Source organism: Bidens hawaiensis, unplaced genomic scaffold (assembly GCF_021521415.1).
Source record: "Bidens hawaiensis isolate Kalapana, Puna unplaced genomic scaffold, B.hawaiensis_p1.1 tig00010732_1, whole genome shotgun sequence".
Classification (NCBI taxonomy): Eukaryota; Viridiplantae; Streptophyta; class Magnoliopsida; order Asterales; family Asteraceae; genus Bidens; species Bidens hawaiensis.
Window position 1 is genome coordinate 349655 of NW_027491822.1, and position 72089 is coordinate 421743.

General features: G+C 42.2%; 2 protein-coding genes and 1 pseudogene across 2 annotated transcripts; 2 read left to right on the forward strand and 1 right to left on the reverse strand.

Moving 5' to 3' along the window:
• The first annotated feature begins 6846 nt into the window (after positions 1-6846).
• On the forward strand, positions 6847-19846 carry LOC143536094 (GDP-mannose 4,6 dehydratase 2 pseudogene; annotated as a pseudogene).
• A 2211-nt stretch (positions 19847-22057) lies between these two features.
• LOC143536067 (uncharacterized) lies at positions 22058-26796 on the forward strand. Its single transcript, XM_077030150.1, has 11 exons — positions 22058-22199; positions 22913-23925; positions 24010-24099; positions 24175-24633; positions 24742-24856; positions 24969-25130; positions 25218-25459; positions 25548-25641; positions 25726-25769; positions 25859-26047; positions 26147-26796. Exons 1-10 carry the CDS (start codon positions 22058-22060, stop codon positions 26030-26032), a joined length of 2535 nt encoding a protein of 844 aa, XP_076886265.1. The 3' UTR covers positions 26033-26047; positions 26147-26796.
• Positions 26797-34006: 7210 nt separating this feature from the next.
• LOC143536095 (uncharacterized) lies at positions 34007-37354 on the reverse strand. The gene has a single exon (XM_077030166.1). The coding sequence runs from the start codon at positions 37352-37354 to the stop codon at positions 34007-34009; it is 3348 nt and encodes a 1115-aa protein (XP_076886281.1).
• Positions 37355-72089: the final 34735 nt, after the last annotated feature.

The window sequence follows — 72089 nt, forward strand, 5'->3', positions numbered from 1 at the left end:
ACACAGATGCCGCCCAGTATACCTCTTGGTCTGAATTGTTTAAAATTCATTGCCGCGCATACCAGGTCTATGACCATCTCCTCCCCAAACCCACACCTGCTGCTACCTATTCTGACCCACCGAAACCATCGGCTGCTGATGAACTATGGGATCATCTTGATGCTATAGTTCTTCAATGGATTTATGGCACCATCTCAAGCGATTTTCTCCAAACCATACTAAAACCTAACACTACCGCACACGTAGCTTGGACCACACTTGCAACCCTATTCCAAGACAATAAAGTATCCCGAAGCACCTATCTTACTCAAAAACTCAGCAACACAAGGCTGGACAATTTTGACAGCATGGCCGCCTACTGTCAGGCGGTGAAAGTTCTCTCCGATCAGTTAGCCAATGTTGACGCACCTCTCTCCGATCAACAGATGGTGCAAACAGTTAATTAACGGGTTGAATGAGCAATACGAGGGTATTGCAATGCTTCTATCCAATCTTAAACCTCTTCCCTCGTTTCATGAGGCTCGTTCAAAACTTATGCACGAATCCGATCGCAACGCAAACTTAACGTTACACACTGCCAACTCCGCGGGTACTGCTCTTCATGCCACTACTAACAGATCTGATTCCTCCTTAGGAAACCGTACTAACTATCGGGTCGCGGACACTCCATCAGATCGTGGACGGGGTCGGGGCTGTAGTCGTGGCTATGGGCAAGGCCGAGGGGGCAGAAACTTCTCTAGTCGTGGTCAAAACCCAACTGCCCCTCACTATTCCTTTGTGCCTGGACAATGGATATTCCAACCACAGTGGGCTGACCAAACTCATGCAATGCCATCTTCAAATCCACAGTGTCCCACTAACCCCCCTTGCCCATACCCAACATCAAACCGTGCCACAGGCCAAACCTCACAGAATGCTCCTGGTATCCTCGGCCCACGACCAAACCATGCCTATGCAACCGGTTATGCACCAACGGGCATTGAGCAAGCGCTTTATACTATGTCTCTCAACCCGCCCGACACTCCATGGGCCATGGATAGTGGCACAACCACCCACATGACAAATCACACGTGTAACTTCTCGTCTTTTTTTAAAATAGCATCAAACGGAACATAATTGTTGGAAATGGCATAACCATTCCCGTACACGGACAAGTCAATCAAACTCTACCCCCACCTTTCCACCCTTAAAACTAAATAACATTCTATATGCCCCAAATCTTATTCAAAATCTTTTATCCGTTCGTCGCCTTACAACTGACAATTTAATTTCTATTAAATTTGATCCGTTCGGTTTTTCTGTGAAGGATCTCAAGACGCGGACTCGTATCCTCAGATGCAACAGTACCGGTGATCTATATCTCCTTACGCCACAAATGCTATCCAAAGTTCAATCCCACTCAGCAAATGTGGCACTTTCTCAAAAGTTGTGGCATCAACGTCTTGGTCATCCGGGCCCCAGTCCTTTACAATCTCTGAAGAAGTCTACTTTTATTAATTATGCAAAAATAAACAAAAACATTTGTCAACCTTGTGTTTTTGGGAAGAGTGTTAAACTTCCTTTTCTTGATTCTCGTACTCGTACTTATTTACCTTTTGACATTGTTCACAGTGACCTTTGGACCTCTCCGGTTTTGAGTTACGGGGGTCATCGGTATTATATATTATTTCTTGATGATTGTTCTGATTTTTTATGGACTTTTCCACTTAGTAGGAAATCTCAAGTTTATTCCATCTTTTGTCACTTTTATAATTTAATACACACGCAATTTGAAAGAAAAATTAAACAATTGCAATGTGACAATGGAAAAGAATACGTGAACAACTCTTTTCACCAATTTTGCACCCAAAATGGTATGTTTCTCCGCCTTTCTTGCCCCTACACCTCTTCTCAAAATGGTAAAGCGGAACGCAAAATCCGCACCATAAATAACATGGTTCGTACCTTACTTGCTCAAGCTAATCTACCCAACACTTATTGGCATTATGCTCTTGAAACCGCCACATACCTCCTCAACATTCTTCCAAATAAAAACCACAACTTTCATAGTCCAACCAAACTACTATATAACCGGTCACCTTCCTATGACCATATTCGCGTATTTGGATGTCTTTGCTACCCACTAAAACCATTGACTACCATTCACAAACTTCAATACCGCTCTAATGCATATGTTTTTCTCGGATACCCTGCAAACCATCGTGGGTACAAATGTTTTGACTTAACGACTCATCAAATAATAATTTCTCATCATGTCATATTTGACGATCGGTCTTCCCATATTCATCCACTCCCTCACCCATCACCACATGCTATAAATTCCTCACCGAACCACCCCACCCTCATATTTGGGATCACCTTAAACCCATTTCAGTTCACCAAACCCCACCTGCTGGTCCTCTTCCACTACCATAAATCAAAACAATCCAAACAATAATGTATTACAATCTCCACATACTCCAATACCAAATAATTCATCCTCCACAACCACAATTCCTCCTCCTCCACTAAACACCTACTCTCGTCGCCCCAAAACACCACATCTCCCATCCACCACTCTTCCTCCTGCCCAACCAAATCCCACACCTCAGCCTCCGGCACGTACCATTCGCACGCGTGCCATGGACAGCATCACCAAACCTAAAAAAATTATTTAACTTGCACACCTCCTCCGTCGTACCCCTCCCTAAAACACCTAAAATTGCCTTGTCTACTACGGAATGGCACAATGCTATGACAGCTGAGTTTAATGCTCTTATTAAAAATAAGACTTGGGAGTTAGTCCCTCGCCAACCTCATATGAATATACTTCGTAGCATGTGGCTTTTCCAACACAAGTTCAGGTTGGATGGAACATTGGAGCGCTATAAAGCGCGTTTGGTATGTGATGGGAGAAGTCAACGGGTTGGTATCTATTGTGGCAAAACATTTAGTCCTGTTGTTAAACCGGCAAAAATTCGTATGGTCTTATCTCTTGCATTATCTCAGTCATGGTCGGTTCATAAGTTGGACGTGACAAATGCCTTCTTACATGGGAATTTAAACGAAACAGTATACATGTACCAGCCAATGGGATTTCGAAATCGGGATTATCCGGATCATGTTTGCCTCTTAAAGAAATCTCTATATGGCCTTAAACAAGCAACGAGGGCATGGTACCAACGTTTCACTGATTTTATGACTTCCTTAGGATTTACACAAAGCCGTAGTGATAACTCTTTGTTTATATATCACCGATGGCCCGACACCGCGTACCTTATTCTTTACGTGGATGAAATCTTATTAGCTGCTTCCTCTGAAGACCTAGTCTTACCCTCATGGCCCGCCTTGCTTCTGAATTTGACATGAAGGATCTTGGTCCCATCAGTTACTTCTTGGGTATCTCAGTTACCCACACGGGTAATACTATGTTCCTATCGCAGCAAGCTTATGCTTGCGACATTATTCACCGTGCTGGTATGACTTCATGCAAGCCCGTGACCACCCCTGTGGACACCATAGGTAAACCTAGCTCCTTTGGCCCTGAATTTGAGGACCCCTCCCTATATCGAAGTTTAGCGGGTGCACTTCAATATCTTACCTTCACAAGGCCCGACATCTCCTATGTCGTGCAACAGGTTTGCATGCACATGCACTCACCACGGATAGCTCATTGGCACAGTTTAAATGCATAATTCGGTATCTACAAGGCACCTCTAATATTGGTCTTACACTCGGTCCTATGCCCACTCAGTCTTTGCTGGCCTACACCGATGCCGACTGGGCCGGGTGTCCGGATACTCGTCGCTCGACATCTGGATATTGTGTATACTTTGGCAATAACCTCATTTCATGGTCCTCGAAACGTTAAATTACTATTGCTCGGTCAAGTGCTGAAGCTGAATACCGCGACATAGCTAACATTGTCGCCGAAATATGTTGGCTTCGAAATCTTCTCCTTGAACTTCGTCACCCACTCACTCGAGCAACTCTTGTCTATTGCGACAATGTAAGTGCAATTTACCTTTCGGGCAATCTAGTTCAACATCAACGCACAAAGCATATTGAGTTAGATATCCACTTTGTTCGAGAGCAAGTTCATCGGGGTCACATTCGGGTTTTACATGTTCCCTCACGGTACCAAATCGCATATATCTTTACTAAAGGTTTACCACGTGCACTGTTTGATGACTTTCGGTCTAGTCTGAGCCTCCGTGAACCTCCGGCTTCGACTGCGGGGGTGTAATAGTATATCTTATATATTTATATTATATTCTCACATTATTAGCATGTGTCGATGGAAATCAATTCCTAGAATAGGGGATTCTGTTGTATTTATATAAATATATTTCATACATGAATGAGGAGGACAATGAATGATAATTCCTATAAGAAATTTTAAAACTTGAAAACTAACGAGGTATGTTGACAGGAAAGTTTGGAATGTTTACCGGCTGCAAACTATAACAATTTTGGCTGGTTAGATGGCTGCACATTATTTGCTCATTATGCAAATTATAACATGATAAAAATCTGGATATATTAATATAACATTAGAATAAAGTAAATGCAATCAATACTCTTATGCTTAATGTAACAACAATAAACAAAAACAAACAGTTATTTCAAACTAATGCCAACAGTAGCACCATTTCTTCCACCATCATGAACCTCTTCCTTCATCACCAATCCGTTTTTTACCGCTATCTTTTTCCTGGTCTAGTGTCTTAGCCACCCTTGGTTCACCACTAGGGTTACCCCTATCCTGCTCCATAGGGCCCGGCACAACTTTGAGACCCCTTTGTCTAGTTTGATCACCACCACCGTAGTCAGTACTTGTGGTGAGATCATCATCTCCATGGAGATTAAAAGCAGTGACACTGAAGTAATCAAGTCTATTTGTATCCCGCCCAAATTCTTTGCCCCTTTCTTCGCGAACTTTATTAAAAATATGAGTAAAGAAATCAGAAACATCGGAGTCGTTGGAGTCCCAGTCTCCAAATCGCGGATCAGCCTTCTTAGGTTCTTCAACTCTCATGCGACTTCGGCCGCATGAGTCTTTTTTCACGGGCAACACCCCAGCCTTTTTTTCATCACCGCCGCCCTGTAGGACAATCTCATTCTCATCCCTGCTTCTTTGCCCCGCCATGAGTAGGCCGTTAACTTACTTCTATTTATTTATTTAGTTCATTTTTTGCCATTATACATTTCGCAAGTCAACTAGTCAATTCCGCGTAGACAGCTACCTTTGATTTGATCTTACAAATAAATAAAATATACATATTAAAATAAACAAGTTGGTGGCCCCATGTGTTGTGACAGCTCGAACATGATTTTCGTAAACGTCATGTACCCGAAAAGATCTAAGCACTCTCTCCGTAGTTGCAACTACGGTTTGGTTACGTGTTAGCCGCCATGTCACAAAAAGTTCAAGGTCTATGGGTCGAGATTCATAATCCCAAAAAATATTGACTTGTGTTGACTTCTCTATTGATTATTTTAGTATTATTGGATTAACTTGTCAATCGAGAAAATAAGTTAGAGATTAAATAAGTTATGTGACATGGGAGTGCGAGCTCGATTTAATTTTGGATGTTATTTGAAATTATTGTGTGGCTATACTTGGCTTAAGTTTAATGATAAGTGGGTTTCTAATTATTATTTGACTCTTGTGGGATGTGAATGTGGGAATCAGTTTTTATATGCCGATATTTTCATTCCCTAGCATTCCTCTCACTTGATCGAATAGACATAAGTCACAGAACATAAGAGGACGGTTATTCTTCTCTAGTTCTTCATCACATTCAAATAATCATCAAAATTCAATTCCGTCTACGAAAATTTATGTTTTATTCGATAAATTATTGTGTGTAACCCACAAACAGGTTTATCTTAAAGTGAATCACGATTGAGAGATTAATCCAGGTAATTGTTTAAGAAATCAAGATTGCAAGTTTGCATCACTGATCGATCCAGTTACACAAAGAGCTGTCCATGTACTCATCATCCGTGCCATCAGAATGTGGTCATTTCTCCCGCTGAAGAGGGAACTATTAAGGTGCTTATATCATACATAAATGAGAGTGCAGCATGTGACAAGCCGTCTTCCATCAGGCCGTGAGGGGAGGGATTGCTTGAATATAGACCCAATGACGTCGCAATCTGTGGGAAGACCAGGAACCAGTTGGAGAACCACCCGGCCTGATGTCATTAACAGTACATCAACATCAGTGAGTTGGTCACCCAGAGTCTTTAGTTTTTAAAAGTAACTTTCGAGCGATGGGGCGGACTTGAGGGTAGGTTTGCTAAACTTGCTCACAGTTGTCCACACTAAATTTATTAAAATGACTTGCACCTAATTAGTTCAATAATTAAGAAATGTATATTAAATTTCAAAGTTTGATAACATTTTACTCAAATTTATTGGATTTCAATATATGTATCATACTTCAAATACTATTTTTATGTTTGTTCACATTATGTTGAAAAGATATATGATTATTAAAATAAATAATTTAATTGTCTAGTATCTGTGTGAAAGTTGAACTTATTTAAAAACTTAATAATAATTGTTAGAAGATTTGTTCAAACATATTAAATATACTAAAAACTTGAGTGTAGATGATTTCCCTTGTTAATATAATATAAGTTTCAACTAATAAGATACCCCACATAAAGAAACCTGATATTGATGGATGCACTACCTTCTTATAAATAGACGGATCTCTTTTCTCGGTACGCAAATTTTTTTATTATTGCATGTGAGACTTGAACTTAAATTTTTGGTATTTAAAAGACTTTGCTTTTGTCACTAGACCAGCACCTAAATAGTTTTTATTTCTCACCACATTGCTACTCAATATCACGATGACATCACCAGCATTCAAACGCAAGGTAGCTCTGATCACCGGAATCACCGGTCTAGACGGCTCTTACCTCACCGAGCTACTCCTCAACAAAGGTTACGAAGTCAACGGCTTGATCCGTCGTTCATCAAACATCAATACACAGCGGATCAACCACATGTACATCGATCCGCACAATGCTTACAAGGCTCGAATGAAGCTCCATTATGCTGATCTCACTGACGCCTCTTCTCTTTGCCGTTGGATGGATATTATTTGTCCTGATGAGATTTATAACCAGGCTGCACAGTCGCACGTGTCCGTTTCGTTTGAGATACCTGATTATAATGCTGATGTGGTTGCTACTGGGTCGCTACGGCTTCTGGAAGCGCTGAGATCTCATATTATTGCCACTGGTCGGACCCATGTCAAGTATTATTGAAGAAACGTGGATCAACTCACTGGTAGACGATCTACTTTCCTCGGGTGTGATTATGCTATTTCGCCGATGGTTCTCTGGAATCTGGACTCTTCCACCTACAAAATGAACAGCACCGTAAACTTACCCCTCAGAAAGGGACAGAGGGGTCCTCTTTGGGGGTAACCCACCGGTGTGAGAATAAGTATTTGTAGGAGAAGATAATAATATGAGAGTAAGGAAATTGGAGTGTATTGCTTAATATAGCTGAATACTGTGTACTTGAGTGTGTCCTTCCTTGTGGAGTTGATGTGGTATTTATAGTGCTAGGGTTTCCACTGATTGGGCTTAGACCCAGCTAGGGCCTTGTTGGCCTCCTCCAATTGCTTTGCGCCACGTGTCCTCTGGGACACCTGGTGCTTTTTAATTGGTTATAATCACGTGGTAGCACATGGGTTTTGCTGAGTTGTCCACCTTTCATTGGCAGCTGTCAACATCAGCTATTCTTATTCCTTAAAAAGATACCTTCTGGAAGGTTGTCTGACGTGCACAATCAAGGTTGCCCTAATCCTGATTTGGATAAGGACGAGGTTGATTATGTGCATATGTGATACGCGCCTATCCTGAGGATGCGCGAGGTCTTCTCTTTATTCTCACGCGCAGATGTTTCATGCGCAGATGTGATATGCACAAGCATGTGATATGCGCCACGCGCAGATGTGATATGCGTGAGCATATGTGATGCGTGAGCATATGTGATGCCTGAGCATGTGATGCCTAAGCATATGTGATATGCGTGAGCATATGTGATATGCGCCATGCGCATAGGTTTTGGCTTTGTGCCTTCATAATGTCTTGGTTTCAAGCCTCTTGTCTATATCTTGTGGGTTGACCCGCCTCGCTCGGTGTTGAGGCGGGTACATACCTCTTCAAGCCCCCCAGTCTAATGTGTGTCTTGTCTCGCGCGAGCGAGGTAAGATAGATATTAGACTTAATGGTTTGCTCTTTTAATAGGGTTTTGTCTTTTTCTTTCTATTATTCATCGTTGCGCGAAATTCTATCCTTTTGGTTGAAAACGAATCGTCCCTGTACGTGGTTGGTTGTTGCTGACATGCGTCAGTGATGGAGACGTGTCAGACTTTTCGTGTGCTCGAGGTGCTACAGTTGCCTTTCATGTCCCCTCACATAGTGTCAGGAACACGTGTCGCGCTCGCGTTGGTCCGTACCTGCGAGTGGTGGCGCGTGAAGTCTGGCAGCACCTGTATCGTTTCTTTTCGTGTCCCCTCACACAGTGTCAGGGACACGTGTCGCGCTCGCGTTGGCTTATACCTGCGAGTGGGGGCGCGTGAAGTCCGATCAGTACCAAATTTTCTCTCTCCTGGGCCTATAAAAGCAAGCCCTTAAGAGTTTTTATTCCTTCATCTTCCTTGTTGTTTATTCAGAGGTCTTTTCTTTCTTTCGTTCTTATTCCGATTACCCGTCTTCTGCTTCCAGATCTCTGTTCTTCAGAAGCATCCTTCGTCCGTTTTTACAGTAGTATGTCTGATAGCTCAGACAACATAATCTCCCCTATCCATCGCCGTGTGAAATCATTAGTAATGTCTACATTGAAGAAGACCGGCAAGGGAAGAAGGCTGCTGAGGTCTCATCGGAGGAGGTAGGGAGGACCAAGACAGTGAAGAAGTGGGATGAGATCCCCTGCAAACTGAGGCAGGCCGATTTTGACAGCCTTATCGCCTCTCAGGGTTTTCTCCCTGAGTACGGCTGCATGTTGCCGGCGGCCGGGCAAACGGCGGCGGACCCGCCCACCGGCTATATATCCCTTTATTGCCATTTTTTCACCCACTGCAACCTTCGTCTCTCGATGACAAGGTTTGTGGGTGCGCTGCTTAGGTTTTATGGGATTCATATATCCCAAGTCCATCCGTTTGGACTCTTGCGCATGACTCACTTTGAGTTCATGTGCAAATCTCAGCGCGAGGAGCCCACCCCTCGGCTCTTTCAGTTTTTTTACAAGCCCAAGATCCAAGATTCTTTGTTCCCATTTATTCCTCGCAGTCAGAAGGTCAAGTGCTGCACTGTTTCATTCAAGAGCCTTCATGACTGGTCTGAGAGATTTTTCTATATAAGGGCTGGTGTGATCCCCATCCGCATGACCATGCGCGCGATCTCTTCTGCGCCTGCGGATGTGGGTGTCCTCAAGAACCCAACTGGCGCCTGGGGTAAACAAGTTGACTGCCGAACCATCCCCCGCCAAGAACATTTGCGAGGAGGCGCTGGTGGGGGTTGGTATGAGCAGGAGGTGGGCCGACAGCGCGACTGAGCCCGTTATCCAAGTTGACGGCTTGTGTAAGTTAATCTCATTGCATTACTTCTGCGCTAATGTACTTCGTTTTGCTGATATCATTTGACTTGTTTTGTGCAGTCAGCAAGGAGTATGTCCACGCCGCCTATGACGAGCATATGGAGGGTAGCTCCGTCGCGCTGGGCGCTGGGGAGGTTGGTTTCCCCGATCGCTTCGATGACATGTTCATCCCTGTTGATCTGGGATTTGTCTTTGACAGCGATGCGCCTGGTAAGCCTTTGTACTTATGCTTATGCCTTTATAATACCAAATTTGGCTAACATTTCCGTTGCACTTATTGTAGATGCGCTCGAGAACTACGAGTTGGAGCTCGCGAAAGAGGAGGAGGAGGCGCCCCAACTAAAGCGTAAGGCTAAAGGGAAAACTGGCGCAGGGGCCAGTAAGAAACAGAAGAAAGATGATGCCCCTGTTGTTCAGGATCCTCCTACCCAGGCGAAGGGGGCTTGAGAAAACCCAGGTGTTTACCACCAAGTTTTCCTTGTCTTCCCTGCCTCAAAAAGTGGGCAGACCTCCTGTCCACACGAGGTATGGTGCCGCTACCTCCTCCCTTCGCGCGGCAGAAAAGGGGAGCGGCGTTGCGCCTGCCGTTTCCTCTTCGACAGGTATACTTTGCTTATCCTTTATGGTTCTATGAGCGCGATTACTAATGAATCTTTGCTCACTCAAATGTTTGTAGAGCCGGCGACGTTGGTGGATCAACCCCAGGCGCAACAAGGTGTCGCGCCTGCGCCGGAGGTCGCTTCGAAGTCCCCTGTTTTACCCTCAAAAAAGGGGAGAATGGACTTCATGGCGATGTTTGACTCGCGAACGGAGTTGCGCCAAGGTATGTATTGCGCTTTTTTTTCTGACTTTTTTCTTTTAGATCAAGTCATGAACCATTTCTTTTTGTTGATTTTTTCATATGAGTCATAGCTGGCGTACAAGCTGCTGGCGGCACTCCTGGCGCCGGTGCCAGCGCCGTTGGTTCTGCTCCTGCTCCTGCAAGCGCTGAATCTCCCCTCATCGGGATTACTAAGGAGCAGGAGGCCGTTTTAACGCGCCGATCTGGCGGCGTCGAGACCTCCCTCACCTCCTCCTGCGCGCAGCCCTCCTCGTTTGACTGATTTTGTTTCTAGGTCGCAGGAGAAAAGGCCTGTTTCAGAGGAGGATGAGGAGGTTCAAGCTGAAGGCTCCGACATCGGCCGCGCCAGCCCTGCAGCGCCACGAGGTTTCGTGGCGGAGTCTTCTCGTGGGCCTGGCGCTGACTTTTCTGCTTCATCCCCGCAGGTATAGGTTCGTTTTTGCTCCGCTACGCGGATTTCCATCTTAGTGTTTTGATGACTTAGATCATTACTTTGTGTTTGCAGGAATCCGATCACATTTACCGCCCGAGATGGAATATTACTGAGGACAGCACATTTCAGTCCATGGGTGTGTGTGCGGAATTCTGGGCTCATTCTGTGCCTCCAGCTGAAAGGAGGTTCCAGGAGGACCGCGCTCGCGATGACTTGCTCAACGATCATCTGTTTGCTGGGTCGGCCTTCTTTGCTGCCTCCCAAGAGCTTCGCTATGATTACGTAAAGGTACGTGATGCTCTTGCGGAAGCCAAGCAAGAGGCTAAAGTGTCTGCTTGGCATCTTTCTGATGCTCGAGAGAGAGCTGAGAAGCTCCAAGCAGAGCTCAGTGAGAACAGAGCAAGTGCCAACAGCGCCTTCGTGAAGCGCGGGCATGAGCTTCAGGCTGCGCGGGAGAAGCTACAGGCGGCGGAGGCAGACGCGGCCAAGTACGCGCGTAGAGTGCGCGACTTGGAGCCGGACGCGGAGGCGCGTGACCAAGCTCTTGTCCAGTCTATAACTGAAAAATCATCACTGGAGAGTGAGGTTGCGCGCCTGAAGAAGGAGCTGGCGGCCGCGCAGGCCGAGAAGGATGAAGCCTTGGTGACGGCAGCGTCTAGCCAGGAAGCGCTCGAGCTTGCGCGAGCGGAAAAGGAAGAAGCCCTGGCGGCAGCAGCGTCCGACAAAGAGGAGCTGAAACAGACTAAGGAAACTGTTGAGTTGTTAAACTCTCAGATTCCTGCTCTTGAGACTTCTGTTTCTTCCCTCGCGCAAGATCGCCAATGGCTAATCTCACAGGGTATGACTCGTTGCGCTTACGCGATGAAATATTCAGACGAGTTTCAGGCCCTTGTGATGGATTGCAACGCTGCCGCGCGGTTGGTGGGTCGAGCTGAAGGGTTTAAGGATGGCTATGAATATGGGATGCTGAAGAAGAACCCATCCGACTACCCTTATCAGAGCGACGTTGCCTGCGCGGACATGGCCGCGATGGGGGAGAAGTATTTGAATACTCCCATTCCCATCCTTGGGCAGGTATTTTAACCTTAATGATATTACCTTGACTTATTTTCCAAGTCTTTTTTGTACTTATATTTTTCCATATGATTTGCAGATATCCGCGCTTGCTGACCAGCCCGACCTCGGCGCGCTAAAGAAATTACTTGACGAGTGCGAAGGGGCTGGTGGTGGCGATGATGGCGCGGGGAATGCTGCTCCTGCTAGCGGCTCTGGCGTGGCCCAAGGATCCGCTCCTGACACTATTGTGATGAAAGACTCCATTCAGGATGAACAACTTGACTATGGTCAGTTTGGAGATGACGAGGAGCGGGCTGCGCCAGATGCTGAGGGCGGTGATGAGGACTATGAAGAGGCTGACGTCGACGTGGAGACTTGAGAAGCTCTTCATGTTTTTATTTTTATTTGTAGTTTGTATCTCATCATCTTGTAAACTTGTAAATTTCAATGCTTTGAAATGAAATTTTGTTTTTCCCTTCTTCGCATCTTGCGCATTCCCCGTTCATCTCTTTATATTGCATGTTTGCTTGTTGAATATAAGATATGCTTGCACGTTGAAATAAGAACAAGGTTGTAAGGAAATTATTATACTTAATCCTTGTCATATTGTAAGTGATCTTCTTGAGCCAGCTGGATATCTTCTTGTCAGTGAATTGCTTGCCATTATCGCTCACAATTTCCATGGGCAAGCCAAAACGGCATATGATGTGGCTCCAAATAAACTGCTTCATCGCTTCGGCTGTGATTTTTGCTAGTGGCTTGGCTTCAACCCATTTTGTGAAATAGTCTACTGCCACTACCAAAAATTTTACTCGCCCTTGCGCTTGCGGAAGGGGACCCACAATGTCGATTGCCCATTTGTGGAAAGGCCATGCGGAGGTCACTGGAATCAAGTTGTTCTTTGGCCGCATGGTGTTTGGCGCATAGCTCTGACATGCTTTGCATTTTTGGATCTCTTTTAGAGCGTCCAAGTACATGCCTGGCCAATAGTAACCTGCGCTCATTGCCTTGGCAACCACCATGCGCGGGCCAGCATGTATTCCACAGATTCCTTCGTGTATCTCTCTGATCACATAGCTTGCTTCCTCAGCATCTAGGCATTTCATGAGCGGCCCAAGATAAGAGCGTCGATATAATGTGCCATCAAGGAGTTCATAGTTCAGCGACTTGTGTCTTATCTTCCTCGCCTGTGCGCGATCGTCCGGTACCTTTCCCTCCTTCAAGAATTCCATTATTGGAGTTATCCATGATGAAGGGGTTGTATGAGTTACCAGGACAGACTTCGCTCCCACCGACGGGTTGCTCATTACTTCTACCCTGACATCTTTGCCAAAGTGGTCGAAGCTGGTTGATGCCATCTTGCTCAACGCGTCGGCAGATTTGTTTTCACTGCGCGGAATATGAATGATTCTGAAGCAGTCAAATTGGTCGATGAGCTTTTTCGCCTGCTCTAGATATAGAGGCATGGTGTTCTCCTTGGCATCATAAAGGCCATTGACCTGTGCTGCTACCAAGTATGAATCAACATGGGCCTCTAGCTTTTTAACTCTGAATTTGTGCGCGATGCGCAGCCCAGCCAGCAGGGCTTCATACTCAGCCTCATTGTTGGTGCTCTTGAAGTCCAACCTGATGGCATAAGTATATTCATGATTCTCTGGATCCACCAGTTTGAGACCTGCGCCGGACCCTTCGTTGTTTGAAGCTCCGTCAGTGAACAATCTCCAAACATTTTCTTCATCATTGGCTCGCGGAGGGTCTACCTCGCGCTGAGCCTCTTCAACTCTTCCTTCGGGGATTTCTGCGATGAAATCAGCTAAAACTTGCCCCTTTATTGCTGGACGGGGCTTATAGGCGATCGTGTGTTCACCTAATTCCAGGGCCCATTTTGTCAGCCTTCCCGAGAGCGCGGGGCGCCGCAAGACTTGCTGGATGTTGTAACCAGTTAGAACTTCAATAGGATGACCATTGAAATATATATGAAGCTTGCGCGACGCGTGTGTTAGTAATAAAACTAACTTTTCCATGATGGAGTAGCGCGTCTCAGGATCTGTCAGCACCCGACTCACATAGTATATTGGCGTTTGGATTCCCTTGCGATCCACCAACAATACTGCGCCGATGGCGCGCTCTCCTGCTGATAGGTACAATGTCAAAGTTTCACCAGGAAGTGGAGCTGTGAGCGCGGGCAGATTTATCAAACATTCTTTAATCTCACTGAAAGCTTGCTCGGCCTCAGGAGTCCATTTGAACTGGCTTTTCTTTAAGCAGTTTCTCAATGTATTGACAAATGGGGTAGATTTGCTTGAATGGTTCGCTAGGAACCTGTTGATTGATACCAATCTACCATTCAGCTTCTGGACTTCTTTCATGGTGGATGGCGAGGGCATGTCAAGGATGGCCTCCACCTTTTCTGGGTTCACCTTGAAACCATCCTTGGTGACCATTACACCTAGAAATTTTCCCTCTTGTACGCCGAAAGTGCATTTGCTCGGATTGAGCTTCATGTTAACTTCCTTTAGGCGCCCAAGGGTTTCCTCGATGTCTTTGAGCATTTGTTTTTCCTCCCTGCTTTTGATCACCAAATCATCCACATAGACTTCTAGGTTTCTTCCAATTTGCTCGCTGAAAACGGCATCCATAAGTCTTTGGTAGGTGGCGCCCGCATTCTTCAAACCAAAGGGCATTTTTGTGTAACAAAAAAAACCCTTGTCGGTTCTGAAGGCAGTCTTGTCCTCGTCTTGTGGTGCCATTTGAATATGGTGATAGCCCTTGTAGGCATCCAGGAAACATTTGAGCTTGAATGGCGCCACGGAGTCCACCTTTGCGTCGATGTTTGGGAGGGGGTAACAATCTTTTGGGCACGCTTTGTTGAGGTCCTTGAAGTCAATGCACATCCTCCACGACCCGTTACTTTTCTTTACCATCACAGGATTGGCTACCCACGTCTGGTATCGTATCGGGCGGATGATGTTTGCGCGCAGTAGATCCTCAACCTGCTCATTCATGGCCCTCGCTTTCTCATCCCCCATGACTCTCTTCTTTTGAGCAATTGGCTCTACAGACTTGAACGTGTTGAGAGAATGTTGTGCCAGGTCTCGCGGAACCCCAGTCATATCAGAGTGTTGCCACGCGAAGACCGACATATATGCTGTGAGCAATCTTTTCATTCTCAACCTCGTGTCGTCTGATATCGTTGCGCCAATTGTGATTTTCTGCTCCGGGAATTTTGGGTTGAGAATCCATTCCTCTGGCGCGTTGTCTGCCATTGGAAGTTTCATTCTCCCTTCCCGCGGAGTACTTGTCACTGCACACAAATGATCTCGGTATACAAATGTTACACCTGTTGGTGTTGGGAACCCCAACGCACCGTGCGCTGGCGACGGTATGGCGTTGAATTGGGCAATCGTTCCTCTACCCAAGATCATATTGTGGCATGAAGTGGTGGGCAAGACCAAGAAGTTGACAACTTCGGCTCGCTTGTGTTTCTCATCCCCCATAGTTAGTTCAAATTGTATTTGACCTAGGGGATGAATGATTTCATTTGAAACACCAGAGATTGGAGCATTCACAATTTCAAGCCTTGTTTGGTCTGCCGGATCCAGTTTCCTGAAACATGGCTCATACATGATGTCTGATTCGCTGCCAGTGTCAACCAGGACTTTTGACACTTCGTAATGAGCAATGTGTGTAGTGATGACAAGAGGACTGCTGATAGAAGGGCCTCCCCTGATTCTTGGGAAGATTACTTGTTGCTCGCGCCAATCTCCTTGGATTTGCGCGCTTCTCTTTCTTGATGTTTGCCCTTGCCTTCCTCCCTCGGCTACACAGATTCTTTTGTACTTTTTGCTGGCAGAGGCTCCTTCTGGTTGTTCACTTTCTGGTCTTGGGTTTTTCACCAGGTGAGCCAGCTTGCCTGATTTCACATCCTTTTCAATTGCATCCTTCAAGTGATGGCATGCATCAGTGTTGTGTCCTGTGGACTTGTGAAACTCGCAGTACTTGCCACTATTTGATGGTCCCTTGTAGTGTAGTGGCTTGGGGCTTTTGAACTGGACATTCTCAGTGCTTAACACTTGTGAAGGTGTTTTAGTGAGGGGAGTCCATATTCTTGGCAGAGGTCTGTTAGGATCTCTGCCGCCTTCCCTCTTTTCACCCTCCCCGCGATTACGAACGTCTTTTTGGGGCTGGGGTGAGCTTGGTTGCGCCTGCTTTTCTGCGGAAGAAAAACTGATTGGTTGCAACCTGGACCATACAGTGTTCTGTTTGCCCCTTCTTTCGTTGCTGCGCGGTGCCTCTGCTTGATGCCCTCTTTCTCTCGCTCTATCTTGGGCAATTTGTTTTTCATTTCTCGCGAAGACTCGCGATGCTTCCATTAGCTTGGCCCAAGTGGTTGGCATGCCATCTCTGCTTACGAGAGCTCGGCGGAGTTGATCACTGCGCGCGCCTTGTATAAAGGCCACGCGTAATAGTTGCTCAGTGATACCTCCGATTGCCAGAGACTCCTGATTGAAACGAGTGATGTAGTCTTCAATCGTTTCATCATTCCTGCGCACGCAGTGCATGATGTCATCAGGGTCGCGCGTGTGTCTGCGCTGTTGTACGAAGTGAGCTTGGAACTTTTCCAATAGTTCCTCGAACCCATCGATTTGCCCAGTTGGCAAGCTTTCAAACCAGACACGCGCGGCGCCCGTGAGGCAGCGAGCAAACATGTGACACCATGTTGGCATCGTCCAGCTTTCTAGGTTTCCAGTGTTGTAAAAACCTTGTAAGAAATCGTCTGGATCTGTTGTGCCGTCATATTTGCCCAAACCACTTGGCATCTTGGTTTTGTGCTGAATGGGGGCCTTCGCGATGCGCTCAGTGAATTTTGAATGTTTCACCAAGATGGCTGGCCTGTACGGTGTGGTTACATCCACTTGCCCTCTCACTGGTGGGCTATACGGTGTGTGCAGATCCAGATCGGCTCTGGCTCCAGGCGCCATGTTCATGTGTGCGCGGAGCTGTGAGCCTCCTGCATGAGTATCTCGCGTCTTTCTGACGCTGTGCACTTCTTCATCACTAATTTCAGCGTGTTCAGTGTGAACAGAGTGACCCTCTTCCGGCGCGCGCGCCCTTTTTGTTCCTTGAATGGCTTGCTTGTCAAACGCTAGCCTTTGTGTTAAGTCGGCTAACTTTTTCTGTTTGACCATCTCATTGTATTTGTCCATTAGACGTCGTTGCTCGTTTATGAGCCATTCTTTAGGGTCATTGGTTTCATCTTCTGGACCCATTGGTCCTTTTTGTTTCGCGCCGGCAAGATTTTGGAACGTGAGATCGTCTGGAGGAGTTTCAGTCTGGCCATGAGGAGTTGTGATGAAGGGACGGTTACTGGTGGTGCGCGTAGAATCACGCGGCACCCTCAGAAACTGCTGTCCCTCATTAACATCCTCACGTTCAATATCCTCCAGAACTTGATCAACGTTACGAACGCCAGAAACCATGGTGAAAATTTGTTTTTTTTTTAGAGATCTGATGAGATCTTGTTGCCGTTGTAACAGCGGATGGCGCCAATGAAGAAACGTGGATCGACTCACTGGTAGACGATCTACTTTCCTCGGGTGTGATTATGCTATTTCGCCGATGGTTCTCTGGAATCTGGACTCTTCCACCTACAAAATGAACAGCACCGTAAACTTACCCCTCAGAAAGGGACAGAGGGGTCCTCTTTGGGGTAACCCTCCGGTGTGAGAATAAGTATTTGTAGGAGAAGATAATAATATGAGAGTAAGGAAATTGGAGTGTATTGCTTAATATAGCTGAATACTGTGTACTTGAGTGTGTCCTTCCTTGTGGAGTTGATGTGGTATTTATAGTGCTAGGGTTTCCACTGATTGGGCTTAGACCCAGCTAGGGTCTTGTTGGCCTCCTCCAATTGCTTTGCGCCACGTGTTCTCTGGGACACCTGGTGCTTTTTCATTGGTTATAATCACGTGGTAGCACATGGGTTTTGCTGAGTTGTCCACCTTTCATTGGCAGCTGTCAACATCAGCTATTCTTATTCCTTAAAAAGATACCTTCTGGAAGGTTGTCTGACGTGCACAATCAAGGTTGCCCTAATCCTGATTTGGATAAGGACGAGGTTGATTATGTGCATATGTGATACACGCCTATCCTGAGGATGCGCGAGGTCTTCTCTTTATTCTCATGCGCAGATGTTTCATGCGCAGATGTGATATGCACAAGCATGTGATATGCGCCACGCGCAGATGTGATATGCGTGAGCATATGTGATGCGTGAGCATATGTGATGCCTGAGCATGTGATGCCTGAGCATATGTGATATGCGTGAGCATATGTGATATGCGCCATGCGCATAGGTTTTGGCTTTGTGCCTTCATAATGTCTTGGTTTCAAGCCTCTTGTCTATATCTTGTGGGTTGACCCGCCTCGCTCGGTGTTGAGGCGGGTACATACCTCTTCAATTATCAAGCTTGGTCGTCGGAGATGTTTGGTCTACTCCACCGCAGTCGGAGAGTACCCCGTTCCATCCGAGGTCACCTTATGCTGCTTCCAAAGTCGCTGCTCATTGGTAATATTTTTCAATATTTAATTAAAAATTAGTTTTAAATAATATGTTACATTAAAAAGTTAAATGAAATATTAAATCTTAAAAGAAAGATTACATAAATATTAATAGCAACCAAGTGTAAACGTATTATAATTTTGAAAAAAAAAAAGATACTTACAATCAGCGCATGGTCTGTTTTAAGATTGCATGGTTCGCATTAAAATTTATATGATCTACCCTAAGGTTACATGCGTCGAGTCCCTAGCGTGTACACATGAAGTGAGCTTTTACTCAAAGATTTCTACATGAGTCACTTCACACTAAAAACTCCGAAACAGCGTAAGAGTACTTGTTTATATTAGGTAAACGGCGTAAGTGGGAGCAGTATATTCAAAATTTTATAAAACTGTATATTTTAAAACTTATAAAACAAAAATAATATATGAGTAAATTTTATTATATTGATATAATATTTAAAACTTAAATCAATAAAAAACTTGTGGAAGAACTTTTACATTCTCGAAAGTATTTTGGTATTAGAGCATGTGGAAGAATGTGGTTGGCTCTAAATATTGTTGATTTAATGATTAAAAAGTGACAAGTCGACGGGTTTTAGCGCAGATATTTTGGAAAACATTAATCAAATAGACATCTGTTGATTTTGACTAGTCAAATGATGCTCATTTTTATTTTCCCTTTTGAAATATTCATTTTAGGAATTTTTCAGTTCGAGGTTAAGGTAAATTCAAAATTAATCATGTATGTTATCTGGAAAATGATTAATGGAGGCTTATATATGAAGCATAGTTCATGTCATACAGGTATACAGTCAATTATAGAGAAGCATACGGGATTTTTGCCTGCAATGGCATTCTCTTCAACCATGAATCACCTAGAAGGGGCGAAAACTTTGTGACCAGGAAGATCACACGGGCAGTGGGCCGGATCAAGATCGGGCTGCAGAGCAAGCTGTTTTTAGGAAATTTGCAGGCTTCAAGAGACTGGGGGTTCGCTGGAGACTATGTGGAGGCAATGTGGCTGATGCTACAACAAGAGAAGCCGGACGACTATGTGGTGGCAACCGAAGAATCACACACAGTGGAGGAGCTTCTTGAAAAAGCTTTTGGGCATGTGGGTTTGAACTGGAAAGATCATGTGGAGATTGATAAGAGGTATTTTAGGCCTGCGGAAGTGGATAATTTAAGAGGAGATGCAAGCAAGGCAAGGAAAGTTCTTGGGTGGAAGCCTAAAGTAGGGTTTGAGGAGTTGGTGAAGATGATGGTTGATGATGATATTGAGTTGGCTAAGAGGGAAAGAGTTCTTGTTGATGCAGAATACATGGATCCTCAACAGCAGCCTTGATGAAGGTCTTGATCTGGTGAAAGTTTGCTAAGTATACCTATATTTATAAATTGTTGGTGTTTTCTTGAATTATTTTTATTGTAATCATTTCTTTTTCACTTTAGAGTAGATTTTGATTTGATATTTGGGATTGTGAACTAAGTCTTTATGTATTGTTATACAAACAAAAGATATTTGATTAGGTTTACTGAGAGGTGAGTAAATGATATGGAGGCTGTGCACACTTTAATGGTTATTTTGGAAAATCTTATACAATATGCTTTTGGCCTTTTGGGTTCTGATTTAAACAAAAAACAACAAACCTCTTAGATTCTGTTAGTTTCAAGGATTTGAAAGGAATTCTAAGAAATTAGATTTAAAATCTCATGAATTGATATACTGAACATGCATGAACTATACAAATGAATGGGATTATGTTAATTACATCTGACTAAATAAAAAACATAAATCATTTAATTTTTCTATCAATGTTTCATATTTTCTAAAAGTTTTTCTTGTGTAGAAATGTCATGTAAATGAAAATAATAATAAAGTAATTTGCTCATACGTTTTTTTTTAAACATTTATCTACATATGGGTATGTTATTAAGGTTTTATAAGTAAAAGAATCTTTTATATATATATATATATATATATATATATATATATATATATATTAGAATGATAGAATAGATGACATATTGCATGTCAACCATTTTCATGTATTTTTGAACTTTTTTATTTAAAAAATGAATGATTATTTTGTTATTTCTATACTTGCAAAATAATAATAATAATAATAATAATAATAATAATAATAATAGTAATAATAATGTCTTCTACGTATAGCCATCCCCTATGTTCATAATCTGCTCCTTTAAATGACCAAAATACAGGAAAATGAGCTAGGAACAAAACTCATAAAGAAGAAAAACTGCATTGCGTTATGCACATTTTTGAGTTATTAATTCATATGCTCCTCAAAATAGAATTATTAATGAATTAGCCTAATGATATGATATTTGTCCCTTAAAAATGAGTTCATATCTTTGCAAGTATATGGTTAGAAAGAGTATAAGTAAAAAAATTATTGTTAAAAAAAATACAGCCTCGACATCAATCCTAAACTCATGGAAGCAATTAAAGAAAGAAGAGATACTATGGAATACGGAACCCAACATTCTTATTTCACGATCTTTGTCCTTGAATACTAACAAGTTTTTTTTTTCTTGAACAATATTTTCCAACTAAATTCTTTCAAATCTTGTACTTGCGAAGATTGAACACATTACCTCACATTTGTAACAGGTGACACCATACCACTGGATTAATGGGTCATTATTTACTAAATACAAAAAGACATGATTTATTAGTTTGATCAAATTACACAAATAGTCTCTCATGTATAAAATTTACTAAAACACCCTTAGGGTTAGCAGAAAAATCTAACGACGTTGGTCGAAACTCAAAAGGACTCAAGTTAATGATGTTTTAAATACTAAGGGTGTGTTTGGGTGAGCTTTTAAAAACTGTTTATTTTCTTATTTGATTTTTGAAATGCAAAAGCTCTTTGGTAAGCTCCAGTTTAAAAATCGAAAAGCTTCACATTGGAGTTTTTCAGAATTGTTTTTGTTCTCAAAAAATAAGCAGATTTAAAAAGATCAACCAAACACCCCCTGAGACCATGATCTAACAAAAGATGAAAATTGATACTCAAAGCAGATGAAGTAAACAAAACCCGGGGCGGGAACTTGAGACCAATGTTTTAAAAACCGATACGTACCAGCTTGTTGAACCGATTATACTGGATTTTCGTAAGGCCGCCGACATTTAGAATCCGGTATTAGTTTGTTAGAACATCGTACCGTCGATTTTTTTTAAAAATACCGGTATAAACCGGAAAACCGGTTCTAAATCCAAAAGATTTATGATATTTTTTGCGACCGGTATTTAAAAAAAATGACTTTTAACGTGGCTAATAAAATTGAAATGATTATGCCATTTTTGAACTAAATTTAAAAGGTTACAAACTCACAAAGCCAAACATCAGGAGTATTCAACCGCTCATCAGCCTTTTCTGCACAACCCAGAAACCCCCATTCTCTCGTACTCCAATACGTACCTAGGGTTTAGTTTACCATCATCATCATCATCATCATCATCATCATCATCATAATCCAATCCCAATATCTATCTGCATAACCCTCAACAATTGGTTTAATTTGATTGATTATGAGAACTCGCAACGCCGACAATCCCAAATCGCCACCTCCGGCCAAAAAAACCCCGCCCGCCAGAAAATCCGCCACTAAAACCCCTCTCACACCACCGAAACGTGCTCCCTCTACCAGAGGGAAAGCCACAACACCTCCAGGTATTACTAATTATACCTCAAATTAGCTTTCACCACCCACCACACTTTTAGCCCCAGCTCGGCTACCTTAGCTTATTATTAATTACTTAATTTATACACCTGTTTAATTATTTTTATATGCTTTGAGGAAAAAAAAAACACTTAAAAGTGCTCGTGTAGTGACTTAAACTAGCCAAAGTGCAGCCTGAGCCCGGCTGGGCAGCTTGAAATTAATAAATGGAAGTCTAAAAGAGGTCAAACTTAAAAACGAGCTTCCCATACAAGGCTCGATAACTAGACAAGTTTTGTTTGAGGCTCAGGCTCGGCTCGAGCTTGAAAATGCTCATTTCGAGTTTTTTTTATCGATTTGATTTTGAGTACTTTGTGAGCGGCTCGGCTTGTTTGCACCTCTAATCAATAGCTTTAATGAATGATCAAGATTGTAGTCTTTACGTTAACTCACATGCAGTGTTTTCACCTGTTATGTTAACAAACAGTAAGCTGATTAGTTGCTTTATTGTTATTAACCTGTGATGTTAATCAGTTACTAGGTTAATGTGTTATTTTCACTATTTATCTTATCAAACTGTAAGTTGATTGGTTGCGTTGTTGTTATAAACTCGTGATGTCATTCAATGACTAGGATCCGTGATTCTTATTGTTTTGGTATTATAGTTTGTGCCTTTGTGGGTTTTTTGTGCAAGTTATAAGTTGCTGAGTTGTGATTTGTGCAGTTGAAGAAGTTAAGGTTGAGGATGACGCAGTAAAAGTAACGTCTGGAACAAAATCTGGAAATAAAAGAACTGTTAAGAGAGTAGTTAAAAGGACTGTAATCAGGAAAAAAGCTAAATCTGGTGATGCCAAGACACCACCTGCTTCGGTTAGCATCGAACAAGATACTAGTGAAGTACATGTTAAGCAGGAAGAGTTGAGTCCAAATGATGTTGATGCTGTTGGTATGTCCCTGAAGTATGATAAGGATGCTGTGAAAGTTGAAGATACTATGAAGGATGTTGAAGATGCCACTGATGTTCAACCTTCTGTTGAAGATAGTTTAAGGCCTGACAGCTCTGATCTTCATGAACCAGAAGGGGGTGAGAAAGAAAATGTGGAAACAGAAAATAAAGCTTTGGAATTTCAAGAACCAATTTTGGAAGAGGAGAAAGTGGCTGACAAAGAAAATAATGAAATGGATGATGAAGAGCCCTTTGAAATTGAGGAACCTGATGCTGAGAAACAAGTTGAGAATCAGGAAATCGCTTTAGATAAAGATATAAATGCTGAAAATAAACAGGTGCCAACAGAGATTAATGAAGATAAATTGGAGCAAACTGGGCCTGTTGATATGGAAAAAGGTATTAGTGATGAATTTAGGGAAGAAGATTCACAAGAGCGTTTATGTTTTAGTGACGAGGATAAGGATAAGGACATTAGCAATGATGATGAAGATGAGCTGGCAGACATGAAGGTGGAGGAACATGATGAGTTACGGTTTCGAGAACATGAAGAATTTACAGAAGCTGCAGAGGAGCGAAAGAGAAGGAAAGAACTTGAGGTATTTGTTGGTGGATTGGATCGTGATGCTACCAAAGAAGAAGTAAAGAAAGTTTTTCAATATGCTGGTGAGTTTGTTGAAGTTCGAATGCATAAAGATCTCCCAACTAATAAAAACAGAGGATATGCATTTGTGAGATATGCTAATAAGGAACAAGTTGCCCGTGCTTTGGCAGAAATGAAAAATCCTGTTGTATGTTTGATATTTCACTCTTCAGCATATTAATTCTTTGTTTGAAATACGTCTTACTCTAAAGTTCTAAAAATCTGTTGGCAGATACATGGAAAACGATGTGGGACCGCACCAAGTGAAGATAATGATACTTTGTTCTTGGGGAATATATGCAATACATGGACAAAGGAAGCTGTAAGCTTTTAATCTTTAATTTCTTTCTGATTTTTTTCTTCACACAATACACTAATAGCAGTTAAATGATGACAGATAAGACAAAAGCTAAAGGACTATGACATTGAAGGTGTTGAAAGGATCACACTTGTTCCTGATCCACAACACGAAGGATTGAGCCGTGGTTTTGCATTCCTTGAGTTTTCAGGTCGCCCTGATGCAATGCTTGCTTTTAGAAGGCTTCAAAAGCCTGATGCTATTTTCGGACTTCCTGATCGAACTGCCAAAGTAGCTTTTGCTGAGCCGTTGCGTGAGCCGGACCCAGAGGTTTTGGCTCAGGTTAGGTCGGTTTTTGTTGATGGGCTGCCTCCTCATTGGGATGAAGACATTGTTCGGGACCACTTAAAAACCTATGGGACAATTGAACGTGTCATGCTGGCACGAAACATGTCAACTGCCAAGAGGAAAGATTTTGGATTTGTTGATTTCACTACTCATGAAGCTGCTCTTGCTTGTATTGATGGCATAAATAAAAGACAACTTGGTGATGACAAGGCAAGGACATATTCATGGTGTAGCTTGTTTTGTAATTATTAATATTGTAGTATTGTTTATTGTTTCATAATTATTTTTTTATGAACTAACAAGTTATGCTGTGTCTAGATAAAAGTGAAAGCAAGGCTTTCAAATCCGTTGCCTAAAACTCAGGCTGTGAAAGGTGCAGTCGCAGGTGGATTTAGAATTGGTCATGGCAGTGGTGCTACCTTTCCAAGCCCTGGTACATATAATATAGATAATATTCATAAATATAATTTTTTTAAATTATAAAGATAATATTCAGAAATATAATATTTTTAAATTATAAATCATCTTATTTATTTGGATTACAGGGAGGGGTTTTGGAAGAGGCGCGCTTTCTTCTGACCGAGGTAACATTCATCGAGGCAGGGGGTTATATCACCATGGACCTGGTCAAACCCGAGATATGGGATTTGTAGAAGATTACCTGCCTATTGGGTCCCGTCCTCCTTTTAGAGGGAGCCATAGTTTTGGTACAACTATTTTGAATATTTATTATTATATCTTGCTTTCTTTATTTTGTTGAACAGCATTGATAACAGATGAGCTTGCTTTTGTAGGAGGGAGGTGGGATGACTTCAGGGGTCCACATCAGCCATATGGTCAAGGCTATGAGCCACCAATATATGATGTGGATAGACCCAGGCAGGGTGCTAATATGCACCGTGATTATTCTATGCCAATGAGAGGACAACCGTATTTGCCTGAAGAACAGTTTAGCAGACCTTATGCTGGGAGGCCCTATGAAGACCCGTACGCATATGGAGATGCTTCACGTGGAATGAAACGTCCATATTTTGCAGTAAAGTCCTCTCATTGTTTTCAATTTAGTTGTTCTAATGCTTGATTGATTTTCTTGTCTGAAACCAGTAATTCTTTTTGGCTTTTAGGAACCAGATTCTGGCTACACTGAGCCAAGCAGGGGTCGGCCTCGTTTGGATTACTCTGATCCAGCAATTTCATTTCCAGGAGCTCGTTATCGAGGTTTAAAGTTTAGTTTATAAATAATTAGTAGCCAATTTGTTCTATACTATTTTAAAATCAATTCATATCTTTCTGATATTCTAGGAGGCGGCAGTGGTGGTCCTTCGCATGACTATTACAACTATGACGTGAGTAATTTTGTTCCTTTCATGTTTATGCATGTATTCAGTATTTATTTTACTATTTGGCACTTTAACATCCAGCTTATTATTTGCAGTATTCATCTTACTATGGGGGTGACCACTCTTATGGAGGTGGCCGTCCTTATGGCACTAGACCTTATGGTGGCGGGCCTTATGACAGTGATCGACCTTATGGCGGTGACAGGCATTATGGCGGTGATCAGCCTTATGGTGGTGAACGGCCTTATGGCGGTCGATATCACTACTAGGCTAGATGACTACTGGTAAATGGAGTGCTTTTTGAATTTTACCTGTCTACGTTATTTGAAAAATAATATTTATGTTTGATGCCAATATTTTTATTTGTAATGAATTGTGTTCAGGCAGACGCTTGGAGGCAGGATATGATGTGCTGTGCTGGAATGTTCACCGATGCAGGAAAGCTTTAATCTTTAAAATTATCTTTCTTAGACTGTCTTTTCGTCTTTAGGTTCTTCCATGGCTTTTCTTGTCGTATCTTTGTCTGGTTTGTTTTGGTTGAACAAGTGACATGTTGGGTCGTTTTTAGATCGTCCCTTCCATTAGGACATTGATTTTTTGGTATTGTTATGGAAGGAGTTTAGTCTAAGATGGTAGGGACCATATAGGGGCTAAATCTAGGGGTGGAGATTATCTAAAGATGTAAGGCATTTCATTTTCTATGAGCATTGTCTTGGATTTCCCGTATATTGCTGCCTTTTATATGTTGACGTTTAAGGGCACAGATTAGATTCATGCTAGTTTTAAGTGAAGGTTTGAAATCAAGTTTTTGACATTCTTAAGTGATGTAGAATGTAAGCCCTGTAGATATTTCTTTTGATGATTCTTGTGGATGTTACATATTGTCTCTGTCATGTGGAGTTATAGTCGGTTTGAAGCAAAATACACTAAGATTGTTTCAAACACTCTGCTCAGATGTGGATATAGTATTCTGGAAGTAGTTTTGAGGATGTACTGATGTGGATGTTGGAATATGGACATGAGATTTATCTGGCTCAGGGTTAAATTGCCCATGTCTAGTGTTCTCGAGGCTTTTATCCATCTTGTTATCTCATTTATGGATTTCTTTTAAATTGAAGTCTTAACCCCTAGGCCTGATGGTATAAAAAGTTTAAAATGTTCAAATCAAGGGTTTCTTTTTTGTGTGGCATATTGGCAGACTGCTTTAACAGTTTGATAAATGGCTTAGGATTGATTTAAAGGGTCAGTGAATAGATATAGTCAAAAGGAAAATATGTGTACCATTTGCAATTTATAGATAAGAAATAAAGAGTTGAATTAAGGTTAGAAAGTTGGATCAACATAAGTCACTTCGCGTAGGCTCATCTTCATACTGGTAAAAATATTTTAGCCCATGTAATTTTTAGTTTCAGGTTACCACTGATGGGTATAGAAAATTATATTTAAATATTTGATCTATATATGGGGGGTGTGTGTGTGTTTGTGTTACTTTTATTCAATTAGTATCTGTCCATTAAAGAACATGAGGACTAGTAGAGAATCGTAGTTTTGTACACATCTAGTTGTTTCACGCACTCTGTCTAACATGTCTCAAGAGTCATGACTCCATAATCATAAAATTGTAGGCCTTCGCTTTAATCTGCCATCATGAGATTTGTTTGTTAAGCTATTCTTTTTACAAGTCCAGATTGTTAATTTGTTGTGTGGATGTGATATGTTAAAAGTACTGAAATACCCGGAGGAAGGACATGCCATTCCTAGCGAACTAGATACTATGACCAGCAGTAGTTGGTAGGTAACCAAGCTATAAAATTGATACGACCGCCAGTTGTAGGACTAACAACAAAAGCGTTTCGGATGTTGGTAAAATATTGAAGTTATTTTCTTTTGTACGTCGATAGGTGATTTATTTTCTTTGACTGACTTTCCTTTATGATTTAACTGTATACTAACTTATCTTTTATAAGAATATATGTTTCCAGGTTGAGTAGTTAGTTTTAAGTTTTAAATGGCTGTAACATCATTGATTTTTTAGACTTAACAGTGATTTATTGGCAATCAGTGAAATAATCATTTAATATAAAATTTGTAAAATCTCTTTGAAACTGGTTGATTTAAAATGGTTTTAAAAGTGGGTCGTTGGTCCTTAACGCTGTGTTCCCGAGTTCACTTAACGAAGGATTGGAATGGAAAGCATTTCCATTCCTTTCTTTTCTATTCCTTTCATTTTCCTTTCCTTTCTCTTCTTTTAATTCCTTCCATTTTAAAAAGAAATGGTTTTACACTATAAAACCCCCAACTTTCCTTTGCTTTCTTCCTTTAAATGAAACTTGGGAACACCTTTTTTGTTTCTTCCTTTTTTTTTCCTTCCCTTCCTTTCTTTCCTTCACTTTCCTTTCCTTTCTTAAAGTGAAACTCTGGGAAAACAAGCCTCCCTTTCTTTCCTTCACTTTTCTTTCCTTAACTGAAACTTGGGAACAGAGCATAACAGAAAATCAAAATAATGATTATTTTTCGGGTTTATGTTTTATTCTGCATGCTATTGTTCATTACTGATGTTTCTAGCTACAGGTGCATATTTATCTAAATATAAAAGACGTTATTTCGTGTATTGTTATAGATGCCTTGCATGCACGAGTTTAAATGACTTTTTGCCCTTTTCGTAAATTTGTATATGTGAATCTTATCTAGTATCTAATTTCTTTTTGTGTATCTGTTTTTTGTGTTAAAATTGTATTTTTCAGGTTTTGTGTTTGTTTTTTTGCAAGTATATTTTGAAATGAGTACGTGAAATTTGTATGTTCTAAAGCATTTATTAATGTTCATGTATAATAAAAGCATATATGATATTCTCTATTAACTAGTACTTGCGAGTTGAGATCTGATTGCAGTTTTATTCTTGTTCATGACTTCTATTTGGTTTTCTTGCCCTCTTTACCCTTTTCATTCCAAATTCCTAAGAAACTCAGTTAACATGCCTGATCTTTTAATTGAAAAGTATATGATGTAATTACAAGTTTCTACTTGGTGCAAAATGTAATTGTAAAATTGAATTATAGTTATACATAGGGATGAGCGTTTTCGGTGCTGGTGCCGGTACCAATACCGCTATTTCTTGAATTTTGCACGAAATACTGGTACCAAGTCGATACCGGTACCATCCGGAGCTCATCCCTAGTTATACATATATAATAGTGTATGAACTAATAACTAAGATCTTGTATTTATGTGCTGTTTTTAAATTCTGTAATCAAATTGCATGAAAACCATCGAGTAATCAAGCAACATTCTTCGTTGGAGAAGTTGCACCGTTGTCCACCAGCTTTAACCTTCTCATAGAAGAAACCGTGAATTCACCTGAAGGTTCCGGCTTCCATCCTCGTCCATCTTCCTTGTTAAGATAATCGTAATTCAAATCAAACATTCCAAAGCCTTGGACTGCCGTTTAATATATTTCATTCCTAATTGTGAAGAAAATAGAAAAAACAAACAGTATCATCCCAGTTCCTCATCGATTATTTGGTACATGTTTGATTCAAATTGATGTGTATGAAAGTTAAATAAATATATGGACAAGTTGAAGAAATAAAACTATTGTGCATACGCACAATAGTTTTATTTCTTCAACTTGATACATTTACGGGGTTTAGAGGAAGTCGTTGCTTCCTTCTCTCTAAATTGTCTTGCTATTCTTTGGCTGTCTTCCCCGTGTTACTCCTTAAGGTGCATTTACCTGGATTTCGGATCAATTCCGAAGTCATTCCTCTTCCTACTCTTCTTTAAAGGCCGTAAAGAAGTATTCTTTCAGTCTCTCACCTATTAGTTCTCTGGTTTGTGTGGAGGGCTGGTCTTCAACATAGTCGACATCCATGTCGCGAAGATCATTAAGAGGTCAAATCGAATATGTTTATGTGGGATAGACATAAATTTAAATCTACACTCTTTACGTTGGTTTACCTAGTGCTCATCTACTCTCCATTGTTTTTAACGTTTTCAGTTTTTAGTTTAGTTGGTTGTTGATGTTTAAAAGTTGACCTCTGTTTTCTACTTTCTGTTGGCTGTCTAATATAATCACCGTTCCAGAAGAATGTCACTTTGAATTTAATTACGTTGTCATTAGGTTTTTTTAGTCTAGTTCGATCTGTATGCAATAAACAAAGTCAGAGAGTAAAGACACAATCATACAATCCAAGCCTCGCCACCCTATGCAATACCGCATAACAATAATCGATTACACCTGAAAACTACACCAATCCTCCCAGGTTAACCCTCTTTTGTTAGACATATACTTGATCCAAATGTATATTAGGGCTTTAATCTCTTCATATAGGCCCTTAACATGACTAGGGCCCCATTACGGACTAGATCGTTCTGTTTCTTCTAAAGACACCACATTGTAATTAGGCATATCGTGTGAAAAGCTTTAGCTTTGTCCTTAGGAGCCAACACGTACCTATGAAGCTCCACCAAATCCCGAACACTAAACGCATAAATCAAGGGTACCTTGCACCATTAGAATAAAAAACCACACTTCTTGAGCTTCTTACACAAAAAGAGGATATGATCAACCGATTCTTCCTCGCTATCACTGATCGGGCACTCGGTTGAAATCACCGGAATGCTTCTCCAAGTCAAAGCTTCTAAAGTTAGCAATCTATCAAGTACAGCTTGCCAAGCCACAAAACCAACCTTCTTCGAAGTCCAAATGTTCCATTTATGCTATTATAATTTAATTTAAAGTATACATTATAAGGTTAAAAAAATATGCAAACCTTAAATTTAATTAATTATTGAATCGTATTTAATGCCATTTAAGTATTTCGGCATTTAATGAGTATTAAATAATGATCTAAAATTTGACCATGACCCGTTGAATCAACTTGGTTGGATATCCAAGATTAGGCTGAGGGGTGTGGGGGGCGCGAGAGGGGGCGTGAGTGGGGGCGCCATCCAATAATATTGTGACGTGTGGCAGAGAGAGAAACTTGATAAGATGGGTATTGGTAGTGGTGATAGCGCCCCGGGGCATGGTGTGGAGGGGCGCGAGAGGGGGCGCGAGCGGTTTATTTTTTTATTTTTTTATAAATGTATTAAAAAAACGTATTATTAAAAAAACAAGTAATTATTTAAACAAACACACATTAATTAAAAAAACACATTAATATATAAAAAAAATTAAAGTACTAAAAAATTAAAAAAACACATTAATTAAAAAAAATTAAAAAAACACATTAACATTATTCTTATTCTTCGGCTTCGTCTTCTTCGATCAACCTCTTCCGGATACGTTCCTTTTGTTTTTCCATCAGCATTTGGTCGACCGGATTTAGGTGGCTGAAGTCTCTTGCAAGGAAGTCCAAATCTCTCATTCTTTTTTTTTCCTTTTTGTCAACAGAGACCACCTCCAGGGTTTTGTTGAATTTATTGAGGGATTCAACAAGATCGTTGATGTTTACGGCTTCCCCCTCAGCCGGTTTTTTCCCCCTGGCGTCCCTTCCCAATGGCCGCCTCCTCGGCGGTGAAGACGTTTCCTCCCCCGCAACGTTTAGGTCGAATCCAACCCGGCAATCCGACCCGTCCGTTGTGCTGTACGCTCCAGACGAACTAGTTTTAGTCCGTTTCGGCCCTACTTCCGCATCAAGGTCCGGCGCCACCAGCTCAACCCACTTGGCACACCTTCTCAACCTCTCCCACAACTTTACACCGTCCCACGTCTTCACCGCCCCATACCTCCGCAGGCACTCCTGCTTCCACTCTTCGACAGTGAAATTATAGACCGCCAAATCGTCACTGCCACTTGGTCTCATACGACCGGCGTTCCTGTTGAACAGATTAGTAAACAAGCCGACAAATTTTCTAATTTCGGTCCACCGACCCGAAATCATATCGGGATTCCGCTCTGTACTCCCAACGAGCGAATAGAACGTCTCCCTAACCTTTGTCCAAAAGACCTTGCTCTTTTGGTAGTCGGCTGCAAAATTATGTAAATAAATTTGTAAGCCATTTAACTTTTTTATTTAACTTTTTATTTACAATCATTTTTAAAAACGTTAAAACAATTACCGCAACGCCGATCCTCAGAAATGGCTATCCAAGCCCGACACAGGGCTTCCTTCTCATCCGATGACCACGGAGTGATTTTCCGTTTCGCCCTTCCGGTCGAAGCCGAACCCGACCCGTCCGTTGCAAGTTGTTTTTTCCGGTGGACGCGTCTTCTTTGTCCCGCAGCTTCACCTTCTGGTTCCGGTTCTTGTGTCTCCGGAACTACAAAGTTAGGAGACGGTTGCATGTTGGATGGTTGAAAGCCGGATGATTGTTGCGACCCCGAATAAAACATCGGTTGTTCCGGTGCCGACCATAAATCGTCGTAAGGGTAATCTGAATCTAGGTTTGGGTACCAATTTCCAGACATGTTTTTAAAAAAAGGTTTCGAAGATAGGGTGATTTTGGGTTTTGGGTGTGGTGTGTGATATTCGTTTTGGTTGTAGTATGTGAGAATGGTTGTGTTTGATATGTATTGTGATATATGTATTGTGATATATATAGATGATTTTGTTAAAAAAAAAAAAATATTTTTATTCATTATTAAAGCCTTCCAACGGCTCTTTCCCATTTCCCACAGCCACTCACGCGCGCGAGCCTCCTGGCGCCTGCCTCGTTTTCCGCTCTCGCGCCCCTCTCGCGCCCCTCTCGCGCCCCGGTGGTGTGGCTCTCGCGCCCCGGGGCGCTATCGAAGTCCCTCACGCGCCCTGACTAGCGCTCCGCACCCCTCAGCCTTATATATAATTGTTTATTTCATTTGTGACACTAATTATCACCAACGACAAAATTATCATGTGTTTCTATACATTTGTTGCGTAGCCGTTGCTCTGCTACAACACTTTAATAATTCATTTGTCTTGTTTTATAATTCTTTTAATAATTAAGTTATACTCTCACTAATAATTTAACTATTATCAACATCAACATAAGTAATTATATTATTTCACTTACATCTCTTAAATATCATTCTTTGACAAAAGATTGCAGAATGCATATGAACGATGAGTTTTATTTGTTGAGTAAAACTCAATATATATCTTTTCTATAATAATTTTAATCAAAATCAAGGTTTATATCATAATCTTCTACAAAATTCCGCTCCATGTCAATACAAAATAAAACAAATACTAACATGAATGACAAGGATTAAGCTATTTGACAACATTATACATTTCTAACATATTTTATTCGCTACTACGAGTACTCAATTTCAAGCAAATGAACGCCATATAATCATGTTGGATTCCGGAGAATAACTTAGCTATGATAAATGATCTTATGTGACATGTGAATGGTGGGAGTGAAAAACCGTGTCTTTCTGTTTCATTCCAAGCATGTCGTTGTGAGAAGCGTCCCAACCATTCTCACCACATTCTTCCATTATCTAAGTGGCAAATTTATATTGTATTAAAAATACATTTTATAAAGATAGCGAATGTTAACGAGTGATGTTATATGTAAACCGCCTACTAGTTTTAAGTGAAACTTAGAGTGGTATTTCAGTCACTAATGGACAATCTTCACTCAAAAAAAAGGGGTGTAAGAGTTAAGCTTTTGATTATGGGTATCATCACCTTGTATTTGGATTTATTATCGGGTAATATGTTTTTAGAGAGAACCTTATAAAGCTTATATTATTGTTTTTAAAATGATTATTCAATTCTAAAAGTATAAAAACTAATTATACAAAAAAAGGCGCCAAATAGTTTGTGAATTTAATATTCATGATGCAAATTCGTTACGAACAATGTTCGTCACAGTCAAAAAGTCATATAGACCACAGTGACAGCCACATTAAAGTATTAAACTCCAAGAAATTGACTGTTTCGACCGCAATTCAAAGCCAAATAAGTTAGTCACATTGACAGCTATGATTATTATATTATAAAATAAATAATAATATTTTGTAGGGTAGAGCGCCTAATAAAAAAAATGAATTGTGATTATTATTCATTAACGGCTCAATTGTCAGGCCCCTCACTGACCACCATGTTACCTTCTTAAACATACACATGGTCCACGTCGGACTCAATGTACAATAAGTTAAACACCCCACAAAACTTAAACCCCTAAAATGAAATATTTTAAAATCCAAATCTCTAAACTACTATTACTACAATCAAATTGAAAATTAATGTCAAACAAAACAAAACAAAACAAACTCGGGTTATTTTGAGGTCAATGCGGGTTCTTATTCGGATCTACACCGAGGTGGGGTCCGCTGATGACGGGATGTCCGGCCCGACCCGACACCCTTCGAGCATGAACACAATGTCAGTCATCATGGGCCGGTCCTGCGGGTCGGGTGCCGTGCAAAGCAGCCCGACTTTAACACCAAGCAAAAACTCCTCCCATTCGGATGATTCCGGGTCCAACTCGAGTAGCCCGGGCTCCAAAAGCTCAGAAACTTGACCTCTTTGCAACTGCCTTTTAACCCATTTCACAATATCTTCATCTTGTGTGAACATCACCGGCTTCTTACCCGTTAGCAACTCCAATAATACGATCCCGAAACTGTAGACATCTGATTCCTTTGTGACCTCACCGGTTAGTATTGCTTCAGGTGACACGTAGCCCAATGTCCCAACTGAACTCGAACTGGCTTCGGGTGATCGGGTGGTGGCTAGTGGGATTAACCCGAATTCAGACACGTGGGCTTCAAAATCTGCATCAAACAGGACATTTTGTGGCTTGACGTCACCGTGAACCATGGAGGTTGAGTGCAAGAAAGCTAGCCCGCGGGCTATACCAAGGGCGATTAAGTGCCTCATGGGCCAGTTCAAAACATGCCCGTCTTGGTGCGATGCTTCTTGAAGCAATGTTGCAAGGTTTCCATTCGGCATGTAGTCATACACGAGTAACCGCAGATCAGGTGGGCCCACATAGTACCCACGAAGAACGGTCAAGTTTCGGTGTCTAACCTTCCCGAGCAATTCAGCTTCTTTCTTAAACATGTTCTCTTCAAGTAACCCATTTTGAAGTCTTCGGATCGATAACACCATTCCGTCATTGTAACACGCTTTAAAGATCAACCCAAATCGTGTTCGGCTCAAAACATTTTCTTCATCAAATTGTCGGGTTGCTTCTAGTGTTTCAGCTAGAGTGATCTTGTTATTGAACATAACGAGCTTCGGGCCACCGTTTTCACCACTGCTTCGAGTCCCCGAGCTCCGTTGCGGGCTCGTTTTCTTCTTTTCGCCTGATTTTGACTTTTCTTGTATTCGTTTTCGCCATCTGAATAGACTGTATGTATAGAAGCAACAACATATAGACATGAAAATAACACCAGCAGCTGCTACAATAATCAGCCAAATCATTCTTTTTCTACTACCACTAGTTGTCCCTTTGCATTTTTTATTCAATGGCTTCCCACATAAACCGGTATTACCCGCATAAACAGATTCATTGTTGAATCTAGAACCCAATGGCTCCGGAATCGGACCTTCAAGATCATTGTTTGAGACATTAAAATACATCAACCTTGAAACTGCCGTAAGATTCTCTGGAATCTCACCAGTCAACTCATTTGAACTGAGATCTAGTGAAGTGAGGTTAGACAGATGGGATAACAAATCCGGGATGTTACCGGAAAGATGGTTTGAGTTTAGCATAATGGAGTTCAGTGACGGAATGCCGGAAAGCTGTGGTGGGATGCCACCGGAAAGATTATTGTTACTCAAATCGAGTTTGGTCAAATGGGAAAGATGCGAAACATCAGGAGGAATTTTGGAACTCAAACTGTTTGAACCCAAATCAAGAATCTGAAGAGCAGAGCAATTACCAATCTCCGGTGGGATGTCACCGGAGACATTATTATTCGATAAAGACAGAACCACCAATGACTTCAAAAAACCAAAAGTCGCAGGAATGTGACCCGAAAACAAATTCGAAGACAGATTCAAGTAATGCAGCCCTAACAAGCTGCTGAAACCTTCCGGGACATCACCCAAAAACGAATTCTCTTGCAAAGCAACCAGCTGAAGATCAGGCAAACCGAAAAGCTCAACCGGCAACTCTCCGGTGAGATTCTGTTTGCTCAAATCAAGAGCAGTTAACTTGTACAAACTCCCAATGCTCCCCGGAATCTTACCAGAAAACCCATTCCCACTCAAGTTTAAAACCGATAAGGCTTTCAGATTCCCAATACTCACCGGAATCTCACCCGAAAACCTGTTACCTTCAAGATCTAGTATAGTAAGATTACTCATTGACAACAAATCTTCCGGTAACCTTCCGGTGAGACTATTATCTCTCAAACTCAAAGTTTCAAGCTGTGTAAGTTTGCTAAAACTTTGAGGAATTGTACCATTAAACTTATTACCACCCAAATATAACATCTTAAGCCCAGTAAACTCACTTAAAAACTTTGGAATCTCACCGGAAAACAAATTACCTTCAAGATTCAAAACCCTTAAATTACTTAAACCCTTAATTTCACTTGGAAACAAACCCGACAAACTATTATTACCCAGTTTCAACTCCTCCAATCTCTTCAATCTCCCAATCTCACTAGGAATTTTACCGGACAAATAGTTACCGGAAACATCTAACGCCGTTAATGTGGGTAAATTAGTTAGCCACAGAGGAAAATTACCGTGAATATTATTCTGTTCAAGACCCAAAACTTGTAACACACTGAGACAGGAATCAGACGGTGGAATAATAATATCCGTGAAGGTATTAAACCCTAACTGAATATTCTTCACCGAAGTGTTGCAAAACAATGCCGCCGGAATTACGCCGGTGAGATTGTTGTGAGAGACTGAGATTGTTTGAAGGTTCGGAAGTGAAGCTAACCCCGCCGGAATCACACCGCCAATTGAGTTTCCGTCGGCGCTGAAATGGGTAAGTGAAACCCAGTTAGCTAACGCTGAAGGTAATGTTCCTTGTAAGCTGTTGTGATCAAGCGAGATGAATTGAAGCTTCTGTAAGGTGCCGTACGTCGCCGGAATTACGCCGGTGAAGTGATTGTACGAAAAGTTTACGACTTGCAGGTCCGGTGAGTCGGACAGGTTGCTGGGTAGCTCGCCGGAGAGAGAATTTGACGATAAATCGATGTACCGGAGGGTTAACGGAAAACGTTTGGGTACCTCGCCGGAGATATTATTTCCGGCGACGTTAAATATTAACAACTCTTTCATGTTCAAGATCTCCGGCGGAATCCCACCGGAGAAAGAGTTAAACTGAAGAAACACATACTGCAAAAGATCACATTTTGATAGAGTAAAAGGAATACTCCCGTTGAAGCTGTTTGACCGGAGGCTTAACCTACGGAGCATGCGTAGATCACCAAGTTTGGTGGATAATACGCCTTGTAGCTGCATACGTGGCAGACGGAGGTCAGTGACGTGGCCGCCGGAGCAGCCGACGCCGCGCCAGTCGCATGGAGCCGAAGGAGTTGACCGGTTCCAGCCGGTCAACGCACCCAGCGGGTCATGAATCTTAGCTTTGAAATCGGAAAGTGCGTCGATCTCTGGGCTACGGTCGGCGCATGTTAGCAGACTGGAAGAGAGTAGAACAAGAAGGGCGTAGGTTAGCAAGGTGGCCATGAGCGGCGGTGGGAGTTGAAGCATTGTGAAGTGAAGTTTAAGGAAGTGTAACGGAAGGGGACATGAAAGCGTAGGTTAGCCGGAGCGTTGGGAAAGAAAGCAAGAATGGCGACCAATATAGTACTTTACGAGTATTTTGCGCCCCTGTGCGCATTGTCCACCTTTCTTTTCTTTTCTTTTCTTTTACAAGACCCCAAAAACACTATAAAGATACTTGATTGATTCCCCTGCTCACCAACTCATTTTCTCTCTCTCTCTCTCTCTCACTTGTCCCGTATTTTAATACTATTTTATTTCTAGGCATTTTATGTTTTAAAACTAATTATAATTATAAATTATATTTTTAATCTATTAATTTGACTTTTAATGAAAGATTTTGGAAGCATTTAGTTTGGAAATTTAAACGTACCTTCACGACGTATGGTAATTATAGATTTGTTGAAGCATGGAATTTATAAAGTTTTAAGATACGAGTTATGAATCATTATGGTGGCACTTCAGGGTGGTGGTGAAGAGGTAGGCCCAGCAGAGCCCAGTTGGACCCGCAAGACTCACCTTAAAGAGGGACGTCTGCGCAGAAACCAACTGGATCCGCAGGACCCACCATGCTCAGAGACGTGACGTCCTTACGCGCAGTACGCAAGCTGTTCCCGCAGGAAATGCCTCCCAATGGTGAAGGACTCCGCCTGTTCCCGCAGCTGCGGATACAAGCCATCAGGGAAGGCCACCCGCGCAGCAAGGCTACACGCACAAGGCACTTAGCTCTCATTCAGTGTCACCTGAAGGAATGAGCAAAGCCGGGAACAATCCCGCACAAGGGCGGGAGGGGGAATACTCCCGCCCAAATAAGCCAGTCCGTACGATACGGGAAGATCTTCTGTACTGTACCTGATGAGGTATGGGCAAAAGATCTGATTAAAGATACGACAGCTTATTGACACAGTATGGCGAGCAGCATGCTCCTATACTGTGTCACTATTAGCCGCTGCCTACTCACCAACTACTGCCATACCACGTGCATAGCCGGCAGTTGGTGGAAAAGGAATAGTACACAGCAGGCCTGGTCACTATCAGCCGCTGCCTACCCACCAACTACCAGCAGGGCACGTGCGTAGGCCACAGTTGGTAGAACAGGAATACTATTCAGCAGGCCACACCTCCTTGGAAACCTACCTTCGGCTATAAATACCACAAATGGTATGACCATCATATCTTATCATATTATCATCATATTATACCTGATATCTGCTCTAGCAATCTCTTAATATACTTTTATATTTAAAGAGCAATCTAGTCTGATTCTCACGCCGGAGGGTGGTCACAAGGAGGAACCCCCCCTTCTTAGTGACGAGCTCACGGTGTCTGTTTTGCAGGTTGTCAGAAGAACCATCTTTGCCGGGTCTAACCCCTCGTGGGAAACATCTATCTAACCCCCAGGTTACCTGTAATCTGCCCGGGATCCGGTTAGTGTTTCTTCATTGGCGCCATCCGTGCATAAAACTAGAACATTTTTCTCCAGTTTTTTCAAACTTCTGGAAAGATGGTTAAAGAAACTCCGGTAACCACAACCCCAGCTACTGAGGGGAATACCGGCTACACAGTTTTTACGAACACTACCCCAGTTACCCAAGCCGGGGCAAGTGAAGTAAATTTTACGAACACTACCCCAGTTACCCAAGCTGGGGCAAGTACAGTAAATAATCGCTCACTGGGATTCACCGATGCCCAGTTAGAGAAACGAACAAGACTCCCCCGCCAAACACTCGATGAAGTTAAGGCATGGGCGGAGGCACGTCAGAAGGAATTCCAAGCTGAGTTGGACGAACGCTTGCGTTCTGTCCAACAGGCTGACGAATTCGAAGTGTACTTGGACGATGACTCGGAGGAATCCGACTCCGACGCGAACCCTCGCCATAGGGCAAAAGGGAAGCGTAAGGAAACGGACTCCCAACCGAGAAGGCATTTTGGAGAAGCCTTCAAACCAAAAAACACAGTTGGAAGACCACGTGATTTTTCCAAAACATTCAGACCAAACGTTGCAAATGCGGGAACGTCCAAATTTGCAAGGGACATTGCGGAAGCAATTGCCCCAAAAAGTGCCAAACAAATGTCCAGTATAGGCACATATGATGGTATATCTGATCCAGACGATCATTTGAACAGGTTCATAGCGGGGGCAACCGTCAGTAGTTGGACGGAACCTACGTGGTGTTACATGTTCTAAATGACGCTCGTTGGGGCTGCTAGAGCGTGGTTCGATCGTCTACCGGTCAACCACATCTACGACTGGGCAGACTTCCAACAGAAGTTTAGCCAACACTTCAGCCAGCAAAGAAAGTATACCGAGGAGCAATGGACAATCCTCAAATGCATTCGAGAGGAAGATGAATCTTTGCTAGACTTCATCACTCGCTTCAACTCGAAGAAGCTAAGTCTGGGTAACATTAGCGAAGATCTTGTTCGCGCTGCTTTTATTCAGGGCGCAAACGACCCAGAGCTCATCCGCACCTTAACGGGTAAAGATGGCATGCCATCCACATGGGATGCCATCATGACAACAGCTAAACGCTTTGCGGAAACGGAGAAGCAACTGGGTAGAGATCTCCCTCAGAGCACAAACCTCTACACCCAGAAAACAAGGGAAGACAACGTCCTTACCGCCCGATTAAACAAAAAGCGAAAGCTAGGCATTTGGCAGTCAAGGGTAAACTTTGACACCTCATCCGGCTTGCAACATCGGTTAGGCGGAAGGGATAACGTACGGTCGAACCAGAACTCCAGATGGACGCCGCTCACCAAAAGCGTCACCGAGATATTCGCCACTGAGGAGCTCCCATGGCCAAAGCCTCCAATAATCCGACATCGTCACAATGCTGATCGGAGCAAATACTGTGACTTTCACAGGACAAAAGGCCACAACACCGAAGAATGCATAGACGTAAAGGACATGGTCGAAGCATTTGTCAGAGATGGGACGCTCGCGCACCTCGTGGCGCAATGAACGCTGAGCAGGCTGATGCGTGTAGAACCCCAGCTGGGGAAAACACGAATAAAATTCCAGCTTCAATGTGGAGACTACATGCTGCGTAAAGAACGAGATCCCGAACCAGGTGCGTATCGGCTCGATGGCACTCCCATCCCAGCAACATGGAAGGGAGCTCATTTACACAGTTTGCATGTAAATCAATTCCAAATTTGTAAAGAAAAGGCCAAGAGCCACTTTTAATGGAAATGATTCTCAGAACATCGATGCTGATACTTTTATGAACTTCCAACACGAATATGCCGGTTTTCACCGCATAATTACGTGAAAAGTCGTTGCATGGGGAAGGCGGCAAAACCCGCATAAACCCAAAAAACGGCAAACCTTCACGCAGGTCAGTTGAAGGGGAAAAGTTCAGTCATCCCACTAAATGAAAGTGCCGGTCTATCCGCATGAATCATGATAGAGGAAACTGAACACTAACCTATTAACAACCACGCGTCGAACGGTTAATTTATTAAACACTAATATGCCGGTTTTCACCGCATAATTACGTGGAAAGTCGTTGCATGGGGAAGGCGGCAAAACCCGCATAAACCCAAAAAACGGCAAACCTTCACGCAGGTCAGTCGAAGGGAAAAGTTCAGTCATCCCATTAAATGAAAGTGCCGGTCTATCCGCATGAATCATGAGAGGAAACTGAACACTAACCTATTGACAACTATGCGGCGAACGATTAACTTATTCAAGAAAATTTCTAACAAAAGGATGAGGAAAACCTACACGCAGGTCAGATATAGGTAAAGTTTAGCCATCCTACTAAGTGCAAGTGACGGTCCTACCCGCACAATCACGAAAGAGGAAGCAAAACTTCAACCTATTATCTACCACGTTCAAAGGTTAACTTATCCTAAACACTTAGAAATTCCAAGAAAGGATGAGGAAAACCTACACGCAGGTCAGATATAGGTAAAGTTTAGCCATCCTACTAAGTGCAAGTGACGGTCCTACCCGTACAATCACGAAAGAGGAAGCAAAACTTCACACCTATTATCTACCACGTTCAAAGGTTAACTTATTCTAAACAATTGGAAAATTGCTAATTTAAACTGAAGTATGCAAGTCATATAACGTTTATAAAGCAAGGAATACAGAGAAAACAGCGGTCTTACCCGCACAAAGACTTATATTTCACAATGACTCATTACAAGAATGGCCGGGTAACTACCCGCCTAAAAGAAAATAAATATATACAAGCTAAATCTATCCTAGCAGTGGGAAGGGATCTTCAGGATCAGGCTTCAGGGCCACTTCCACTTGGACCAGCACCATCAGTAAAGCGTGGCAGTTCAAGGAAAGCTTTAAGGATAGCTAGCCCATCATCAGCAGCAGCAACTTCGTTTACCTTCTCCACCACCGGATGCGGGAAGGCGGCATATTGATTCACTGCTTGGTCGTATACAGCTTCAGTATCTACATCGAATAAAGGGAAGTTGGAAGGCGGGATGCCTTTCTCAACGAACCCTAGACCAAGCAGGAAGCCGGCCTTTTCCCCATCCTCGTGAGAAGCGTTGAGGGCTGTGCTCATAGCATCGTCATAAGACGTCTCGGTGAAGACTCGATGCACAACCTACAAAAGAAAATATACAAGTGTCAAAACCTTTTCTATTTACAAAGAAAAGCGTAAAGACATGAAAACATTACCTGAGACAACGCTTCTCGAAGAAGCCATTCCTTGGCAACCAGAGCTTCTTGGAGGGCAGCTTGAGCTTCGTTACGGGCGCGTTCGGCTTCACTCTTGTTGAGGTTGGCAAGCAACACTTCTTTAGCCGCAGCCTCTTCGACGCCCTTTAGATTCCGCTCAGTATGGTCAAGCACCCCCCTCTGGTCCAAGATCTCCTGGAGCTTTTTGGCGTCTTCCATCGCCAAGGCATCATGAGCCTGCTGGAGAGCCTCTAATTTGGCTTTAAGCTCTTCATTCTCCACTCGTAGAGGCTCAGCAACAGCTTCAGCCTTGGCGGCCCTCTCGGTTGCGTTCCTCGCAGTTTCCTTAGCCAGCCGAAGCTGTTCATTAACAGCTTGGGCAGCCTTGGAACGGGCCTCGAGTCGAGCCTGAACTTCAACCTCGAGGGCCTTGAAGGCCTTCTCCTTTTCCGCAGCCACTGCGGAAAGCCTTTGGTTCTCCTCCCGGACAGCCCGCGCCTGAGCCACTTCTTTAAGGCGAGCTGCTTTTAACTTGTCGTTTTCACGACAAAGCAGCTCGACGCGCGGCTGCATCCGGGCTAGGAGAACCCGAAGCTCATTGGTTAGCCTACCCTCCTGGTAGCTAGCCATGGCTTCCCCCAACGCACCACTGGGAGCAGCGTGACGAGCCCATTCCACGCACTCCACAGGGGTGCGAAGGGTTGTTCCTCGGCGAATGTTCCAACGTGGAACATACACTTCATTGGAATCCGACACTGCAAAAAACATAAAGCAGTTAGGAAAAGATGATATATAAAATATATATATATATATATATATATATATATATATATATATATATATATATATATATATATATGAAAAGGGCCAAAAGAACCCTACGCACCTGTAGGGTCAATAACAGGCCGATAGCCGCCGAACCCATCACCTGAACCCAAGGGAAATCCATCCAAGAGGTCAGGCAGATGGGAAGGTGGCAGAGATTGGCGTGAAACCCCATGCGTACCTGATGGATCGGCCGTCGTTGCCGATGACGGGGGCATGGTAGCAGCCGCCGCGGAATCCGCAGCAAAAGTAACCGCCGGCTCGGTGAAAGATGCCGTAAAAATGGCACTCACAGCCGGCGGGTGACGTCATCTCGGCTGGAACAGTCGGCTCAAAGGAGTGAGCAACTGAACCAGCGGAAGCAGGCGCAGGCGCCTGGGTCGTCGCCTCAGGTAGGCTGACCAAGCCTACCGTCATTGGCGGAGAGGTACTCCTCTGCGCTCCACCCTGGAATGCGTCAACATCCACGCCTGCGTAAAGAAGATAAGTGTTAAACGATATTAAACTATGAAGTCAAAAGATAAAGGAAGTTTGTACTTACGGGTTTTCTTGAGCCTAAAGGTACGGAGAGGCGGGGACGAACCCGATGGAGCCGGCCTCTTTGGGCCGGTTACCGTCGTCTTCTTGGGCTCTCCGGAGGTGACAGTCGCAGCCTCTGGAGCGGTGGTCTTATCACCACCGGGATTCCCCGCCACCTCTTCGCTCTCGGTCTCCGAATCAGACCGAGGCGCCGGATCGGCAGTGGAGGCCACCTTCTCCTTCCCCTTCCCGCCGGCAGCCTTCTTCTTCCGCACCAACGGAGGACCATCTGCGGATTCCTCATCAGAACATACGATTAGAGGAATTCCATCAGAGGTTTCAGCATTGAGGGGTCGAGGGTTGAATAGCGCCTTACCTGGCCGCCTGGCGCTCAGGATCTCGTGGCCTAGCGGGTAGACCTCCACGAACCGATCCGCAGTTTGTTCTAGGATGGGCAACTCGTTCTCGTCTAGAGCGCGAGTACCCATCCGAGCGGGACCGTCAGCCTCCCGCGGGTTCAGGAGCAACTGCAAGTCGTTCCCCTCTGAAATAAACAGGAAAAAAGTTAGAAGAAATTCAGAATCAACAATAAGAAACAAAGCATACCGTAAGGAACAGAGTTCGAACCGTATTCAAGGACGATTGGGACCTTTTGCGCATCCGCCTCCTTCCACACCCGGCTCATCCCCAACATCACCATCCCGGACTCCGCAAACCGGTAAACCGGAGATTGGACCCGGGAAATCTTCGAAAACCATTCCGCCCTCTCGTAGTTGGAGGCGTGAAGGCTAGGAAGTGCTTGCCCATTTTTTAACTTCATGGCAAGGGGGATGGCGCGAGCGGATATGAAGAAGAACTCCCGCTTCCACGCGCGAAGACTGCGCTCGGTTGCGCAATCTTCAAACCCTTAATCCGGGTTATTAACGTGTACCACCCCTGGATGCACCTCCAAGTGTAGAAGGTCATCAGGCGGTCAACATAGGGCTCAATGCCCAGAATCCTGCACACCCACTCGAAGTGCCGAATCTTGGCAATCGCCATCGGGTGCACCTCGGTCAGGTGCACACCGTGCATCTCAAGGACACGGTAAACAAACTTTGTCAATGGGAACCTAAGATTCCCATAAACAAAGAATGCAGCATAAACCCCGATCTTGCCTCTGGGGGCATCATACACCGTCTGGTGGGGTTCAGGAAACTCAGGCTCGAGAGACTCAAGCATGAACTTCCTGACGATGTACTGATACAGATCGCCAGGCAGAGCACACTGGCACTCGCCAGCAGTACTCTTGTCATCGGCTGTAGATTCGAGATCACGAGACGACATCTTGCAAAAGAAAGAAGAAAACGATTTCAAGAGAATGCTCGACTGAAAGATGAGTATTCGCCGGAAATCGTTCTAGAGATGAAGAGAAAAGTGAAAGGTGTGAATTACAAAGAACCCTCTCCCCCTTTATATACTAATCGCAATTAATGCGATGAATTTAATGCGGAGGAGAGAGAAATCGAAGGTGCAATGAAAATATGACACGTGGCGGAAAGCAAGCTGGCAACAGCTGTTGAAATGACGCGTACCATTAATTTCGCGACCACGCGCCCGAAAAGCGTCTGGAATGACCATGTACTGTCACGTCACCATAACTTCCTGCACGTTCTGACACAGTCAGAAGAAACCGTCGCACGACGTTTCAGAGGTTTGGACTGTTCTTATCCTTTCACCAACCTTTCGAATTTCAAAAATTCAAAAAGATTCAAAAGTAAGCGGGAAAATACCCCTTACCTTGGCAACCAAGTAACCGTAAGACGGATGCGGGTACAGTGTTAAGGCAAAACCCTTCACATACCTAGCACCCGCAGGGAATTGAAGCCAAGAATTACTTGGCAACCAAGTAACCGTAAGACGGATGCGGGTACAGTGTTAAGGCAAAACCCTTCACATACCTAGCACCCGCAGGGAATTGAAGCCAAGGATACCTCGGCAACCAAGTAACCGTAAGACGGATGCGGGTACAGTGTTAAGGCAAAACCCTTCACATACCTAGCACCCGCAGGGAATTGACGCCAGGAATACCTTGGAAGTAAAGTAACCGTAAGACGAGCGCGGGTACATTGTTAAGGCAAAACCCTTCACATACCTAGCGCTCCGCTAGGAATTGAAACCAAGAAGGATCTTCTGGGCAATGCTTGCGGAAACGGAATTAACATCCCCGCATAGCGGGAACGTCGAGAACTACGTTGTTTGAAGCTCCAGGATGGAGTTGGCTGTTTTAACATAATTGATCACTATGTTCAAAACTACCAAAACCTCATGGAGAATCCACACAAGTGGGACTCAACGCTCCTGACTTGCGAGGAGGTTACAGACCTACCCGCATCATACCCAAAGATCAAGCAGGAAAGTCGGGAATTTCTGCAAGTGACAAGGACTTCCGCGGGAAGAATCCCCATGGAAAACCTTAAAAAACCCTTTTCAAAACCCTTTGCTTAAGTCCAAAAGTTCACCTCACTTTATTAAACACTCATGAGAAGAACATTGGACTGGGGGGACTTGAAGAGGTAGGTCCCAGCAGAGCCCAGTTGGACCCGCAAGACTCACCTTGAAGAGGGACGTCTGCGCAGAAACCAACTGGATCCGCAGGACCCACCATGCTCAGAGACGTGACGTCCTTACGCGCAGTACGCAAGCTGTTCCCGCAGGAAATGCCTCCCAATGGTGAAGGACTCCGCCTGTTCCCGCAGCTGCGGATACAAGCCATCAGGGAAGGCCACCCGCGCAGCAAGGCTACACGCACAAGGCACTTAGCTCTCATTCAGTGTCACCTGAAGGAATGAGCAAAGCCGGGAACAATCCCGCACAAGGGCGGGAGGGGGAATACTCCCGCCCAAATAAGCCAGTCCGTACGATACGGGAAGATCTTCTGTACTGTACCTGACGAGGTATGGGCAAAAGATCTGACTAAAGATACGACAGCTTATTGACACAGTATGGCGAGCAGCATGCTCCTATACTGTGTCACTATTAGCCGCTGCCTACTCACCAACTACTGCCATACCACGTGCATAGCCGGCAGTTGGTGGAAAAGGAATAGTACACAGCAGGCCTGGTCACTATCAGCCGCTGCCTACCCACCAACTACCAGCAGGGCACGTGCGTAGGCCACAGTTGGTAGAACAGGAATACTATTCAGCAGGCCACACCTCCTTGGAAACCTACCTTCGGCTATAAATACCACAAATGGTATGACCATCATATCTTATCATATTATCATCATATTATACCTGATATCTGCTCTAGCAATCTCTTAATATACTTTTATATTTAAAGAGCAATCTAGTCTGATTCTCACGCCGGAGGGTGGTCACAAGGAGGAACCCCCCCCTTCTCAGTGACGAGCTCACGGTGTCTGTTTTGCAGGTTATCAGAAGAACCATCTTTGCCGGGTCTAACCCCTCGTGGGAAACATTTATCTAACCCCCAGGTTACCTGTAATCTGCCCGGGGTCCGGTTAGTGTTTCTTCAGGTGGTGACTTGAAAGTTTAAATGCTGTGTGTAATGTTTGGTCTTGGTTGATTTGACATTTTAGCTACTTATTAATTATTGTTGTTGTTTTGTTTGGATGGATATATGTACTTGGTTTTAACTTCACTTGTATAAGTAGTTTAATATATTTGTTTGTTTGTTTAAACTGCAGGGGGTGGTTAACATTCTCATCTTCTTTATTATTTCTAAATTCAAAATTATATTAAATAGTAGAGACAATTTTATAGAATAGTAACCAACTTTCAAAAGTATTTTAATTAGGTCACTCGACTTTAAAAAAGGTTCCAATAAAGTCATTCAACTTTCATAATTTATTAAATTAAAGTTTTTAACATGCTTTTTTAGCCTTTTTCTTTTTTAACATAGGAAATATTTTTATCTTTTTTGTTTAAAGTTGACGCTTGTGGCGACATAAATTTTATTTTTTATTTATAAATTTTAATATAATTAACGTTTTTTAATTTTTTAAAATTTAACTGCATATATTGCAAATTCCGATTCTCACATCTTATCCTTTATTTCTTTCTTGACTCACAAAAAAATAGGTGAGACTTTATTTGAAGATTTAGTGACCAGATTTGAGGAAAAAATGCATCAGTGACCTAATTGTAATACTTTTAAAAGTTGGTTACTATTATATGAAATATTCCCTAATATACTTTCTCTCTTTTAATTAAATACATTTCTTTTTATATGTTTATCATTACCATTTCCCTCTCTCATCTACAATCAGTTTCAACGAATATTAAAAAACTATATGAGCTGATCAGTAGTTTTTCAAATATACAAAAAAATTGGTGTATTTTCACTCTCATTTACCCATGTTGGGCTATATTTTGTGGTTTATACTTGTACTTTGGGCTTAGTTTGGGGTGCATTTTGTAAAGGGTTTTGGGTTTGGGCTTTGGGCTTTTGTTGGGCTAGTATGTTGGCTACCCTATATATAGATCATATTGTATAAGGTTTTGGGTTGGCGTTTTGAGAGAGAGAGATTAGTCGTTCACTGTGTTGTTGGTAGAACGAGTATTGTAAGCATAGTGCTTAAGCACCCGACGTTTATAATAACGTGTGTTTTGAAGCATTCCATCGTGTGTTTTACGTGTTCTTGCTTATTGTCTTGAATCATCTTGTGTTAGGATTCTGCACTAACACCAAGATACTTGATATCATATTATAGTGATCCAGATACGGGACTTACAATTGATATCAGAGCCTTTGACCTATTCAGGCTCATTATTGTGATATCAACGGATTCAAGATCTAAGTGTTTGGTGGTTTGGTTGTATTTCCAACTGTTGATCGGAGAAGAGAAAGGATTGCTTTTGGTGAAAGATTGATTTTGTTTTGGAAACAAATCAAACCCACTAAACTCGGGAGTTTGTTATACTCAAAATCCAACTGAATCTCTAGTATTCGGCCAAGGAAATCGGTTCTCGGGGGTTTTCAGCAATTTGTTCAAGTTTTCTTCTGGAATCTGATCGTTTTCGGTTAGATTTAAGGGTTCTCGGCCAAATTCTGTTGTTCTCGGTCAACAATCTCTGTTCTCGGTCAACATTCTTTAGTTTTCGGTCAACTCTTTCAGTTCTCGGTCATCTTTGGTTCTCGGTCAACGCATACTGTGAACGTAGTTGGACCTGATCAATTAGATTTGGGCTTTGTGTATTGGACTTTAGATTTTTCTGGACTTAAGATTTGTTTTGGACTGATTAAAACTAAAATGGATCAATTAACTAATAATAATGGGTCATCCAATGCTTCACTCCATCAAGAACTGGATTCCATAATGGGGACCACCACTCGTGTGCCTCGTCTACTGTCTCATGAGGGGTTCAGCGAGTGGAAAATTTCGATTCGAGAAGTATGTCAAGATGAACGGTGCAAAAATCTGGAGAAGTAGTTAGGGGACCCCAAATCATCACGTATCAACGTGAGAACTCAACTGAAGTTGTTGTGAAGCCTATTGCTATGTACGATGATGATGATCTTGCTAAAATTGAAGAGGATGAAAAGGCGCTCTCAACCTTAACTATGGCACTCTCACCTGAGATTGCTCTGGGTTTTAGAGAACTTCAATCTGCTAAGGAGTTGTGGGAGGCGTTAATTGAGGTGTATGAAGGAAACGAAGACATGAAGAGAAGTCGCCAAGACCTGCTGCGATAGAAATTCAATATGTTTAATCATGTTCTGGGAGAGTCGTTGGAAACTCAACTTCAAAGGTTCATAGCTCTTGTGACTGAGATGAGATCTGCAAGCATCTATCTGGCAACTTCTGAAATAAACAACAAGTTGGTGAACTCAGTGCCTAAAAGTTGGGATATGAATGTTGCCGTTATCAAGAAGACAAAAGATCTCAACAGGATGTCTATATCCGAGATGATGGCTACCATTAAGGCATGTGACATGGATGACAAGCAACGTGCTATAAATCACGCAAACTCCTACAGTGCAGTTGGGTACAACGTTGCTTCCAATAATGCACTCATCTCACAAGACAACTTCTCAATGTTCAAGACCACTCAGGGACAACCGCAATTTCAACCTCAAAGCAACTTCCAAATGTTTGAATCCACTCAGAGTCAATCATCTTCCACCTCACCACAACCAGCTCCAGTCTTCTTCACTAAACCTGCTCAATCTCCTGCTTCTAATGTTCAACCTCAATCATCTGGTGTTACTCCCAGTCAGAACTCCAGTCAGATTCCCTTTATCCCAAAGGAAACTCAAGAGAACATAGCTTTAATGGCGGGATTCATGAACTGCTACAATGCATTCCTGGCTGGAGATTTGGTTCAACCTGTTGTTGCTGCTGAGCTTGATCAAATCCATCCAGATGATGTTGAAGAAATGGATATCTTTTGGTAGATCGCCATGGCAGTGTTCCGGGCTAAGAAATTCACGAAGAGAACGGGAAGGAATAATTGGAATATGCCGAATAATCAGAAGGTGGGTTTTAACAAGGACACTCTGAGGTGCTACAACTGTCACGAGCCCGAGTCACTTTGCTCGTGAATGTACCAACCCAGCAAAGGAAGGAAACACGGAAAGGGCGCTGGTTCCAATGGGAAACGCTAGAGAAGAAGTTGGGGATAGTTCGGGAAATGCTGAAAGGGGTTTGGTTGCTCAACAATTTTCTTGGGCTGATCAGATGGCTGCTCTCAACATTAGCAATCAGACTGCTAATTATGCTCATGTTGAAGACACTGAAGAAGAAAATGTTGCTGAGGAGCAAATCAAGGAACTTCAATTCGCAGTCATGGCCTTCACTCCTCCCAGCTCATCTGAGGTAAGCTTTCAACCATGTTCTCAAGAGTGTGTTGATAAAATTAATTTATATAAACTCCACAATGATAACTTGATTAGAGACATAGAAAGAGTGAAATCTGAAAATTTTAAACTTAAGAAAAATGAAAAAGCCTTCTTAGATAAAATAGAAGCAAATCAAAAGGATTTTTCTAAGCTTAAATCTGAATTCAGCATAAAGTGTTGTCACCACTTAGATGCCAAGCAGGAAATTGCTGAATTAACCGCTAAACTGGAAGCCTCCATAATAGAGATTTTGAATTTAAATGCTAAATTTGAAAGAGCTGAACTTGATTTCAAAAAATTCGAGGGTTCCAGTAAAGTAGTTAGTTCAATGATTGATAATCAGTTATGGTGGAAGGAAAACGAAGGTGAGGGCATAGGATATAGTCGGGTACCCCCACCTTACAATGAAAACTATGTTCGACTTCCTGTCACCAAAGAACAGGAAGAAAAGGTACAGGGCATGAAGTACGGTAAACAAGATAAGAATGACAAGTCTGATCCCGTGAATACAAATGTATCCATTTCAGGAGTGAACGATTCTAACGTGTTTGCTTCATGTGCAGAGAAAGTAATTGTTGAGGAATGGACTGATGAGGATGATGACTCTTATGTTTCTTTTAATAAAAACAATAATTCTGATGTTTCTTTAAAAGTGCCTATTTTGAATTCTGTTAGTTCGACTGTTTGTGTGGCCTCTGGTTTTAAGAGCAAAGACAATTGTGTGGTTAATTCTGTTAAAACTGTGAAATCTAATGATGTGGTTTTTAATAAGAAAAATAAAAATAAAACATTTGCTAAAAACTACCCACCACCCAAGTTCATTAAAGAGGGATGCTCAAATGAACAAAAGGGTGTCGAACCGAACAACAGGTCTAATGGTAAACATCAAGCTAAGCGACCTGACCCACACAATAGGTCAAGACAAAAGGTTCACCACAATGATGTTTATATAAAACGTCAAACTTGTTATAATTGTGGGATTCCTGGTCATATTGCTAGAAACTGTCCACATCGTCCATATGTTCCTTACTATGGATTTTATCAGAGGAATATGCCTCGTGATACCTATCGACGAAATTTCGGGCATCATAAGGCAAATCCCTTTGATGGTGATTGGAACAAGAACAAATCTGGTAGGTTTCGTCCTCATCAGACCAAGCCTAACATGTTTAGTAGAAGTGATAGAAACCACGATTCGACTTCAAAAACTAACTCGATTTCTAGATCACGGCCTGTCGGGAGAACAAATTCGTCTGTTCCCTCTACACGCAAACCAGAGACTGAACCATCCATTCGTACAAACAACAGTAAATCTTACATGGTAAACATAAATGGATGCCTAAGTCTCCGGTAAAGAAGGTTTCTCTTTCCATTTTAGATAATCAAGAAGATATGTCATGGCAGCCTGTAACGAGTGTAAATGAGTCAGGTGTACCCAGTGTTACTATGGACTGGGTGCCAAAGTCTAATTAATCCCGCACTTCGTGCAGGAGCAGCTATGGAGGAATATCATCAGACCTTGGTATGTTGATAGTGGCTGTTCCAGGCATATGACAGGAGACATTTCCCAGTTACACGACATTCAAATTTTTAATGGTGGGTATGTGTTCTTTGCGGGTGGAGAAAAAGGGAAGATCACGCAGAAGGGTACTGTAAGTAACAATGTTCTAAAAATTTGAAAATGTTAATTTTGTTCCAGAGCTGAAGCACAGTTTGTTGAGCATGTCACAAATCTGTGATAAAGGGTTTTCAACTCATTTTATTAAGAAAGAGTGCTTGATTTTGAAACCTGGTGTCATTATACCAGAAGACTGGATTCTTGTTCGACCACAAAGAAAAGATAATGCTTACGTGATCGACATGAACAAAAATGTTCCTGATGAAATAACCTGTTTGTTTTCAAAGGTGTCTGAACATAATGCCATGCTTTGGCATCGTCGTGTTGGTCATGCTAATATGAAAAATCTGAATCGTCTTGCTAAAAATGATTTGGTACGTGGATTACCCGTTAAAGATTTTATTTCTATTGAAAAATATGTGGCTTGTGCTTTGGGTAAACATCATCGAAAAACTCATAAGCCAAAATTGATTAATACCATTTCATCAGTTTTTCAACTATTGCATATGGACCTTTTGGTCCGGTTCATGTTTTGAGTCTTTCTCGCAGCTCTTACTGTCTCGTTATTACTGATAACCACTCACGGTTCACTTGGGTGTTTTTCTTGTCAAATAAGAGTGAAACTGCAGAACTGATCAAGATATTTGTGGTGCTTATGGAAAATCAGCTGAATCTAAAACTAAAAGGAATTCATTGTGACAATGGTACGGAATTCAAGAATGCATCATTGAATTATTTTTCCAAAGAAAGGTGGGTGCTCCGTCAATACAGTTCAGCTCGGACACCACAGCAGAATGGTGTGGCTGAAAGGAGAAACAGGACTCTTATCGAGGCGGCAAGGACCATGCTGTGTGATTCTAAACTGCCATTATTTTTCTGGGCAGAAGCTATCAACACGGCCTGTTATGTTCAAAATCGGGTGATAATTAACAAATCACAAATGAAAACTCCATATCAGATCGTATATGGTCATAAGCCTACTGTTGCACACTTCAGAGCCTTTTGTTGTCCGTGTACTCTACTGAATCTCGAGTCTACTCCGAAGTTTGGGGCCAAAGCTGCTGATTGTTATTTTGTTGGGTATGCTGGTCACACCGCCTACAGAGTCTACAATAAGTCAACTAAACAGATTCTAGAATCCTATGATGTTCGTTGGTTGGAAGAAAATGAGACCGATGCTCGTGTTGGTCCGAACTGGTTATTCGATTACAATGAACTCTTCAAACCGTTCAATGTGCTTCCGGTCATCAACACAGAAACTTCAGGTGGTGCTACAGCAGATACTGAGAAAGAAAACCCACATGCAGTATCTCACATCTCTCCTCTTCTGGATGATGATGTCACAGAACCACTTGATGACAACCCACCCGCGTCCATCAGTCAGCCGAAAGAAGTTACGGAAACTATGTATTTCTCCAAACTCTTCAGAAAATGCTTCAACAGTTGAGGGGGAGAGTCCTATTCGTCAAATCTTCGGGAGCACCTTGTTTCCCGATGTCATTTCAAATGAATACGTTGCCAGCACTTCGTACTCACACAGTACGGCGGCTTCTGGATGGAAGAATCCCCTCACCGAAGTTGGTGAAAATTTATCAAACTTATCCCCTACTGGAGATGTTCCTGAACAGACGATTCCGACAAGAACTCAACGAAATCATCCTATTGAGAATGTTATCGGCCCTCTTGAGACAGGTGTGTCCACCAGAAGTCAGATAGGACACATAAACAGTTGTTTATTTTCTTGTTTCATCTCTCAGATTGAGCCGAAGTCGGTGGAAATGGCTCTTCTAGAACCAAGTTGGGTGGATGCCATGCACGAAGAGTTGAATCAGTTCGATAAATTGAAAGTGTGGAGGTTAGTTGAACTGCCAGAGGGAAAGAAAGCATTAGATACGAGATGGGTTTTCCGAAACAAGCAAGATGACACGGGAGTTATTGTTAGAAACTAGGCACGGTTAGTTGTTCGTGGTTTTCGTCAGGTTGAAGGTTTAGACTACACCGAAGTATATGTAGCTAGACTTGAGGCCATTCGGATTTTTCTGGCTTATGCGTCTTTCATGGGTTTCACGGTATATCAGATGGATGTTAAGACCGTGTTTCTGTATGGCGAAGTTAAGGAAGAGATTTACGTGGATCAGCCACCGGGGTTTGTAGACTCTAAGAATCCTAATCATGTCTACAAATTAGATAAAGCATTGTACGGCCTTCACCAAGCTCCTCAGGCGTGGTATGTTACGTTGACGGCACATCTTCTGGGTCATGGCTATACAAGGGGGACCAATGATCAAACTCTGTTCCTTAAAACCGTCGGGAAAGATTTGATTCTGGTTCAGATTTATGTGGATGATATTATCTTTGGGTCTACAAGTACTGAGCTGTGTTCAGAATTTGAAGAGTTTATGAAGAAGAGATTTAAGATGAGCTCGTTGGGAGAAATGACAACATTTCTAGGATTGTAGGTTCGTCAGAGCTCGACGGGAATTTTCTGCATCAAGGAAAGTACGTTGAAGATATGCTTGCAAAATTTGAATTTCAAGATTCCAAGAGTGCCGCCACTCCAATGGCAGAAAGGGTCTTTTGTCGTTTGATCCTGAAGGGAGTCCCGTAGATCAAACGTACTATCGATTGATGATCGGGTCTCTGATGTATCTCACCGCCAGTCATCCCGACATCATGTTTGCAGTCTGTCAATGTGCTCGTTTCCAGGCTAATCCTAAACTCTCTCATTTACTTGCTGTTAAACGCATTTTTAGATATCAGAAGGGACAACCGAAGTTAGGTCTTTGGTATCCCAAAAACTCAAATTTTGATCTTTATGCTTTTGCTGATAGCAATTATGGTGGAGATGACATTGACAGGAAATCCACATCTGCCGGCTGCCAGTTTTTAGGAGGTCGTCTCATTTCATGGCAGTGCAAGAAACAACAAACAGGTCTACTTCGAATGCCGAGGCGGAGTATGTTGCTGCGTCAGCTTGCTGTTCACAGGTTATTTGGATGCAACATCAATTGCTAGACTATGGTTTGGAATTTCTTAACACTCCCATTTTTTGTGATAATGATGCTGCTATTGCAATTGTTAAACATCCCGTTCAGCACTCCAAAACCAAGCACATTGAAATTGATGTGTCCAAATTTATTCATATTTATTGCACATCTTTTATCTCATTCTACACTCTTTTGGTGGAAATTTAATAGAAAATTGTTGGAGTGTATACTTATATATTGAGTTCTGAATTTCCAGGAGTTGGCGCTGAATAATGAGAATTTTGGAGGAGTAATGTGGAAGAGTGGAGTCTGAAACATGGAGTCTACAAACATATGCAAAACATGATCATGTTAATAAACAAGCATGACCATGTCATACACATTTATTCACACATGACCATGTCTTTGTAATAACATGATCATGCCACTCCTTTCTACATATCTAATTAACCCCATGCAGCAGTGTCTTCAAAAGAGAAAGCCATGCCCTGCCTTTTTATTCAGGAATTCATGTTTACCAAATCTAGCTTATGTCCAGTTGTATTCCCATGCCTAGTAACTTCAATCTACAGGGAATAGTTTCTTGGATACCAAAGAACCAATCAGAGGCTTAGATCTACATTTTGCTTGAACATGACCATGTCTCTCTCAAAACATGATCATGTCTCCCTTTTACAATATAAAGAGGCCGTTCACGCAGAAGGAGAGGGGAGTCCCAGGGAGTTTTGAACCCACTGTTTAACTTCCAAACCTTGGTGATTTCCATCCAATTGCAAGCACTTTGAAGGATTCCAATGTCAAGAGAAGCATCATCCATCATCTACATCATCTAGCTTGGATTCTTGGTTTGATTCTTCTTGATTTTACCATGAATTTTGTTGTCTTTTCAAGCTTGTATGTTATTCTTGAGCTCATGACGAGCTAAACTCTTTGTTATCACTTTGGTTTAGATGAAGTTTAGTAATATTTGATGGTATTTACGGATTATTGGCAAGGATTGTGTTAGTGTTATAGCAATTTCATGATTATTCTTTAATGGTTTTGTGTATTTAAAGGTTTGTTATGCCATGATATTAAAGACTTATGGTTGTTTGGTTATGTAATGTTGGAAAACTTATGATTTAAGCATCCATTCATGGATTTGTATATTTTTATGCTAGTCTATGGCTTTTGAACTAGGAATGGTGAATGAAGTCTTGATTATTGATTATTCGTGATAAACTCTTAAATGTGCATCCTTATGCTTATGTTTAGAAAGACAAAGTATTTGTTATGATTTGTCATGTTAAATGCTATGTTTATCTAAGGTTTGTTGACACGAACCTCTAGTTTATGTAATCTTGATATGAACATCATAAGTTGAAGAAGTGCATGATTATTGCTTAATTTAATCAACTTTAGGTGGATTATGTGTTTTTCATGTTATCTTTCCAAAGAGTTGTTGGATTAGTCAACCGTGATAGGAAACTAGTCCATACCATCATGAAACATTGACATAATCATGTCACTCGTCCTGCTTGAATGACTTTAGGTGGTTAGTTTGTACATTTCATACTAACTTTCCAACAAGTCACGTGATTAGATATCTTTGACGAGAGTCTAGTCACTTATGCATTTTGTGATCTTGCCATGTCACACCCTCAAAATCCACTAACGGAGTTTTACCGTCAGAGGGTGTGAACTAGCAGGATCGGAATCATTAGTTATAATCAAACCATAAAAACGTTTAAATGAAAATAAGTGCGGAAGCGTAAAACCATAGAAACAATGTTACGTCACGCGTGACGATTTAAAACCAATGATAACAGTTAACAGTAAGTTTGCATAGTTAAAAGTTTATCAAGCAATGCATGTTCCTAAACCGCGCGCCCGCCTCGGCTACCTGAGAATAACATACTAAAAGTGTCAACACAAGGTTGGTGAGTTCACAAGTTTAAATAAAAATAAAGCGTTCAGCGTTTGCGTTCAGCGTTGTGCGTTACAGCGTTACAGCGTTTTGCGTTACAGCGTTTTGCATTACCAGATAGTGTTATGTCAATTATATATCGATAGGTAGCTAGTCTATACAACAAGTATTACTAAGTGTTCGACACCGAAGCTGACTCGTTTAATAAGTGCCTTGTCACCAGGTCCTCCAGACCATGGTACGTGTTAGCCAAAATTACACCCGCTCGACCTCCAGTCGAGTTTAGCGTTGGGTGGGGTTTGTCAAACCCAGTAGTACTACTCAACAGTGACTCGCTATTCAAAATATTAACCGGTTCGATGTGTAGGACTTCAAATGTTTCGTTTGCCACTTAGCCTTTACAAGTGATATATAATTTATAACAAAATCTTAAATGCGTTGTGGAGTATGTTATCTCCCCCAAGTGAAAAGCGTTTGAAAACAGTTTAAAGAGGGGAAAGTGAAACTCACTGTTTGCGAAGAATTTCCCAAATTAAATCACCAAGATGCGCGTCACCGAAAAACTCTCTCTAGCGTTCTAAAACAATAAAGAGATTTTTCTAAGTGTCGGAATATTATCGAGTCTCTAGACCCGGCACATAATACCTATGCACATAACATGTTTCGTGTTTCGTTTGTGAATCATGTGTGACTTTAACAAGTGTTTTTGTGACACATTAAATGTGTAAGCAATCATATACGTGTCATGTATTCATAAAGTACATCACTATCAATTATTCCCCGTAAGGGCATTTTGGTCAACAAATAACAATTAACTAGCCATTATTCCCCATGAGGGCAATTTGGTCAAATCATGGCAATCAATTAGCAATTATTGCCCGCAAGGGCATTTTGGTCAAAACAAAACAATTATATAGCAAGTATCATGTTTCAATGCATTTTTTACACAACTCAGCAGCTAGTTTCACCGAGACAGAAATCCTACTAGAAAGATTGTACTATTTCACCGATCATAGCATCTCAATTAATTTACCAAAAATCATCACAGAAGCACATATGTCTTAGGTTTCCAGAACATATTTAATTATATTTTTATTCCACATAATTTTCTCACAATCATCAAATCATTATAGCAAACTCATAACAGTCAAATTTATGCGCAACAGAATTTTATTTGCAATTCCCGTTAAAAGAAAAATCCAATAAATGCAAGGCCACTTGGGTTAGGTTCCTAACTCAATAAGTCAACTTCCAGAAGTGGAACCAACCCAATTGGTCTCGTAGTTCATGAGATATAACATTTACAACACAACCTAACAGCAGGTCTAACAGCTCAACTTTGCACAATGTTTTTGTAAAATCATAAAAGTTAACCTTTACTTGTCCAAAATTTACAAATTTATACTCTATAGAAACTAGACTCAACCTAGTTTACTGTAGTACCAATAACCTCAACCAATTTTCATCTTTACACTTCGTTACAGTCACTTAAACATCAATAACACATTCTGTCCAGAAACTGTTTGTATCCAAACTCAACATATTAACAATCTATGAACTTTCATGCATTCATATAACCCTCTAGACTCCATAGACGCCATCCATGCACATCAATTACACATTGCATACAAGATTAGGGTTTTTGTTTGAACTCAAATCAAAGACACAACAATCAACATGTTACAATATCAATTCTACTTATCAAATCATTACTCAATCAACAACAATCATATTGATTACATGTATACATGAAATCGGCTGCTAGGGTTTGTTATTAACCCAACAAACATCAAAATCAAGTAGTAAAGATGTATAGGATGATCAATTATACCTTCCTAGCACCTAGTTCTTCAATCACAAGCTTGATTTCTTGATGTATGTGTGTGTGAAAGTCGACGGCAGCCAAGGGTTTGGGGTGGGAGAGTTCCGATCGGGGTTGGGGTTATAATAATAATAATAGTTAGGGTTTACTTGTTAATGATCTATTTATAAACACACAAGTTACACTCAAGTCCATCTACTTTCAATTGTTGTTTTTCTAACTTAACTAACTAGTTTACATCTTGAGTTAATGTTCATAACCATGTTATCACGTAACACATAACTCTAACACATAATTATCACATAATTACTGTTTTGACGTTTTTCGTTTATTCATCAATCGTTTGCGTCAACTCGTTTGCGTTTCGGTGCAAATCCCGAAAGACTACACATGTAGTAAGTGTTAAGCGTCATTTAAACCCTAATTTAAATGTAATGAAGTGTGCGTTATAGATTTAGTGATCTTAAATTTGAATTGACGGAGTTGAGTTAACGGAGTTAACCTGAAATTGACGATTGTCACATCATTCCCATGTTAAAGAATTTTCGTCCCGAAAATTTGAGTCAAGTCGTGATGAGTGTCTGAAAAAGTAAGAAAAATTTTCAGTTTGTCATATCATCCCCTAGTAGAAAGAAATTTCGTCCCGAAATTTAATTCATACCTCCGGTGATGTCTGACGGTTTGCCGGGTTTCGCGGTTTTCTGTGTTTGGTTAGCCCTTCAAAAAGGTGAGGATACTTTTTCATCATTTGATCCTCGCGTTCCCACGTAAACTCTGGTCCACGTCTCGAGTTCCATCGAACCCTAACGATTGGAATCTTGCTGTGCTTGAGTGTTTTGGTTTCCCAATCCAAAACTTCGACTGGTCTTTCAATGAAGCGTAGCTGTTCATCAACTTGCAGTTCCTCCAAAGGGACTACTTGGGTTTCATCAGACAGGCATTTCTTCAAATTGGACACGTGGAATACATTGTGTACGCCACTGAGTTTCGTTGGCAGGTCCAGTCGGTACGCCACCGGACCAATGCGCTCAGTTATCCGGTACGGACCAACATATCGTGGGTTGAGTTTGTTTCGCTTCCCAAAGCGAACCACACCTTTCCAAGGTGAGACTTTGAGTAACACTCGATCGTTCACTTGAAATTCGATGGGTTTTCGGCGCTATAAGGTTGAGTAGTGCTATAAGGTTCTTGGCATGGACTGATCAGATTCTTTTGATCAATCAGAGAGATCTTCGTGTTAGAGAGGTTTTGAAGCATTCTCGGTCAAACCTTGACCGAGGACTTGTTGGTTCTACCAAAGATACATCGTGTTTGAATTTTCTGAGTCAATCAAGCCTAACACTTGCTGCAATTCATGATGACAAAAGTCATGTTCATCTACTTCATATGGGTAGTAGCATGACCTGCGCTGGATTACTAGCCAGGTTTTAATAAAGGCTCTATATAAGACACTCAACTTCCAAATGTCTATTTAGGAGCCACAGTATATACGCCGAAATGTCTAAATGAAGGTATAGAAGCACGCTGATCGTCTACAGCTGAAGCAGTTGTGATCAAGTGTGACATTTGAGCCAAAACAAGGTACACCTCAGTACGTATTTACCGATTAAGCAAATAAACGCCTTTTGCGTAACAAACGAACGATTAACCGAACGGGTCGGGTTATGACCCAGATATCTCGGGGGGCCATCTATAAGTGATATACGTTTAATACAAGCTAAAAGATTAGAAATATGGTCTAAGTTTGATAGCAAACAAGTTAAACGAAAATATGCTCGTTTAACTACCCGCTATAGATTTAAACGCGAAAAATAGTTACAAACCAAGCATTGTATCATCCGTTAAGCCGAAAAAGACTTACCAAACACTTATTTGAAATGTTTTAAACGATCCGTGAAAATATTTTTGATTTTTACAAACATATAGTATGCTTTTATAATTTTATACAAAACTAGCCGAAAAACACTCGTTTTCGCGCTGTTTAACGCACCCGATAAGTTTTTCGCGCCAAAAACCAAACACGAACTAAATTTGGACCGGGCTTTTCGTATTTGGGCTTGAGAAATCAGAAACTTGGGCCAAAATGAGCCCAAAAGGGGGCCCACGGACTCCGGCCGCAGCCGCCACCCCACCCCCCTTCATTTTCTTTTCACATATAAACTAGATCCAAGCCATTTTCAACATAATTTCTTGAAAACTCTAGACACAACTTCTGATCCAGCCAGAAATCCTTCAAACCCTAAGGTAAGGAGCTTAAATAAGTAGCTTTTGTACTTGTTTAAACTTGTTTAATACCATAAAAACATGTCTTGGTTGCTAAAAATCATTCCTAACCGTGTAAAAATCCTAAAAATGGTCCATAAACATTTTTTGATCATAAACATGGTAAGGAACCTGTTTTGATAATTTTTTTGGCCATAAACAAGGATTAAAGGGTTGAAACGACGTTTTTACGGTTCAAAAGTTCGTTTTTGTGCACTAGCCGAAACCCTAACTTAAGGGCTGTTATGTTGATGAAATATTGCTTGGTTTGTGATATAGGACTTTTACCTAGCCTGCTTAGAAGCACAAGAACCTGAAAACTTGATTAAAAAGTCGGAAACGAGCCAAACCCGCTAAGGTAATGCCGAAACACTCGCTTACGGGCTATTTAGGTTAAGGTTGTGATGTGCATATTTTTAGGACTTCAAATTTTTCAGGAACATCAGGGACCATGTCAATGAGTCTCTTTTCAAATTTGGTAATTTTTCGACTATCCGAGAATATTTGGAGAATTTATTACCGAATTAGGACGTTTATTTGGGAAAAATAGCTAAAATACTTCAAAAATTATGAAATTTTTCTGGGAACTCAGATTTGATGAATTTTGATCATATATGATTTTTGGGATCATTTGGAGTAGTTTAAAGGTGTTTTGTTTATTTGCGTTCATGTGAATTTTTACAGCCGAATTTGGGCCGAAAAGAATATTGCACGAGCTTTTTACATTCTAGAATTGATACAAGTTGTTTTGGGACATGATTTGAGTATTCAGGAATTTTTGGTGAATTTTTGGAAATTGTTTGGGGTAAACGGACGATTTTCAGGCGAAATATAGCTGATAAAATGAATTTTTATAAATTAATAAATCAGTAAATAAATTCCAGAAATATTTTTATAAAAATCTACATATTTTAATTGATAAGTGGTTAAATTTTCATAATTTAATGACTAACGGTTAATTAATTATGCTAATCTGAATATTAAACAAATTCAGTTTTTATAAAAACCGGCAAGTTCGCGACTAGTGAATCTGCGGGAATATCAAAACACCAAAAGTGATCAAAAATCATATTTTTGGACTAATTAAGTAAAAATGAACTTTTCTATGAGAAACCTGGACAATCCGGGTGGATTGTGCGCGTTTCTTCTCAAATCAAACTGAATAAACGGAAACGGGCCTCGTGGCTAATCCGGGACCCTAATAGGTGATTCTTCTTTATAACTTAATCATTTTGTTAACCAATACATTTACCCAAGATTATTTTCCCATAACTGTTTTCTGAACGCGTAAACGAACAACTTGGCCCAGCTGGGAAAACGGGAGTCTGAGCCAAGTTCGATTTTAAGTATTAGACATTGAACAACATCACAACGTAAGCCTATTGCCACATTCTGGGCGTTCCAGCTACACCCAGATTAGTTATACAGCCCAGTTTAGTATTGAGATTATAATAATATTAAAATATTAATATTATTATAATATTGATTATAGGAACTACTGATAGCGGACTGAACAAACCACGAGTTGATACAATACTGAATATCTACTAAACCGTGAGTTTCATGACCCCACTTTTAAACTGTTTTACGAACTTTTGGGGTGAAAAGCATGTTTGATTTCATATACATACCTGAAACATGTACTGATGTGAATTATCTAAGTGCTAACACGCGAAAGTCCCCACTATCACAGTGATTAACTTCGAGCCGGTGGCTTGTGAATAGTACTATTGGTTTGACAAACCCAAACGGAATCGGCCTGGTTGCCGTGTCACATAGTGCCGTTTGCACATGACCATATTTATATACAAACAGGCTATGTAATGTTAGACATAGCTACCGGGGCATGTTGTGGGCGGAAAGTGGCCACAGTGGTTGATTGAGCGTGGGAAATGGAGGCACGCAGCACGAACAGTCCAGGCTTCACTGTAGCTTAGCATAATTACATTACATACATCATTTACATACATACATACTTATTTCATGATTACAAGTGTTGACTTGTGAATACTCATTACTGATTTCTTGAGATTCGTGAAACTCACCAACTCTAGTAGTTGACCTGTTTTAAACTGCTTTTCAGGTGTACCTAAATTGGAATGATTTTGTGATTTGTTACTTGCCTGAAGTGTGTGGTCGATGCTATGTGAATAGAAGCAAGGGTGTTAGTAGTAAGAACGTTTAGTTAACGAATTAGTTTTGTTTGTACCACCTAGACTGTAAAACAATGATAGAACAAAGAAATGTAATATATTGTAAATTAGTTTGTAATGTTTCTTTATAAACAATGTGTTGATACCAGAGGTGTCTGTTACATTCCCGTTTTACGCTTCCGCATTGTGCTAGTCGGGGTGTGACATTAAGCAATAAACCAATGGGAGAATGATGGGCTATATTTTGTGGTTTATGCTTGTACTTTGGGATTAGTTTGGGGTGCATTATGTAAACCAAGATCCTTATAGATCTCGGTGGGCTTTGGGCTTTTGTTGGGCTAGTATGTTAGCTACCCTATATATAGATCATATTGTATAGGGTTTTGGGTTGGCGTTTTGAGAGAGAGAGATTAGTTGTTCACTGTGTTGTTGGTAGAACGAGTATTGTAAGCATAGTGCTTAAGCACCCGACATTAATAATAACGTGTGTTTTGAAGCATTCTATCGTGTGTTTTACATGTTCTTGCTTATTGTCTTGAATCATCTTGTGTTAGGATTCCGTACTAACATCAAGATACTTGATATCATATTGTAGTGATCCATATTCGGGACTTACAACCCACAGCATCTTAAATCACTCCCTAAATTATAAAACTCACTCACAAAATTTGATGGTTATGAATGAATACTCTTATCCACTATAATTTGTGAGGGGCGTTTTCAAAATGTAGAGAGTGGTTTAGAGTGTTCTGAGTTGAGGAGAGAGAGAAACTGCAATGATTTTTCTGTATATTTTAAAAAATATTGTTTATCCCTATAATTTTTTAATACTTTATGAAAAAAATTGTGAGTAAAGGAGTGAGAAAAAGGTAATGATAAAAATATAAAAAAAATGTTATTTAATTGAAATAGAAAGAGAGAATGTAATGATTTTTAGTGGGGAAAATTCCCAAAATAGCCAATAGATTCCAGTTTTGTCCTCCAAACTTAATAATTTCAAAAATGCTCTCTCTAACTCATCTTTGACCATTTGTTAGGAAATCTAGCACGTCTTTAACGACATGTTAGCATAGCGCGTAGTCAAAGACGCGTTAGATTTTCTAACACATGGTTAAAGATGAGTTAGGCCTCCAAACACGTAGTCAAAGATATGTTAGCGTTTTGTTTGTTTTTTTTAATATTATATTTTTTATGACTAGTTTTACTTATATTTGTTTTTCATTTATAACTTTTAATATATAAAATTTTATATTATTTCGAATATACCGACGAGAAATGTTTGCTTTTATCTACGGACCGACATAAATTTTATTTAAAACCTAGCGGGGTCAAATTTTATTGAACATTTTGATATTGATCTTGCATGGCTCGAGTTCGAGTAAGTTTTGTTGGTCAGTAGGTAAAAGGAAGCATGTCTTGTCGGTATATTTGAAATAATATAAAACTTTATATATTAAAAGTTATAAAAGAAAAACAAAATATAAGTAAAACTAGTTATAAAAATATAATATTAAGAAAACAAACAAAAAACTAACATATCTTTGACTATGCGTTTGATCCTAGTATATCTTTAACTACGTGTTTGTAGGCCTAAATCATCTTTAACCATGTGTAGGAAATCTAACGCGTCTTTGACAGCATGTTAGCGTCTTTAACCATGTGTTAGGAAATCTAGCGTGTCTTTGATGATATGTTAGTCAAAGACACGTTAGATTTCATAACACATGGTTAAAGATGAGTTAAAGAGCGACATTTTTTAAATTATTAAGTTAGAGGGACAAAAATGAAATCTATTTTATTTTGAGAATTTTTCTTTTTTTTTAGTGTAATTCTGTATTTGAAAATAGGGAAAGGGGTAAATTCTAATGCATCATCTATCAGTTTTTCGTTCTTTCATGTAGACATCACGTATGATTTTTATAATGTTATCTTATTCACCTTTCAGGAGGGAGTTGTCTCGTTCTATCCCAATTCATCTAATCACATTCAAATTTCAAATTAAGAAAATAAACCTAAACTAACATTTATCCTATTTTAAAATTAAAGCTCACACATGAGCTTAAAACTACAATTCAAGAAAGAAAATAAAGGAACATTAAAAAAATACTAAATTCATTATAAGAAAATTAAACCTTAACATCGGAAGAGCCGGTGTCACTTGTCAGAATCATCACGTTGAACTGTGAAGAGGTAGGTCCCAGCAGAGCCCAGTTGGACCCGCAAGACTCACCTTGAACAGGGACGTCTGCGCAATGACCAACTGCTCCAGCAGGACCCACCATGCTCAAAGAACCTTACGCGCAGTACGCCAGCTGTACCCGCAGGGAAAGCCTCCCAATGGTGAAGTACCCCGCCTGTTCCCGCAGCTGCGGATACAAGCCATCAGGGAAGGCTACCCGCACTAACAGCAAGGCTACACGCACAAGGCATTCGTTCAGTAGTCACATGAAGGAATGAGCAACGCGGGAACACTCCCGCCTAAATGAGCCAGTCCGTATGCTTCTGGAAGGTCTTTCGTACTATACCTACTAAGGTATGGGCGGAACAGACAGTTTGACCAGAGCAGCCCATGAACTAATCACAGGGTGACAGCTCACCGACAACAATACGAGGAGGAGCACCCTCTAGTACTGTTTGTCACTATTAGCCGCTGCCTACTCACCAACCCTTACGATGGGACGTGCGCAGCCTACAGTTGGTGGAACAGTGCGTAGCCAGCAGTAAAGGAACAGTATACAGCCGACCTTATTACTGTTGGCCATAACCTATCCACCAACCAGCATGGCCTGTGCAAGGTCCACTGTTGGTAGAACAGGAATACTATTCAGCCGGCTGTACCTGCTTGGAAACCTATCTTCGGCTATAAATACTCCAACACCTTGGAATGGTAAGGACATCATCTGATATCTCAATCTTATCTAGCAATCTCTTAATATACACTTATATTCAGAGCAATCTAGTCTGATTGTCACGCCGGAGGGTGGTCACAAGGAGGAACCCCCCCCCCCCCTTCTCAGTGACGAGCTTACGGTGTCTGTTTTGCAGGTCTCTAGATGAACAACCTTCTCTGCTAGACCTCATCCGTGGGAAACATTACTTAACCCCCAGATTATCTATAATCTGCCTGTGGGTTCACTTAGTGTTTCTTCATTGGCGCCATCCGTGCATAAAAGATAGAACTAATTTAGTTTTTTCAAAATTTCTGAAGAAATGGTTAACGTTACTCCGGTCCCAAGGCCAGTAACCGACCAAGAAACCCCGGTAACCACAACCCCAGCAACTGGGGGGAACACCGGCGGTTATACAAATCTTACGAACACTACCCCGACTACCCAAGCCGGGGGCAAGTGCAGTAAATATTCCACTGGGGTTCACTGATGCCCAGTTGGAAAAACGAACGAGGGCCCCTCGCCAAACACTAGATCAAGTGAAGGCGTGGGCCGAAGCACGTCAAAGAGAGTTCCAAGCTGAATTGGATGAATGCTTGCGTTCAGTTCAACAGGCTGACGAATTCGGCAGTACTCGCCAACAGCTCAATATGAACAGCGAGTGCGAGTACTCAGACGAGGAGAGAGAAGAATCCGATACCGACGCAAACCCTCGCCATAAGGCGAAAGGGAAGCGTAAGGAAACGAACTTCCAGCCAAAAAGGAATTTTGGGGAAGCTTTTAAACCAACAAATGCGGAGAGAAACCCGCGTGACTTCTCAAAAACATTTAGGCCAACTGCTACAAATGCAGGAAAGTCAAAGTTTGCAAGGGACATTGCGGAAGCAATCGCCCCGAGAAGTGCCAAACAAATGTCCAACATTGGCACTTTTGATGGTCTATCCGACCCAGACGACCATCTGAACAGGTTCATAGCGGGGACTACCGTCAGTAACTGGACGGAACCCACGTGGTGTTACATGTTCCAGATGACTCTGGTCGGAGCGGCCAGGGCATGGTTCGATCGTTTACCGGTCCACCACATATATGACTGGGCGGACTTTCAGAACAAGTTCAGCCAACACTTCAGCCAACAGAGGAAATACACTGAAGAACAGTGGACGATCCTCAACTGCGTTAGAGAGGAGGATGAATCTTTACTAGACTTCATCACCCGCTTCAACTCCAAAAAGCTAAGTCTCGGCAACATAAGTGAAGATCTGGTTCGCGCCGCTTTCATCCAAGGCGCCGAATACCCAGAGCTTATCCGCACATTGACGGGTAAGGATGGCATGCCATCAACATGGGATGCCATCATGACGGCGGCAAAGCGCTTTGCCGAGACAGAAAAGCAACTGGGAAGGGATCTTCCCCAGAGTACACACCTCTACACGCAGAGGACAAGAGAGAACAATGTCCGGATCGCCCGGCAGAACAAAAAGAGGAAGCTAGGTATCTGGCAGTCAAGGGTAAACTTTGACACCTCATCCAGCTCTCAACCTCTTGTTGGCAGAAGAAATCACACACACCCTACAAGCCAAAAGCACCGGTGGACGCCACTCACCAAAAGCGTCACGGAGATATTTGCCACTGAAAAGCTACCGTGGCCAAAAGCTCCAATGATCCGGCAGCGACCTAATGCGGATCAGAGCAAATCCAGTGACTTCCACGGGACAAAAGGTCATGATACGAAAGAGTGTACATCCTTGAAGGACATTGTTGAAGCATTCGTCAAGGATGGAAGACTGGCACACCTGGTGGCATCAATCAAGAAGGGAGGACGGAACGACAACCGGTACCGAGGCAACGGAAGGAAGCCCGTTGACATCAGCATCAACATGGTTCATGGTAACGTGAGAGGAAGAAAAAGGCGAACGATAGAACCATGTGCATGGAAGGAAGCTGAGGTGCGCTTCCCGCGAGTGCCAGGAGGACCCAGCAAAGAAGGCCCTATCATCATCAAGAGCCAGCTGTGGCACTACATCACCTCCCGCACTCTTGCTGACAACGGCGCCTCGTTAACGGTGATGTACAGGCAGTTCTTCGACAAGCTAGATGACGAAGACAAGGAGCGCCTGGAAACGATCTGCGCCTCGATGGAAGGGTTTGATGGCAGCACAAACACCCCCCTGGGTATCCTATCTTTCCCCGTCACTCTTACGGATGGGAGACACTCCCGCACAGAAGATGTGGACTTTGTCGTGATGAGGAAGCCACACCACACGTACGACATTCTCTTCGGGAGAGACGGGATGGCAAGATTCAACGCCGTGGTATCCTCAGTCCACGGCATGATGGGATGGCCAACAGCTGAGGGTGTAGCGATGATCACCGGCATTCCCCAGGTATGCATCGCATCTGTCTCATCTAAACCCAAACCAAAGATGGCTAAACCAACCATCACCGAACCAGAAAGATGGGCCTTCAACGGCAAGTACCCTGACCAGGCCGTCACCATTGGCCCAACAATTGTTGATCCCACACGTACCTTACTTAAGCGCTTATTACAAAGGAACGCCGACATCTTCGCGTGGACACCAGCTGACATGACTAGTGTACCCCGGAGTAAGGCAGAGCATAAGCTCAAATGCGATCCGGCTGCCACGCCGATCGTACAAAAGCGCAGAGTAATGGGGCCAGAACAAACTAACGCGTGTAGAACCCAAGTCAAGGAACTCCTTGACGTAGGCATCGTACGCGTTAGTAGATATCAAACTTGGGTTGCAAATCCCGTTATGGTACCGAAGAATGACAAACAATGGCGCATGTGCATAGATTTCAAAGATTTGAACAAAGCATGCCCCAAAGATTGTTATCCGTTACCTGAAATTGATCTTAAGGTGGATTCGTTGGCACCATTCCGCCTTAAATGCTTCCTGGACGCATATAAGGGTTACCATCAAATCCACATGGCCGTTGATGATCAGGACAAAACCGCTTTTCGGACGCCCGATGGCACATTTTGTTATCAAATGATGCCATTCGGACTTAAGAATGCCGGGTCCACATACCAACGCCTGATGGACAAAGAGTTTCATTCCCAAATTGGGAGGAACTTGGAAGTCTACATGGATGACTTGGTCATCAAAAGCCCTGACCCAGAAGCGATGTTGAAAGACATCGAAGAAACTTTCAACACGCTCAGGAAGATAAACATGAAGCTCAACCCGAGCAAGTGTGCCTTTGGAATGGAAGAAGGGAAGTTCTTGGGGGTCATCGTCACTAAAGATGGCTTCAGAGCGAACCCTGAAAAGGTCGAAGCCATTATCAAAATGGAATCACCTACTACCATCAAACAGGCTCAGACACTGAATGGACGACTAGTGGCACTTAATCGCTTTTTGGCAAACCACGCGGATAGGTCGTTTCCATTCGTGTCAACATTGAGAAACTGTTTAAAGAAAACGCACTTCCGCTGGACACCTGAAGCGGAAGCAGCTTTTCAGGAGATTCGGTCACGCTTGATCGAACTCCCAACGCTGACAGCACCAAAAGCGGGAGAGGAATTAATCCTATACCTCTCCGCAACTGATAGAGCAACCGGGGCAGTCCTGCTAGTAGAACGAAAAGGCATCCAGATGCCAATCTACTATGTTAGCCGTGTCCTAACAGATGTAGAAACCCGGTACTCTGCCCTAGAAAAATTAGTCTTAGCACTAATACACGCTTCACGCAGGCTAAGACGATATTTCCAAGGTCACCCAATCACCATTCTCTCAAACTTCAAACTTGAAAACGTTCTAGGCAAACCCGAGTTATCGGGACGCCTAGCCAAATGGGCAATTGAGTTGGGGGAATACGCGATAAAGTATAAGCCAAGACCAGCCATAAAAGGCCAGGTTCTGGCCGACTTTATTGCAGAAGTGCCTGCATCGCGGGAAAAAGAGTGCCAGGAAGAGGCTCAACCCTCTCCAGCACAAGACATCAATGATGTCTGGCGACTCTACACTGATGGAGCAGCCAGTAACGAGGGTTCAGGCGCAGGGCTAAAGCTAACCAACCCAGCAGGCCAAGAATACACTTACGCTATTCGACTGGATTTTCCAAGTACGAATAACGAAGCCGAGTATGAAGCATTCCTGGCTGGGCTGAGAATTGCGCGTAAGATGGGAGTGAAAAACTTGGAAGCCCATGTGGATTCCATGTTAGTAGCCAATCAAATCAACGGGACGTACACGGCCGTGAACGACACAATGGCCCTGTACCTCGCACAAGCAAAATCCCTTATGCGCGATTTCAATGACTGCAAAGTCATACACGTCAAGCGAAGTGAAAACAAATCTGCGGATGCGTTAAGCAAGCTTGCATCATTAGCCTTCACCCACTTAGGAAAGGATATCCGCATTGAACTCCTCGAGACACCATCGGTCCCGCACAAGGAAATTTGTGTCATCCAAACAGGCACGGAAACGTGGATGACACCAATAATAAAATACCTTGCGACAGGTATACTACCGGAGTCCAAAACACAGGCAAGAAAACTACGCTGTAAAGCAATGAATTATCAACTCATTGATGACATCCTTTACAGACATAACTTTCTTGGCCCACTCTTAAGATGCGTGGACAACCAAGATGCTGACTACCTCCTAAGGGAAGTACACGAAGGCATCTGTGGAGTACACGCAGGTCCCCGCGCTGTTGTTGCCAAGCTAAACAACGCGGGATACTTTTGGCCGGGGATGCATACGGATGCACTGGCATACATCAGAAAATGCAGGTCTTGCCAGCTTTACGCACCCAACACGCACCGCCCGAAGAATGAACTTGTTCCAGTCACTTCTTCATGGCCATTTCAGAAGTGGGCCATCGATGTGACAGGCCCATTTCCAACAGCAGCAGAAAATGTTCAGTTCCTAGTGGTAGCCATCGACTACTTCACCAAGTGGATAGAAGCAAAACCTTTAGCCCAAACAACCGCGAAACATATCAAAAAATTTATTTGGGAATTTATTATTTGTCGTTTCGGACTTCCACAGAATTTGGTGAGCGATAACGGCACCAACTTTGCTGACAAGAAGCTACAACAGTGGCTGAAAGAACTACAAATCACCCACACCTTTACCTCAGTGGCACACCCGCAAGGTAATGGTGAGGTGGAAAGAGCAAATAAGAGCATCGTCGAAGGCATAAAGAAAAGACTATTGGAACACAGATCCGGCTGGGTGGACGAGCTTCCGCACGTCCTTTGGGCAAACAGAACGCTGAAGAAGGCCAGTACGGGAGAAACCCCGTTCAGCCTCACTTATGGCACTGAAGCCATGGTCCCGGTCGAAATTGGCTTACCCTCACCAAGGGTCTTGATTCAGCCAGAAGACAATGATGCGGAAAGACGGTTGGATCTTATGCTAACCGAGGAACGCAGAGACTTAGCCGCAGTGCGTGAAGAGAACTACAAGCGACAAATGCAAAAGTACTACAACACGCGGGTAAAACTCTGCAACTTCAATATAGGAGACTACATACTGCGTAACAACGAGGCTTCGAACCAAGAACGCCCGGGGAAGCTGGCCCCGGTCTGGGAAGGGCCATACATTATCAAAGAAGTCCTAGGAAAGGGCGCATACAGGCTCGAAAGGCTCGATGGCACTCCCATCCCAAGAACATGGAATGGAGCTCAATTACGCAAATGTTATATGTAGATCAATTCCAAAACTTGTAAAGAAAAGGCCTAGAGCCACTTCTAATGGAAATGATTCTCCTTTCATAATGTGTTAACTTTACCTTTATACTTATGAACTTCCCACACTGGTGCCGGTATTCACCGCATAAATGGGGAAGAAGTAAGTCGTTACGTGTGGAAGGTGGCAAAACCCGCATAAACACAACGCTAAAAATAAGGAAAACCTACACGCATGTCAGATATGGGTAAAGTTTAGCCATCCGACTAAGTGCAAGTGACGTTCATACCCGCACAATCACGAAAGAGGAAGCAAAACTTCACACCTATTATCTACCACGCTCAAAGGTTAACTTATCCTCAAAAGATGAGGAAAACCTACACGCAGGTCAGATGGTAAAGTTTAGCCATCCTACTACGTGCAAGTGACGGTTCTACCCGCACAATCACGGAAGAGGAAGCAAAACTTCACACCTATCTACCACGTTCAAAGGTTAACTTATTCTAAAACACTTGGAAAATTGCTAATTTAAACTAAAGTATGCAAGTCATATAACGTTTAT

Bases quoted from the DNA above. Each gene is read 5' to 3' on its own strand.
- LOC143536095 (XM_077030166.1), bottom strand. From the start codon at position 37,354: ATGGCCACCTTGCTAACCTACGCCCTTCTTGTTCTACTCTCTTCCAGT.
- LOC143536067 (XM_077030150.1), top strand. From the start codon at position 22,058: ATGAGAACTCGCAACGCCGACAATCCCAAATCGCCACCTCCGGCCAAA. The intron at 22,200-22,912 runs GTATTACTAATT...TGATTTGTGCAG, and splicing joins GAAAGCCACAACACCTCCAG to TTGAAGAAGTTAAGGTTGAG. The intron at 24,634-24,741 runs GCAAGGACATAT...TGCTGTGTCTAG, and splicing joins GACAACTTGGTGATGACAAG to ATAAAAGTGAAAGCAAGGCT.